The 72,089-nt window shown below is 45.5% G+C and overlaps 1 protein-coding gene across 1 annotated transcript; it reads left to right on the top strand.

The window, feature by feature from the left end:
• Positions 1 to 16,902: 16,902 nt before the first annotated feature.
• LOC126530853 (uncharacterized) lies at positions 16,903 to 62,996 on the top strand. The gene is made up of 6 exons (XM_050178158.2): positions 16,903 to 17,323; positions 45,255 to 45,626; positions 54,492 to 54,842; positions 56,725 to 56,745; positions 59,102 to 59,194; positions 62,067 to 62,996. The coding sequence occupies exons 1-6, from the start codon at positions 17,272 to 17,274 to the stop codon at positions 62,126 to 62,128; spliced, it is 951 nt and encodes a 316-aa protein (XP_050034115.2). The 5' UTR covers positions 16,903 to 17,271; the 3' UTR covers positions 62,129 to 62,996.
• The last annotated feature ends 9,093 nt before the right edge of the window (positions 62,997 to 72,089 follow it).

The following is a 72,089-nucleotide window of genomic DNA, read 5'->3' as shown; positions in this document are numbered from 1 at the left end:
GTCTTCTTAGGTCCCCCTATGAAGCTGCTTCTATTAGCCCTTCGGTTGCCCCCCCTTTTTTTTACCCCAGAAGCTGTTTATAGTTGAGGATCATTTAGAATTCTAATATCAGAATGGGACGGAAACTACGCCATCTTGAACCATGGCAGAGCCCCGCCTGCTCCTTGAAAACCCGCTTGTCCAAGTCACAGGATGTGGATGGACAAGTGGGTTCATCTCATTTTGACAGCAAATTTGCAGTACTACCTCGGTGGTCTTCTTGAGATGGGTTCGCAATATTCGTGAATGCAGGTGTAGCCTATGTTAACTTACAGGCGTCTCGCAAATGTCACTGGCTAGGATTGGCGTGGCTTCAAGTAGCATATACCAGCACAAGCTCTTCTTCGGTCTTAGTGGCCTACGCCTTGAAGCAAAATTAACACGCATGCTCACTTACACAAACGCGCGAACATGATAAAACACTTATCATTCATGCGAAATAAACAAGAGCACATGTCAAACGTTCAACGGGCTTTCTAGAAAATTGTTGGAATACACATCACAAGTACCACATGAAGTTGTGGTACACATTCTATAGTTATTGATGACCATGTTTGTTTGCGCCATTGCATATATGTACTATATATTGTGTACGTACACTAAGTGCGAGTCGCCAGTACTATACAAATAGTCCTGGATGCACGAACCTTGGCTCTCGCTTATGCGTGCTAGCTCGCGTATCGAGCCAATTTAAATGCTTATTGTGGTTCGCAAACGCATGAACGCGTGAGTAAACATGTACAGATCTTTGTCTACTAGTAACGCGCCCTTGCAGATTAACTTGTGCAGCGTGATGAAAAAATGGGTAAGAAATCCTTTGAACTTCCGGTTCAGTTTTTTTTTTTTTTTTTACTTCTAAGCCACAGGGTAGCACGTGGTTTAGCGGTGCTTCATGACAACCAGCCATGAATCTGTCGTGAGAAAACGCTGCGTCAACGCCAAATAGCTCGACTGGCAAAGTTGTGTAGCACCACCAGAGGAAGCGTAAATCGAAAAGCCTTCGAAACGAGCAAAGAATGGTGCGATCGCGATAGTCCTACAGACTCCAATTATCGCCAACGTCGGACTACCTGAAATCCTCTTTGTTACGTTCTTAATCCTATAGCACCTTTCAGTCAGCTTATGACGTCACCTACGCTGGTTGAGAAATCAGGTAACCATGTTTTGTTTTCTTCCCACAAGGACTTGCGAGAACTTGTGAACGTGTTTTCGCTGAGTGTTGTTCTTAGAAACGAGGCGGCCTTCAGATGACGGTACATGCGAAGTGAGGCATGCATGATAAAAAACTGTAAAGAAATATATTTACAAAACAGAATATACCCGACGAGCTACAACAAGGAATGCTAGCAGTACAAGGTGCTCAACACCCTGCTCCCTGTCATATGGGAACCCGACATCACAGACGTACAAGCCAAACAGGAACCGACCGTTGAACAGTGAGGACCGGCTAACCAGCCCCGACCATGAGGGCTAGGCTGCTCTGGTGGATATGGCGCGCCAGACCATCGTGATGCACGTCGTCGTGGACTGAGGACGGCACCCGCCTAGGGCAAGCACTTCGCCTGCCCTTTGGTCGATAAGCTTTCTTACTGCTCCTACTAAAACAAGTTTAATTGGTTATTTATGGAGCCTCTATTGAACAGGGGACCGCTCCAGTAGGGTCTCGCACGCGGCAGTAACCAATCAGTGTGCGCATTCTTGTGGAAGGATATTCAGGAAATGAGCGCTGTCATGGTTTTGCCCGCAGGCTCCGATGGTTGGCTCTCAGGAGTAGGTATAACCTTGCTCTTGTCGCCATGGTCACTGATGCTTCATTCCGTGCAGGACTGATAGATTCACCGAGTGATTGTTTGGTTTATTTATTTATTTAATTATTTATTTATTTATTTATTTATTTACTTATTTATTTATTTATTTATTTATTTATTTATTACAATAAATGCCATCGGAGGCGATGGGAAAAGTAATTCAAGGATGGCTTGAGGGAGTCATTCGCCCCTATACTGGCAAGCACTGCAGCAGAGGCCTAGCCATTTTCTTTACATTGTCACAAACTTTGACAAACCACCAAGTAAACAACATTCTCATAGATTATCAAGAAACGATCAAATTAAGCACATCGCTAGTTACTACTCTACACAGAGCGTCGTGCATTCGAATACTTCCATCAGCATCATGCATCAGCACAATGCTTCGTTACAATGTTTCAAGGTACGCATTCTAAAAGCGGCATTTAGGAATATATATGAATGGAAGTCAAAGAGCGCCCTAGAGGGCAATCTTAGGCTATAAATAACGCGTACAAGTAAAACTATTTTACTTCCAAAATATCGATTTTATTTTATTATAGTCACTTAGTAAACGCCGACGTTGTGCAGCATTTGCTGAGCATAACCACGGCTACAATACGGAACAGTCCATATTTCTGATGTTCTTGTGTTATATGATACTTCTTTCGGATGGAGATTAAATAACCCATGAAGATAGTATTATGACGGCCAATATTTCAGGCGATATTCACTCAGCAGTTTGTACTTATACATGTCTTGTGCTCTAATCATTCTAAATTTTTTTAAAGAACTTGGCCATTGGATGCACAATGGGCACATTCTGAATTAGTTTCAAAAATCTTTTAATTGCTGGGAGAGCTTCGATTCTGTAGTAGTTTAGAAGCCAAATGACCCTAGGATAGATACGAAGCAAATAGGACAACAAAAATCAACAATTTTACTGATTTTGAAATTAAATAGCGGTTTCGATTCAAAATTGCCGTAATGACACCTAACGTTTGTAATGCCTCATTGACATGGTCATTCCACTGCAGTGATGTTGAAAAATGCTAGAACTACCTCAGAGCAGCTAAAAACAATGTTACTTTTTACAGAAACGTGCTTGCCTATAGAATGAACCATCACAGCCCTTCTTTCTTTTAACGCGAGAGCGTTAAGGAGCTCGTGTCGCGGAAAAGCCGGTGTCGGCGTCGGCGGCGTTAACCGTGAGCGAAAAATCCCGGAAGGCAATTCATAAATAAACACAACTTGCAAGATGGGCTGGGTGGGAATCGAACCAGGGTCTCCGGAGTGAGACGGAGACGCTACCACTCAGCCATAAGTTCTATGGTTCAAAGCAGGACAAAAGCGCCTCTAGTGAATGTGGTGTTGCCTTAGAAACGTGCCGTAGAAAGTTATACTGCGTTGTATATCGTTAATTATGAGCATGCAAATTACAGAAGTCTCAAACGAGTAGCAAAGTACGTTTCCGCTACATTTCTTCTGCGCTTGGCGCACACGCAGAGCCATCTTGCTGCAAGCACAGAAGACCCCCTGCTCGCAATGTACGGCGCTGCCCCAACAGGTGACGCGCCACTCGCCTGCTTATCCCGTTCGTCTCGTTTGAGCGCATTGGGGCTGTGCGGGGACCGGTGTGAGGATGCCCCAATACCCTTGCGTTTAATAAGTTTTCTCGCTCTCTCCCCTTCCAACTTCCAGTGTGCGTCACTCGAACCCTCGTGAACCCTCGTGTAGCGTCCGATGCGGGACGCCTCTGACGTCATCGCTGCGTCGTAGCGCGTCTGGTGCGAAAGCGTCACCTGCGATGTGCGCCGTGCTGCTGGCGAGGAGTCATGCGTATGCGTGGCGCTCCTGGAACAAATCTTTAGAAAAAAAGTTGTGCTGCGGACTTAGAAGTGTTGTATATGAAAACTGTCTTTGTGTGACTCAAGAGCATGCCGAGCGAATGAGTGGGTGGTGCGAACGGGGTGCGATAACGCTATCGCGTTCCACTCTTGAAGGCGAAGCTTAAGCGTCCTCCAATTTTTGGGGGGGCTTTATCCTTAATTGGGTGCTAGTTGTTCACGTGCTTGATTCGTCTAAAACGGCATTACCTTTCTTAAAAATATCGGCACCTGATGAAGACGAAACAAATATGCTGGTGACGTCAGCGTAACTTATATATTTACCTATTGAGAAAATATTGCCTCTGTCATTTATGTGTAAACATCGAATGCACAAGAGGAATGGTCAGACGTGCTGCCGACACTGTCGCCGCTGCCAAAATGCGAGCTGCGTGCATGACGCTACGCCCCCGATACGAGGCGCAGAACAGCTGCTATGGCGCTGGTCCTCGTTTACAGCCGCCGCGCCGCGAAACGATTTTCTTCCTGATAACCAGTAAACAAAGCGCGAGAAATTCAATACTCTGGTAGAATACGGCCGGCGCAGTTGTCATTCAAAACTCTACGAAGCTCTCAACAAAGCGACTGTCGCCGCAGCCGAAATGCCACTCATGCGACTCCTGGGAACGGAAGCGATAGTCCCTCTGAAGACCGAGGGTTTTTGTTTTGTACAAAGCGAGTGCGGTACAATTGGGATTTTGCCACTGGTCACGGACTTGCCACAAGCGTTCCTGATATGCCGACTGCCCCTCCTCCTCCCCCCCGGGAACGGAAAAACAGAGGCAGCTGTCTCACGGTCTGCCACAGTTGAAGGCAATTAACGTGGGTGCGCAGCGGAAATTCATCAGCCATACTGGCACCGGGTTCATAAGCGCCATTCTCAGCAAAGCAGCTCTTGCGTTAGAGTTAGTTCGTAAAAGCAAAACCTTCTCCGGTCAAGTCAACGAACCGGCAGGGCCATTAGCGAATGCAAGTCTGGCAGTGTCGCAATCGTAAATGCATCTTCACAGTATATGTGAGACCACAGTGGAAACGTCGAAACTCAAATGTAGCCTCTGATAACTTCCGCGAACGATAAATTCCGTTCCCAGACAATCGCTCTTGTTCTTGTGAGCAACTACAGACCATATGCCCAATATTTCGCAACGTTCCATTTCATTTTCTATTCTTATAAAGTGTGCGTTGAGCCGAGTTGCCGATTGCAGTGATCAAAGCGGCGCGCTGGCGCAATAACGAATCGGGGCTTAGATGTCCATCTGACTAAAGTACGGGTTACGTTACGGTAATGGTGGCTTCCTCTTATCGTACAGAAGTTGTCATTGCAAAAGAGCGTCTGTTGAAATTGAAGAGGACTTCGACCCATTGCGTTCAGCTGCTTGTCAATTAAACGATCAACATAATCCTGAACTTTCCTCATTATAGAGCAAAAAAAATAATGATGTAGTTTTATGTGCCAAAACCATGATGTCATTATGAGGCACGCCGTAGTGGAGGACTCCGGAAATATGGACTACTTGGGGTTCTTTAACGTGCAGCTAAATCTAAGTACACGGGTGTTTTCGCATTTCGCACCCATCGAAATGCTGCCGCCGTGGCCGGGATTCGATCCCGCCACCTCGTGTTTAGCACCCCAACGCCATAGCCACCAAGCAACCATGGTAGCTGACTATAGAATAAGTTCAGAAACATGAACAAAGGGTGCAGTTACTAGACGTGGTATGCAGAGTGATCATCCTTAAATTTTATGGAATTTTCAAAAGTTTGTCTATTGCAGATAACATAATTCTAGTACTTGGGCTGGATTATAAAGAGATGCAGGCATTACTTGCACGACATATCAAAAGACAAACTCAAATAATTGACAAACATTCTCTAATTATGTTCTGCATTGTTTACTTCAGGGCACATATTGCGATTAAGGAAATGTAGCCGGTGGGTTGGCGAGGCGTATCGACTTAGAATGAATTTCCAGAAGGACGCCAGTTTGGAGATAAACGCCATAAAACTTGCCGTTAAAATACTGTTGTTCCACTTACTTTTTTAGCGAAACGGTCTTTTATGCATTCGAGCACAAAAGTAACTGGAACGCCCGCGTATCTCGTCCCACACTTTAGGAAATATCTCGAAACTGGCGTCATCCAAGAAATTTATTTCAAGTGGATGCGTCTTGCAAGGTCACCGGCTACAATTCGGCAATTACTACATGTGTCTAATTATTGAGCAATGAGTTCAAGTTGATTAATTACTTGAATCTGTGTTTTAGTTTTTCATGCTGGCAATGTGTACCTCTTCTAATAATCCAGCTCAAGGAGAAGAATTATGCAATGTGCCACAGGCGACATTGAAAAATTCCCTAAATCTTAAGGATGATCACACCGCCAAGTCATATATAATGCAGAAGCTAGATACGGTTATTTTGATACCAGAGGTCCTAATTTGTATTTTTAACTTACCGATGTAAAATCAATCATTTCGTTATTTCTTGATATTGCAGCAAGATATCTTGAAAATTTCATTGAATTGAATTCAGTTGTTTTAGGAGCCAAAGCCAGGATTTGATTATAAGGCACAACTTTTTTTCGGGAAAGCCTAAATCTCTACAACCGTGCGCAAAAAAAAAAACATGCTCCAGTGGTTCAAAAGTGTAGGCCAGTGTAGGCAGATATTCTACGACCGGCCAGTTCAGTGGTGAATAAGTAAATACTAGAGCAGGCTGAATTCCAGAAATGCATACGCTGCCTTCCAACGACGACTGAACAAGCTCCTCACCCCAGCGTCGGCGCGCGCCGTCCGCGTGGCGGATGGCGGTTACTGTGCCTATCGTCGGCATGTGTACGGCACGTGTCAGCATCGTCGGCCGCCACACTCCTGTCCTCTTCACCGTAATTGCTCATTGCCCCCACGACCTCCTTCTCGGCCTCGATTTTCTCCCCGCACATTCTGCTCTTATTGACTGCTCTTCTAGTACCTCTCGCCTTGAGTTGCGGATGCTCGCAGAACCTTCTGACGCACCCCACTGCCGAATACGTCCCACCGCCTTTCTTTGCCTGCAGCCAAAGTTAATAGCCTACATTGAACATCTCTCGAACGTCTTTCCCACCAGTTCCTGATGGCGAGTACCTCGTCACTCCTCTGCCCGACATTCCAATAAGGTATGACGTTACAGTGCCTCACAGTATACTTATTATTACTGGGAACTGCACTCGCATGCCGGTCTGTAACTTTGGATTGGCAAAGCAAATTCTACCGCAAAGGTATTTGCCTCGTCACCGTTGATTGTCTCGGCGACCAATACGTGGCAGCGTTATCGACCGATGGTTCTCGCGAGCTTAGCATGCCCCTCGCGCCAGCCTCGGGTGCCGATCCCAACATAAAAAAAATGGTTGCGGCGGACCTGTCCTCTGCGAGGCTGAAGAGGTTTGTCAAGTATTATCGTCCTACAGAGATATTTTAGACTTCGACGATCGCCCTTTAGGCGAGACGCTCGCGGTCAAGCATCGGATTCTTACTGACGATGCTACGCCTAATCGCCGACGACCGTATGGAGTTCCTGCGTCGGAACGCCGAGTAATTCAAAACAAAGTCAACAAAATGCTAGATAATAACATCATTGAGCCTTCTTCCAGTCCCTGGGCGTCACCTGTGGTGTTGGTTAAGAAGGACGGCACGTGGCGCTTCTGTGTAGACTATCGTCATCTGAACAACATTACTAAGAAGGAAGTCTACCCGCTCCCACTTATAGGCGATGCCCTTGACTGCCTGCACGGTTCCAGCTATTTCTCGTTTATTGATCTTCGTTCGGGATACTGGCAGATTGTTGTTGGCGATATGGACAGAGAAAAAACCGCACTCATCACACCTGATGGCCTATACCAATTTAAAGTAATGCCGTTTGGGTTATGCAACGCCCCTGCAACCTTCGAGCGTATGATGGACTCCTTGCTCCAAGATTTCAAATGGTCCAAATGCCTCTGCTAGCTCGACGACGTCATCGTCGTCTGGCCAACGTTCGACACTCACCTTCAGCGTCTAACAACTATACTCGATGTATTTCGAAAGGCGAAGCTGCAACTTAACTCGTCCAAATGTTGTTTTCGCCAACAAAAAATTACTCTTCTGGGCCATCTCGTTGACGCTTCCGGAGTACAGCCTGATCCCGACAAAACTCGCGCTGTCAGAGTTTCCGGTTCCGAAGAAAGCCGCAGACGTTCGAAGTGTTGTAGGGCTATGCTCGTACTTTCGTCGATTTATTGAAGATATTGCGGCAGTTGCTAGACCCCTCACTAATTTTTTGAAGAAAGGCGTAGATTTCTCGTGGGGTACTGCAGAAGCCGCCGCCTTCTCTCGTCTCGTTACTCTTCTAACCTCACCACCCGTTCTCGCCCACTTTGACCCTGATGCCCCTACAGAATTGCGTACAGATGCCAGTGGTCATGGCGTAGGTGCCGTCTTAGCCCAGCGTCAGCGTGGCCAGGATCGCGTTATTGCTTATGCGAGCCGCCTCCTAGCACCATCGGAGCGCAACTATTCCATTGCGGAACGAGAATGCCTTGGTGTTGTCTGGGCGGTTGCGAAGTTCCGTCCTTAGCTCTGTCAGGTCGCCCTTTTTCCGTAGTCACTGATCATCATGCTCTCTGCTGGCTTTCACCGCTAAAAGATCCTACAGGCCGGCTTGGTCGATGGGCTTTGAGGCTAGAAGAATTTTCATGTTCCGTGTTGTACAAGTCTGGCCGCCTGCACCTAGACGCTGACAGCTTGTCGCGTTACCCTGTTGACGACTCTGACTCCTCCAATTAGGCCAGTGCTTCTTGCGTATTCTCTGTATCACAGCTGCTTCATTTCGCCGACGAGCAACGTCGTGACGCCAACATCAGAGCACTCATCAACCGTTTTGAGCACTCTCCGGCCGATGCTACTCTACGCCTCTTCGTCCTCCGCGACGCTACTCTGTACCGTCCTAACCTTGATCCGTATGACTCTGAGTTCCTACTTGTAATACCTAAACACCTCCGCTCCACCGTTCTAGAAGAGCTCCACGACACACCAACGGCAGGATATCTCGGCGTATTTCGAACCTATAATCGTGTACGTCGCCGTTTTTTCTGGCAGGGCCTTGCCCGTTCCGTACGACGTTACGTCGCCGCTTGTGAACTTTGCCAACGACGCAAGAAGCCTTCCCAGCTCCACGCTGGTTACCTGCAACTGCTCAACATCCCTGCCGAGCCTTTTCATCGTGTCGGCTTAGACCTTCTCGACCCATTTCCGGTATCTACATCAGGAAACAAGTGGGTTGCAGCCGCGGCGGACTATGCGACCCGCTACGCCGTAACCCGTGCTCTTCCGATCAGTTGCGCAACTGATGTTGCGGACTTCCTCCTACATGATATCATTTTGATGCATGGTGCTCCGCGTAAAGTGATAACAGACTCTGGCCGTACGTTTTCGACCACAGTCATCGACGACATCATGCGTGTCTGCTCAATACGGCATAAATTTACCACCTCCTATCACCCCCAAACAAACGGCCTCACTGAGCGCTTGAACCGCACCCTTACAGACATGCTATCCAAATACGTTTCCGACGACCACCGTGACTGGGACCTGGCTCTACCTTACATCAGCTTTGCATACAACTCTTCCCGTCTCGAAACTGCTGGCTTTTCCCCGTTTTACCTCTTGTATGGCCCCGAACCAACGCTACCACTGGACACCGTGCTTCCGTCCGACACAGCTTCAACTAGCGATTATGCCCGTGATGCAATCGCTCATGCTGACCGTGCTCGCCAACTTGCGCGCGCTCGTCTGCAAGTGTCTCAAGAGAAGCAGAAGCAACGCTACGACCTCCGTCACCATGATGTCCATTTTGTGCCCGGCAGCCTCGTGTTGCTTTGGTCACCTTCGCGTAAAGTTGGCATTTGTGAAAAACTGCTTTCTTGTTACACAGGCCTATATCACGTGCTTCTCAAACTGACCGATGTCACCTATGAAATCGTTCTAGCCACGCCCACTACGTCCTCCGCTGTGACAACCAGTGACACTGTCCACGTCACCCGACTCAAGCCCTACAAGTCTCCATGCGCCTTGGATATTTAATAGCATCGTGACGGTGCTTTTGCCGCCTGGGGGGGGGGGGGGGGAGTATTACGATATGATCAAGCGATGCTCAAGAGACGAGCCGCCGCGAGAACGACGATGAAGTGGGTTGGTGCGCTAGGCGTGAGCGAGTGTCGGCCTGGCTGCCTGGCTCCAGTGTAAATAGCCCTATAGATAGCCTCTTCTGTCCGTGCCTTTCCACACGCAACAATATAAAGGGTAGCAGGAACATTACTACGCGCATATTTAAAGTAGTAATGAAAACTAAAGCAACAGAAGTGCATAAACAGTAATAATGCACTAGAAGCTGTGAGACAGACCGGCTGACAGAAATAGACACAAACATTGAAATAAACATCGACAGTGAAATAGACAGATACTTACTTACACAGACTTACGCAGACAGACTTGCGCAGACAGGCATACGCAGACTGACAGACGCAGACTGACAGACGCAGACAGACATACGCAGACAGCCATACGCTGACAGTCTTATGCAGACTGACATACGCAGTGAGACAGATGCAGACAGACTTATGCAGACATGCAGACAGACTTACGCAGATGGTCATACGCAGACAGACATATGCAGACATACGCAGATGGACTTAAGCAGGCAGACAGACGCAGACGAACTTACGCAGGCAGGCTTACGCAGACAGGCATACGCAGACAGACAGGCGCAGACGAACATACGCAGCCAGATAGACGCAGACAGAATTAGGTAGACAGACATAGGCAGACATACGCGGGTAGACTTACGCTGACAGGCACAGCCAGACGCTGACTGATATACGCAGACACATAGGCGGGCAGACTTATGCAGACAGACTTACGCAGACAGACTTACGCAGACTGACATACGCAGACAGACTTACGTAGATGGTCTTCCGCAGACTGACATATGCCAACTTACGCATACAGAATTATGCAGCAGGCAGGAGGCTTACGCAGACTTACATATGCAGACGGACTTGCGCGGACAGACAGACGCCGAGCTACGCAGGAAGGCTTACGCAGACCGACATACGCACAGACTTAAGCATACAGGCATACGCAGACAGACAGACGCAGACAGACATACACTGACAGACTTATGCAGACCGACATACGCAATGACAAACGCAGACAGACAGACGCGGACAGACAGACGCAGATGAACACACGCAGGCAGACAGACGCAGAATGTCTTACGCAGACAGACATACGCTGACAGATTTACGCAGGCGGTATTAGGGAGACAGACATACGCAGACTGACTTACGCAGGCATACGCAGACAGACGCAGACTGACATATGCAGACTGACATACGCAGATATACGCTTACCGACATGCGCAGAGGGACGGCCGCGGACAGACTTACGCAGATATACGCAGGCAGACATATGCAGACAGACACGTATACAGACTTATACAGACAGACATACACAGACGGAATATTGCAGATAGACAGACGCAGACAGACTTACGCAGGCAGGCTTACGCAGAGAGATGTAGATAGACATACGCAGAGATAGATTGTGACAGATTTATGCAGACAGAATTGCAGAGACAGACATACGCAGACAGACGCAGACTTACGCAGACAAACATACGCAGGCAGACAGACGCAGGCGCACATAAACAGACAGACATATGCAGACAGACTTACGCATACTGACTTACGCAGCCAGACTAACGCAGCCGTACTTACGCGGGCGGATGACGCAGACAGACGTACGCAGGTGGGCTTACGCACATAGACGCAGACAGACTTAAACAGACAGGCATGCACAGACAGACAGATGCAGACAGACATACACTGACAGACTATGCAGACCGACATACGCAGATAGACAGACGTGGACGGACTTACGCAGACTGACATACGCAGGCAGACTTATGTAGATGGTCTTCCACAGACAGACACATGCATACAGACTTACGCAGACAGACATATGCAGACGGACTTTCGCAGACAGACCGACCCAGACTTCCGCAGGCAGGGTTACGCAGACAGACTTAAGCCGGCAGGCATACGCAGACAGACATACACTTACAGACTGATGCAGACCGACATACGCAGTGAGCCAGACACAGACAAACAGACGCAGACGAATATACGCAGGCATACAGACGCAGACTGACCTACGCAGACAGACATGCGCAGACAGACTTACGCAGACAGAATTACGCAGACGGGCATACGCAGACTGACAGCAGAGAGACTTACGCAGACATACGCAGACAAATAGATGGAGACAGACAGATGCAGACTGACATACGGAGACTGACATACAGACATACGCTGACCGACATGCGCAGAGAGACAGATGCAGACAGACTTATGCAGACATACACCGACGGCCATATGCAGGCAGACTTACGTATACAGATTTACGCAGACAGACATACGCAGACGGACTTTCGCAGACAGGCTTAAGTAGACGGATGTAGACAGACATACGCAGACAGACGTAGACAGACTTACGCAGACATACCCAGACAGGCAGACGGAGACAGACAGATGCAGACTGACATACGCAGACAGACGCGTATACGCTAACCGACATACGCGGTGAGATAGACGCAGGCAGAGTTACGCAGATGGTCATACGCTGACGGTCATATGCAGACAGACTTACGCATACGGACTTACGCAGACGGTCTTACGCGGACAGACAGACGCAGACCTATGCAGGCAGGCTTACGCAGACCGATATACGCAGACAGACATACACTAACAGACTTAAGCAGACCGACATACCCAGAGACAGACGCGGACCGACAAACGCTGACGAACATACGCAGGCAGACACACGCAGACTGACTTACGGAGACAGACTTACGCAGACAGACTTACGCAGGCAGACTTACGCAGACAGTATTACGGCGACAGACATGTGCAGACATACGCAGGCAGACAGACGCAAACTGACATATGCGGACTGACATACGCAGACATACGCTTACCGACATGCGCAGAGACAGACGCGGACAGACTTACGCAGATATACGCAGACGGTCATACGCAGGCCGACATATGCAGACAGACTTACGTATACAGACTTACTCAGACAGACATACAGACGGACTTTTGCAGACAGACAGTCGCAGACAGACTTACGCAGGCAGGCTTACGCAGACAGATGTAGACAGACATACGCAGAGAGACATACACTGACAGACCTATGCAGACATAATTACGGGGACAGACATACGCAGACATACGCAGACAGGCAGACGGAGACAGACAGATGCAGACTGATATACGCAGACAGACAGATGCAGACTGATATACGCAGACAGACATACGCTGACCGACGCGGAGAGACAGACGCCGACAGAGTTACGCAGACGGTCATACGTAGGTAGACATATGCAGACAGACTTACGCATACAAACTTACGCAGACAGACATACACAGACGGACATTTGCAGACAGACATATGCAGACAGACTTACGCATACGGACTTACGCAGCCAGACATACGCGGACGTACTGACGCGGACGGATAGACGCAGACAAACTTACGCAGGCGGGCTTACGCACATAGACGCAGACAGACTTAAGCAGACAGGCATGCACAGACAGACAGGTGCAGACAGACATACACTGACAGACTATGCAGACCGACATACGCAGATAGACAGACGTGGACGGACTTACGCAGACGGACATACGCAGACTGACATACGCAGACTGACATACGCAGACTGACATAGGAAAACTGACATACGCTGACCGACATATTTCCGTGTTAAAAGATGCTGGCGCCGCAATATGGCTCCAGCTATTGGTACAGTTACACGCTTAGATTTGTGCACTTACAAATGGATTTGCAGATTGATTTCTACAATAATAGTTAATGCGCATTGAGTGATGTCAACACATAAAAGTCTCATCAGAACACAACCACAAAAAATATTCTTAAAGAGACGATAGTAAAAACAAGAAGGCATAACCTGCATGGTGGCAATAAACAAAGTAAGTCTCTATCCCCTTTTTGGGTATTTATGTGTTACTACTAGAACCAACCTTGGGAGTGTTAGCTAGTGCCACCACTCACAACTCACATTGATGCCTTCAGGTAGCATGTGTGGGTTTATTGACCAGTTAGTTGCCTTCCTCAGAAAGATCACGCACTCGTGACGCCTGCGGCAGAAAGTATGTTCCACATTCGCCACCAAGGTTTGTGAGTGGTGGCGCTGGCTAACACTCCCAGAGTTAGTTCTAGTAGCAAAACATAAATACACCAGAAAGTGGATGGGGAAACGGCGCCGCGGTAGCTCATTTGGTTAGAGCATCGCACGCGTAAGGTCTAGACGTGGGATCGTTCCCCACTTGCGGCAAGTTGTTTTTTCATCCACTTTCATTGCCATTAATTTATCATTTCTTTAATTCAATTACCAAGAACAATTATCTTCCCCTATGTTCTACTTCGTTAACCCCCTTTTTTGGAATTCTTGGAATTATTAAACGAGATGCTACGTTTTTTTTTTTCGCAAGACCACACTCATACTGGGAGAATTTCGGCGAGGCAAGTGCTTCTAATATATTTAGCACAGGTTGTTCCAAGCCACCATCGACAAACAAGGACTTCTGTGTTTCTATTTAAAGGTAATGAAATGCGGAATTCCGCAAAGGTTTGAATATAACGTAGGTCAGAGCGCGAGACGTTTTGGTAAATGCCCTTCATTCTAGATACATTAAAATAAGTCATTCTTATAATAGAGCACAGTTCGTGTCTAATAGCGGGAGAGAAATCACTTGATCTGTTGTGTTGCCGATCGAGGAGCTGTGTTGTCGGTAATATTGCAATTTCCCGATATTCTATAATTGTTGAAAATTGCGCTTGGAAGCATTTTATAAACTATAGTAACGTTAATTGTTTCCGTATATGCCTTGTCACAGTAAACTAAAAAGCAACTCGGCAGTTGCGTTGCCTGCAATCTTCTGTCACGCGAGCTCTTCTGGGGAACAGTATGAAGAAAAAAATTCTCGCAAACATAAAATTTACTGATCAAGGAAACAGGAAAGTCTCTGTAGATGCTTGGCCCATGGAAAACTAAAAAACACATACGTCGCAGAAAGAGTCGGTGGCCACGAAATCATCGGAGAAATCACATCTGGCATCCCAGTTCAGAACGTCTAGATAGATCCCGGTTTTAATGAAACAAATAGCTTCAGAATGTAATAACTAGTTCAGAACAAAATTTCCAAAGGCCTCCTAATAATGTAAGAAAATGGTAGCTTTTATTTGAGACATTCATCTGTCGAACGATAATATGAATACTGCTCTTAATAGGTAAATCGACCACGTCTTGCTTTGGTGTTCCATACTTTTTTTTTCATTGTAAGGTGTTGCCGTTTTTCGTCCTATCGATCCGCGCGGGCATCTACTTAGTCTACGTGCATATATGTGCCTATTTAAATATCCTGTTTCAGTTGCGATTAAGCGCTTGTGATATGCCTCCAGCGCGTCTCATCTTTTTTATTGCACTAGTAACTAGACATCGTGAATCAAACCGAAACTTTGCGTTCTTCTAAGAGTCACTTAAGCTTGACGACATCTATTCTAGGGCCTTCAGGAGGCTTACATTTCTGGTGGGTTAGGAGAGGGATTATAGGGACACTCGTTCGCGCGAGCTTCTGTCTTTCCCTTCGGAGCTATAGGCTACCGCAGCATCGCTTTTAAGACGCTACAGCACCAAAATCCCAGGACAGCCGGCTCGATGTAATCCCTGCCTGTAGGCGGTAGTCATACGTTGTGCCTCGCTAGGAAAAGCTTCCGCTACAGCCTAAGCCAAATACAAGGCCGCGGACTCCCATTGCTTCCTTTCACGAAGCTATTAACGCATCAATGAATGAAGAGAAAAATACCTAGCTAACGTACACGCGATCGCAAAAAGACTATCCCACTCAAAAGACCGTACATGTATTTACAACTAGCCTAATTGTTGGCCTGTTTACGTCGAACCAACGAAGTCCGAAAGCTCACACGTGCATTAGGCGGCATGTCACTTTGTCTGCTGTTTTGAAAATTTGAATGCAAACATGAATACATTGAATAATTGGTTATTAATATGCAGTAAAATCGGCAGATCCTACTGGCTGCATAACTCGCCGGAGCAGCTTCAACATTACCGCACTCATTGGAAATGCTATGACTGGTTCCTTCGCGGCAGATTCTAGAGCAAGTAGCTCCCAATGTTTGATACTTTCTTTTGAAGAACGCATTTACTTTTTCGGGACATGGCTGACACGGCGACACATCGATTGACACAGATACTGCCCATGTATTCGGAACTGTGAGAGGGGAAATAATGCTCATGGGATGCTGACTGCGAGGTCTCACGGAAAACCTCTCATGGAGAAAACCGCTACAGTTCACCATACTTTAAAAATACAGACTGCTTATGCATTGTTCTCCTGGTCAATGAAGATGATGCCAAGATTGAAATTTGCCAAGGAAGTGTACTTTGAAATGCTTTTCACAGATCCTTGAGCCGTGCGCGCTGTTTGACGCCTTAGATCCGCCGAATCCGTCCCACAATAATGATCACGTGTCATTCCTTGCCGTTGCTCTTAGCAATCATAAGATTCCCGTTTTAAGTTAGGAGTCTCACCGCGCTGCGTGGTTATTGTAATCTTTAAATATATTGATCCAGACGAAAAACAAAGTGCTCGCCTCAGCGATATCAGCAATGCACACCTAAGGGAGTCAGTTGCGCACTAGAAAACTGAATCCGACCTTCACACACTGAAAAATGAACGGACATTGTTAACCTAAAATGAGCGTAATCGATAGTCCTTACATTGACAACGGAGAAGTAAAAGCTGAACTGAGTTGTTAGGGGAGCGCAAAGCGCACTTTCGCTGCAATCATCTGGGAACGCTCGCTGACAACGACGTATTGAGCGGCGCTAGTTTGTCCGCCCAACCCGCGAAATCGCTCGACGGGACCCGAGGAACCGCAAGCGTCGGCGGCTTCGCGCTCCGGGGCGGTCCGCGAGGGGGCACCTGGGCCCAGTCGGCGAGGTTGTGACGTCACGCACCGCTTGCGAGACCGCGTGGGCCCTCGCCTGCTCTGAAAAGAAGCTGCGACCGGCTGGTGAACACGAGTGAGCGCCAGACTGCGGTCGAAGATGCGTCGCCCGTTTCCTTCATCTCACTCGGGCGGAGTTCTGTCTCTAGGGCAACTACGCGGCGAGTGGCACCGGCGCCCACTTGGGCTCGTGATGATGGGTTGCTGCTGCGACTACGCTACGCTCCACTGGTTACATCTCTGACTTGCCTCCGACACGAAACAGTTCGATACCTGTGTGATACGGAATACGTCGGGCAGAAGTGTGAAGTCACTTCCAGCTCACCGGATGAGATACAAAGCATGCGCTGTCCCGTTCCGGACACGGAAGTGGCAATGACCCTTCTTCTCGAGTGCTTGGAGGAATAGTCACGCCCCCCTGGAAACATACCCGGGCAATGAAGTGCCAGCTGATTTTGGTGTTCCCGTTCGTCGTGCTCCTCTTGGCAGGTGAGTTGTGCGGGACTAGGTTTTGCTAGCCTGTGCATTGGCCACACATAATAGGCTGCTTACCGAAGAATGTCCAAAGAGAGATCATGGGTTTGGTCAGGTGTTGGACATGTCGTTGTAAAGTACTTATTAAAATAATAAACGCTCTGATCGTCCTGAAGGAGGCTTTATTTAGATACATTATTTAAGTCCCGAAATATATGACCGGCCTTTCAAAGCTGAAATTCTGTAAAATGGGCGGCTTGTAAATTGGGATCAAATTAAATTCATTCGCAGCAAAGCATAACCGAGAAAAAGATACCTGTGAACATATGCCCATCACGTGTTCAGTTCCTTGCATGCTAGGGCAACACCGATAGCCTATGATTCGACTAACATTCGTAGGCTCATGTAACCTGATAAATACTTACTCGCAATGAAACACCTGCAGAATACCTGAAGTGACATAGCCTAAATTAACGTGCATCGAACCAACGACCAATAAGTAATCTTTTGCTGGTGTTCTTGGGAGGTGGTTACTTCTCACAAAAGCGGCACCTCTTGCAGTAAAATTGTGCTCACAAAAAAAAAAAACGCTGCACAGAAGCACACGTATTCACAGTAACGCGACACTCATTTTAATTTGCCTGCACACATATTGCGCTTACCCCCAAAGTGAGTCAGTGGCTATAGCTTTGTGAAGCTATTCAGAAGATTTAGCGAAATTTCAGGACTTCATCAGGTTCCTCAATATATGCGCGCTATATTGAACAACCAGGTGACACCAATGCCAAATGCGTGTAATGAGGTAGACATGAGCAGTAACTTGATTCATTTGTGTGAATGGCTGCTTAAGGGAATGTCCATTGCGTTTTTAATATAGCGCCTCTGCACAGTCCTTGCATGTTGGTGCATAAAAAGTCGGGACCGAATACTAAACAAACCGATCATGTTCACCCCCCCAATAAGCACGTCTTCACCACAACCAATCGTTACTTTTTGATTCGTGAAGAGTGTTATCTAGTTTTTTTCCTGTTTTATATTGATAGCGCCAGGCTGACCGTTTCTAGCGGCAGATTTTTCTGTCCTGAAGTTTCCACTGAACCCCAATTTTAAAATCATTCAGTGACGTAAAGATGCAACAAAAATTAAATGCAAGTAAGATTTAAGCGGTGTCATGTGACAACGACTATTAAAGAGGAATGTCCCTCGCTTTCTCTTTCTGCACACTTGCACACGTAAGGTTCAAGAACAGATTTCTCTCACTGAAATTCTACGACGCAGGAGACCGGTAATGACGCGAATGAGTACATATGTCTCGATCGGGAATTGTGACTGGTTACCATGCCTGAGTAAAACAGCACTGAAGCGACAATCATGCACCTTTGATGATCTGTTTGCTGCCGGAGTTACAACGCAACAGTATAATATGTTTCCATTAAAAACGTCAACAATGAGAGAGCTTTTATTTATATCGTTCTCGGTGAACGCGCTTTAGAGGCATGTTTCAGTTTTGAGCAGTAACCGTAGCAACTGCGCTGCTTCTCATAGCCTGACGGCAGTAGGAAATGCGAGATTCCTTCGGGAATATTAAGGCACGTATTTCTTGCTGTACCACTTGGCATATTCACAGACAGTTGCTCAATACAACGGTTCCTCGCATCATACCGAAGCATAACGTCACTTCTTCGTGCACACAATAAAGGTATCGGAAAGTTTGTCCATCACCACCACGCTTATTCTTCACCCCGCAACCCGAATAAAATAGCCTGTAGACGGTATACGAGACTGCAAAGACCCAAATACATGGTTTCTAAACTGCAGTCTCAACCTACAGATGCAGAGTATATATACACGCTGTATCAACCGAGATGTGCCAAATGTCAAACGGGCTCAAGTCGCTGTCACAGCCCATTACACTTCATTCTACAAGAAATATTACGTATTTCAAACCAGCGTTAAAAAATATTTTTAGCAAGCACTTGTCAATATCTATAACGTAAGAGTAGTTCTACTGGGTGAGGCAAAGTTGGCATTGCCTACAGTCATATCTACAAGTTCAAAGGAAAACACTGAAAGTGACCGGTCATTTATCCTGAAAACAGTACAGACGTCCGCGTCAGATAAACTCCTGCATATTCTGCTACACTGCCGAGTGAAAGGGAAGAGACTCGGGAGAGAAAGATGTTATTGGGTGCGACAATGAGCATACAGGCCAGGTGAATAAATAAACAAAACAAACGATATAAAACGCACGGATGAAAGATGATTAGAAAGAGACTCCATGAAAGCACACTGTCAGATGAAATTATTTCTTCGAGAGAAAAGACAATGCGAACACATTGAGAAACTGGAAGGCATTCTTCAGCGATATACGCCTCCTCAGCATGACCTCTACTAACATATCTACAAAGGAATGCCCACTGACTCGTTGCCCAAGCATCTACGTGAAAATGCAGGGCCGCGACCCTCCCACAAGAAGTAACGTTTCGAGGCGCTCTGGGATGACATTTTCTAGGAGATGTTGAAATTCTACAGCGCAAATGCCACCGGAATGATTGCGCAAAGAGTGGGTTTGAGCAACAAAATGTTCTACCTTTATATATGGAGAAACAGTTCAGCGATTGCGTAAGAAAACGAAAATTTGAGCGCTTCGGTTGCGTTCACCTTTTATCGGTTCAGGTTTTTTTTTATGCGGTCATTACGCGAAGACGAACTGCCTAGATATTTTTCGATTTTCTATTTGTCTAGTCATCCATATGTTTTACTAGAACAAGAGTTAGCTGTGTCGCTTCAAATGATAGTTGCAATCAGCGCGGTGATTTAGATGCTGCAATCTTCCCCGGGAACTTCTTTCAGGAATGTTACTTTCACTATGAAAAAAAAAAATCGGCAATTGAATCAAATATAAAAGCCGAAGCCTGCGCCGCACACGCACCACAGTCAAAGCGTAAGCTGCAAGAACGTCTCCATAAGAGACCGTCGTAAACTGTTTGAACACAGTAACTGCAAGTAGTAAGCATATTGATAGTCGTGTTTTTGTTTGCATACATATATTGAAACACACTCAGATGAGCTTTAAGGTAGGAAAAGTAGGTCGAGAAGGACATGTAGCGGGGAAATAAAGGAACTTTGATATCTGTAAATACAAACTCAAAACCGGAACCGGTGCGCGAACAGCAGCATTGTGTATTTGTCGGAAATTCCATCCCGAGGTCTTCTTACACACAGTGTACGAAACAGGCATTGTGCGGATCATTCGTGTTTACGTTGAAATCGACCGTGAAAATTAGGACCACATCGTGTTGAGGAACGAATGTATGTTGCAAGAAGTCGGCACTCTTCCCATGTTCGGTACCTGGTGACACATACACAGAGGCAACCACAATACCATCTGAGTTAAGCACTGCGCACACGTCTGCAAAGTCTACGTCCGGTACTCCTAACACTTTGAATGGCACACGCTAATTTCCTCGTTCGTCTATTGGCACACCAATAGAACCGGTGCACGGTTCTATTTGCTGACACGACACACCTGTAGCCGGTGATGTCATGTGGACGACCAAGAGAGTGGGAACACTCGCATTAAGATGCAGTCGCGCATGACGTCGATCCCGTGTGCAGCCAAAGAACGCACGTCGACAGAGATGGCAAATCGGCGGGGCTGATTGAGCAGCATAAAGCAACTTTGCATGATTATATCAAGACGATATTATTTGAGTCTATGGAATTTGTCACGCAGAGTTTGATCTGGGCTTTCGACGGCGTGGTAAAACGTGAAGTCGTCTTCAGAGTTTGTGATGCAAAGGCCATCAAGTGAAGTGGCTCGACTCAGTGCCACGTACACAAATTCCTGGGGGGGACGTTTGTTGTATTCGTAAACAACGCGAACACAAGTTGGCACTCTGATATACATGAATCGTTATTGCACTAGCCTCCATTGCGGGAAACAGTGTGCGGCGGCATATGACGTCAACCTCACTGTCCAACGTTGTGGTGACCGGGCGGTATTCAATCGGTACCCACTCGGGGCGGACCGCGCTCCAGAGTACACTGCGCAACGGTGTCGCCTTTAGCCGTGCCAGTCTTCCCGTGGCACCACAGCCGAACCTTAGGCACAGTGTGTTTGCGAGTCTGGATTTGTCTACCTCAGTGTGTGCGAGGTCCCCATCCGCACCTATGATACACGCACCTATGACAGCTATGATATACGACGAAGTTCCCTGGCCTCATTTTCGTCTGCTCGTTCGTGAGGGTCTGCGTGGTAAGGTTCCCGGACCTCATTTTCTGCTGCACGCACACGAAGGTCTCCGTGCCGAAGTTGTTCGGCCGCATCTTCGGCTGAGTGCACGTGAGGTTGCTCGTGTAGAAGCTGTCGTGCCCGATTTTCGGCAGAACGCACTTCAGGGTCTTCGCGGTGAAGCGGCCGAGCCGCATTTTCGGCAGCACGTACTCGAGAGTCTTGGCGGCGAGGCTGCGGTGTCACATTTTCTGCAGTACGCACTTGAATGTCTCGCGACGAACCTGTCGGGACGCATTCTCGGCAGCGCGCACTATAAGGTCTTCGCGGCGAAGTCTTTTTTGCGTCGTTTTTCGAGAACGAACAAAACTGCCTGCCCGGCGTCGGCGGTGACCTATGGTTGACCTGAACTAGAGGGCCCAAAGCACTCAGTCCGTAGGAATAGTAACAAGAACGGACTGCTTAATAACGCGTTCTAGTCACTTTGTGTTCGCTATGTTTCTTCTAAATGGCGATATGTCTTCTTGTCGTCTTTGTCTTTGCCGCACTACAGACGCGGCATTTTTCTTCATGGTGTTTCCAGGTGTAACTGACGAGTACTACTTGTATTTAGTGCATATCAAACTGCGCAATTATTTGCATTTTAATATAAATTTTATATGGACCATAAATCATAAATTTTTGGCTACAATCTGGCTACAAGTACGGAGCCTAAAGGGCTTATGGAAGACGTTTTGGAAACCGCCCCAGGTGATCTGCACGACCGTTTAAGTCTTCAGGCCACTCTGGTAGTTATGCGAACGCAGGGCCATGTGATATTTACTACGAGGGTTAGTGCGTGTTTATTCAAGCGCGGATGACAATTGAGCCACTTGGTACGGATCCTTGCTAAGGTGACGATAACGCGAAAAAAAGAAACGATGAAGAAGAATAGGCAACACAAGAGCTTGTGGTGTCTATTATTTTTCTTGGAGCTCTTTGGCCCTCCATACTTCTTGCCCCTCCCTACTTCTTGCCCCGGCAAAATGCTCCTGCTTTGATAGTCTCACCCACGCACTCCCCGTGTCTCCGTAGCAGCGTGAATACTTCCACCACAATCTCCAAGCCACATTTGTTCACTACTTGTTCCTTAATACTCATTATGTATATACTGCAATTTATTCGTGAGGCATCCAAGATTCCCGATTCTTTTTCCTGTAAATGTCTTTTGCGCACTTCTGTAACGCGAGATCCGATTGTTTTTCTAGTCTAACCAGAGCTAGAAGTGGAAGGAGAGGAAGAAAAAAGGAAATAACGGGGCGAGACAAGGAATGGCCGACACTTCAATAAACCTTTCTTCAAATAAACTTACCTTCTCATTGCTTTTAGCAAAGAGAAAACTACGAGCTCAGTCAATGCCCGTTGGCTATATGCAAATCGCGCACTCGCTCTCGCGTTTCTTTCTCGTCTGATCCTCTAGGCCGGGATATAGTGCACGTGCCACGTTATCAAACTTTTAAACGTAGACAGGGCAAATATTTCCCTCGCATAACGATGTATGCCCGGTCCTTTGCTGGCTATGCGTTCACTATAAGTGAACAGGGAAATCATGTGCTTTTTATTTGCCAACTCCTGTGTAAAGCGCGAGAAAATAGTATTCAAAAGCACAAAATGTACTTCCCGCGTCGTTTACTTTTCTCCTTTTTCAATCACTTTTTTCTTTCCCAAATCCATAAGCGGGAACAAAAGCCGAAATTTAGCTTGTTGAATCGTTAAATGTTCTCCTATTCGCCAACGTTAGTGTTGTAGTAGGCAAAGACAGACTTGCAGCTCCAACGGTTGACGCTGGCTCACGAATTTGCCTAACGGACTTAGCTTGTCTATCTGTTGTTCGAATACACGGTACTGATTATTAATTGAAACGGTGCGGTAACAGTCTGACAACTTATAATGCCAAATAAGCGAAGAACAAAGTTTGTGGCACAAAGGGGTGAAATTTTTTTATTTGTGCCATCGACTTCACAGATGGGCGTCTGCTCTTACTGTAGATAGATAGGGATGTCTGGAGAAAGTGAAATTCCGAAGATGCGAGGCCAATCATTCAGTAGCGTTGTCTTGGTTGAAGGAACGTTATTAGGGTACTCGCATTGCCTCTAGGGATTTGTCCTAACTTCATATTGAGCAACTCATAGCGCTCTTAATTATTCCGAAAGGAGCAATTAAGTTAAAGCCTTTCTAGTGCCTAGTTAAAGGAACGTGTAGCTTTCCTTAGCTAAGTGAAATGCAGCCGCGGCCACCATTACTCATTGACAAAACCTTAATTTTTTTCAAACACTTGAATCGAATAAAGATGAGGTTGTTACAAGATTTCCGGCAACGAAAACTTATGTAAACAGCGAATATCATGCGTAGACGAGGTTACGTTGGATGCTTTCGGTGAAAAATAGCATTCATATTTGACACTTCCAAGCAGATGATACTTTTTTTTATTTGATAAATCTCTTGCTCGCGCGGCAACTTCAATGTCATGTTCGGTTGCTCGTTTAGCTTTCCTTGCGCAAGTTCGAGCTTTGATATCTTAAAGTCTGTTACGCTAAGGAAAGAGCAAAAGTAGAATCCTAAATCACATCCAGTAGGTGACCAGTCATTTTATCCCAAGTTAAAGGAAAAAAGAGGTAATTACCATGCATTATCGCATTGCTGATGCTATTTACCATATTTTTGCAGTGATCCTGTTAGCCTCTGGGTGGACGACATTTTTCGTGTCCCTCCGGGAACCAAGCTCAAAACAAGCGTATGAACCATCAATAAAGTATTGCACACCTCTCTCAGCCACTGTAGTGAGGGTTTTGCAACAGCTTCGCTGGGCCTCCACTTTCGCAGGGCAGGGTTGGCGAGTCACTTTTTTATTTTATTTTTGTATTGCTAACCAAACAACTTTCGCACAAATTCATGAGCTCTAATGCACTTGTTAATTCCAATAGCGCAAAGTTTGCATCTCATAGCAGTTTCCTTTTTACCTTTGCACCACAATAAGTAAGGAAACATAGGATGTTATTTTTTTAAACTTTGCTACATTCTTCTATATGCGCTTAAGTCATCTTCATTCCTTTATTCATTTAGGTATAAAGTCGAAAGTTATTTGCTACGAAATAAGTTCGCAAATTTTGATATAGTGTGTTCGAGTACTTCTTTGTCTCAAATCTTGATCATGCTGAAATATTTGCAGTGCTTTATTTAATTTGTATATTTCGTGTACTTAAGTTGCCACACAAAATTTTAGTGTATGCTAGCTGCTTTAGCATCTTAGAAAGTTTTTCTTTGTGGTAACCAAGTTTTCCAATGCAGGTACTTGACTTTGAACCCTTGAATGCGTATTGGTTTTCTTTAACAAATTGTGGATTATATGGCGTTTTTAGTGGCGCCTATTTGTTTTTAAATTTTCTATGACAGAAATCACAATTGTAACCCTTGATATAAGTTGCTTAACTCAACTCTACGAGAAATAAAAATGCCTAATTTAATTACGTAATTCACGGCACATACTTACACCTAAGAATTAACTCTGGTGAATTCGCAAGCCATATTTGTTGGTAACGAACTCTTAGGACCGCACCACTTTAGAAATATTCATATTTAGAGTGTTTAACAAGATGCACTGGTGATTCAGTTACTTTCCTTACGAAACTTGCGCTTTATGCATTGAGGAACGAATCGGGCTATAATTTGTTTGTCTAAATACATCCCGTATAACAATTACGTGAAAAGCAAATTAGACTAATTTTGTCAATTTTTAAGTTGAGTAATTTCATTTCTCGAACAAGTAATGGCCGCCTCGTTGAGTAATTTAGATCAAGTGTTAGAACTTCGCGATATACCACATACCACAGGCGAATTTTCAAAATTTTGGTGCAGCCAAAAGAAGGCGCCCTGCTTATTTTGGATGTGAAGTCCATCGACACCTTTTCACTACCTGACGTCTGTCATACCGCAGAAGTTGCATGTATACTTAAGGAAGGTTCACCAAGACTGCATTACCGAAATAATTATCCTCGTAAATTTCTTACCTTTGGTACCCGTAAAATTCTCGAGAATATAATAGCCAGGTATGTCAATGAATTCTTAGCGAACGAAAATATATTTTCTAAACACAATGTCATTTATGGCGAAGTTGCGCGCCTGTAACTCTGTTAATAACTACCGCTATTGATTTCACTAAAGTGTTTGATAAAGGCAGCCAGATTTATGCTATCATGCTAGATTTCTCTAAAGTATTTGACATGGTAGTGCACTCAAAGTTAGCATTCAAAGTTAAGGCAATAAGTTTACCATCTCAAATTATAAAACAGGTTACCCATCTGTCTACCCGCGAGGAGTAGTACGTCGACGTCAGTTAATCGTATTCCTGTTTTCAAGATTTATGCTATGATGTTCCTCAGGAGCCTGTTCAGGAACTAATGACGAATGATATGCTCGTACGCAGGGCGTCCCAGCGAACTTTAGCCACAGTTTAAAAATATGCAAATGCCACGTAGCTGGACTGAACACAGGTAACGTTTGCCGTCTCTTAGAGATACTCAGACTGTTTTCAATCCGCCTGATTAGATAATTTGTATAAGTAATTAATGAACTTCTCATATATTATGGTTAGACGAAAAGTGACAACGAGAAAACAGTAGTGCCATATCGAAAATTCCCTATACACCTTTTTCTTCCTCAGTTTTTTAGAGCGTGAAAGAAGCCCGCGAATTCCCGCAATACTGCCGCGCGAATTTCTGTTTACTAGGATCACACAATTTTGGACCCCTTTATTACGGCAAACGTAGAGAAACTAAGAAAGAAAGAAAGAGAGAGAGAGAGAGAAAGGCAAAGCAAATGCAGGGAGGTTAACCAGAGATTATCTCCGGTTGGCTACCCTGTACCGTTGGAGGGGCAAAGGGGTGCGATAGGTGAGAGAGAGAAATATAATCGAAAAAGAAAAAGGTAATGGTTAGTGGCGCACTATGCATTTTCTGACGGTTGAAACAATAGTATTCATGAGTGATCATGTTGCAGATGACCGAACTGTTGAAAGTCAACTTGTGACCTGCGTGGTGCATAAGCGTAAATATTGTATGATATTACAAGCTTCAAAGGACGACAGTAAAGCCACTTGTGCGCACTGAATTTAATTGTATAGAATCTAATTAACCACTTCACAAATGTGCAAACATGTGGGTTGGATAGTTATTCCCCTCATAATGATGACTACTCTCTCCACATAGCAGTAACTGAATGTAATAATAAAATAGAAGAGAAGTAAACATTATGAGCTTGAAAAATAAGGCGCAAGGAAAGCCTAACAGTGAAAACAAAGTTCTGTTATGATTAGTGGAACTGAAGCATACAGCTGTAAAAGGCCACAATAAGCTCCCCACGAGACTACGATGAGTACATAAGGGCTCGACAGGAAAACGGTGCCGCAGTGTCATGCGTGATCTTGAGGCGCACATATGAGAAAGTGCAGATATGTGCCAACTACCCCTCCCCTCCTCCCCACGCATAGATCACAAACGAAAAAGGTCTGTGGCATAAAAGACGCACACAGATGACCGTGACTTACATATGAAAGTCAGTGGGTGCAGGAAAACGGTCTCTGAATTACGTGAGGTTTTCACAAACAGTTACGCAATTGTCAGTCATAGCCTTTCTTCGGGCTGTGCTTTTGAGCGCTATAGACACTTTGGCACTGCACAGGCATCTTTTACAGGGCTCGCTGGATGAGCTTTACACAAAAATAACTATTTCTTTGTTTCGTAATTAGACGTAATTATATCGATATACAATACGTCGGCAATTATTTAATGATGCCAAAATTTTATTTTCCGCTCTTCAGCTGTCACATAGATTGGGCCAACTGGACTTATTTAACTTCTCGTTTTGATGTTCCACCTCAGAAACGGTGAAAAAAAATTACATAAAAAAATGTTCCTATTACTATACGTTCATAAAATTGAGACGAGAAAGCATATGGGGCGACGTCTGGGTGTACAGGCAAGTCTCTTTGCAATAAACTTCACTGTGTAAACGTTCCTCTGTTCCTGTTACTTTGTTACTTTTATCATTCATTGAAGCACAACGCGACAAAAGCGCGGGTCAGCGTTGCTCTAGAACTCGTGTAGTGTCCTCCGAACTACCACAGTGCCTTTTTTTTCGCTTGCGTGGTGAACATGAGAATAAAGGTGCATAAATATTTTTAGGACCCATCGAGCGGCGACCCGTCTCTTTGAAATAAGCAAAGGCGTAATCAGACGTCTCAGACGGTTGACAAAGGGACGTAAGAACGCCTGAATTTATTCCGACCTACGACAGACGTCACCGCGATTTCACATGGCCACGCGGTAAGGAAGGGTGCGCGATGAAAACGACTAGTAGGAGAACATATTTCCAGGCGATTCCAAAAAGCGAAAAGTCTAGCGGGTTTCAAACATCCGAGGACACGCATGCACTTATGAGTTGTGAATGCGGATGCGTGAATGTCCTATTGAATAACGCTCACCGGTCTTTCGAATTTTGCACTGCGAGTAATATACCATAGCGGTACGAGCTACCCAAGGCAGCAAGCAGCAGCAGCAGGCTGCGGTGTGAACACCGCGTGCCGCCGACGCGGCGATACTTTGCTCCGTCACGCAGCACCTGGCGAGCTGGCGCCTCAGAAGGTGTTGCTTTTTGCCCGCTCGGCCATGCTCTGCAACGTCGAGAAGCGCTCGTGCAGAGAGCGAGGGTGACGTGACGCTGTGGCGATGCCCTCTCCGTTTATCGAACAGCAGGCGCGTTATCGCGACAGCAGGCGTTCTCTTTCACCCAGTCTGTTTGTGACGTAGGAAATCCGTCGAGGCGCGCTCGTAACGCGCCGTCGCAGCCAATGGCAATGCGAATTTAAGTGCTGTTTCGCCAATACAGACGACAGACAATGTTTCTTTTCTGCTCAATTGGCCAGTTGACGCTTTCACATCAATAATTTGCACGTGTATGGCTTCGTTCTCTTTTCTTTTTCTTTCCTTCTTGTGACAATTCACGTAATGAACAATGGTATTGTCTGAAGAGAGATGCTTAAACAATCAGAACTTCACAGGAAGGTGGAAGGTGGAATTTAGTTTGACGACAAGTGGCCTATTCGAAGCGCTGACTTGAGCCTGAGGCATTCCGTGCTCTCTTTGAATACAAGCGTAGTGCATACAAGGCGAGGATGCAAGAAGGTCGCATGAACAACAAAGGCGGCGCACACTTGGAACTGCAATTATGCCCAGATAGCGCGAAGTATTTGGTGGCGTTTGGTATGCACCCCGTCGTTTTTGTACAGGTGTTCGATTATTCTGCCGTCCATGCACCTCTCTCTTTTAACACGATAGCGTAAGGGTCTCATATCGCAGAATATGCGGATTCGCTGTCGGTGTCCGCCACCGGCGGCGTTGTCCATCAGAAGAAATCATCCCGAACCACAACGACGCAGGCCCTGCGCGTGGCATCGAGACATTACTGAACTGAATTTCTCAAAGTGAAATGCGTCAGAAAATTCATAAAGTCTGACTTGCACACGACCTACAGACATGGCATCATCGGACAGTAATTTTAATATACGAAAAACCAATTTGAATCTACGATGAAATATTCTGTTACGCGGAAACACAAACGTAAACTCCTTTTTCCTTGCTTATGGTGGCACGAGCCATTGATTAGTCACTGCTTTTAGCCTTTGCCTGAATGGGGAATGGCGAATGAGCCATTACTCTTCCCTGCACTGCCACCGGGATCGGCCCACTATTGTTTTCTATCGGGCCCCGTGCCGTAGAATATCGGGTGTCGGTGTCGGCGTCAACGAGACCCGACAACGCTATCACGTTCTACCCTTAAAGGCAAAGCACAAGCGTCCTCCAAGGTTTTTCACTCGCGCTTAGACGAAGCGGCAGCCGGGCTGTCACTCACCTTTCACCCCGCCCTGGAAAACCCAGTGGGCCGTTTCGACTGGCCTTTCGTTATCGGGAATCGCGCCATTGACTTCAGGACACGACGGCGCATCGGCATGACCGATAGGGTGAGCACCCTAAGGGGCAACTATGGGACAGCATCAGGCGCGTAGACGTTTTTCCTACCGTACGCGGAGCCCTTTGGGTAGCCCTGTGACTTGATTTCGTTCACGGTTCCTTGCACCTACGACGAGCGCCCACCTGGTGTCTATACTACAGTGCCAGTGAGTGGTTGTACTACGCCGAGCCGCACTCATCAGGGCCCCAAGCTGACGAAGACTGCCTTACGCTCCCATGAGCAGGCCCATTGGTCAACGCGAGAGTACGCAGCGCAGACGCGGCGGACACTTTTAGAGGCTCGTCGTGGGAAACCATCTTCCTGTAGCAAGGTGCCAGCGACACCTTTTTATTGCTTTTGCCTTTTGGGGAGCAACCCCTTTGTTGTCCGCGAAGCTCCTGTCCCGGGTGTTCGTGCAGAGGTGGGTGCCGCCAGAGGCAAATAAAGCTGTCTTCGTTAACTCCGGGCCTCAATGTGTCTTTTTGCGGCGAAACGCTCGGCGTCCTTTGCAGGCTGAGCGCGCGCGCACAGTGGCACTATAGATTGCGCGAGGCGACAACTGGCGAGGCCCTGCGGCTCAACAAGCCTGAAATGGCGGTGGTCGCTACTCCCGTGAGTACACCGGTCACCGCAACTTATATCTTTGGCTTCATGCCAGACACAAAACGTGTAGTGTATGCTTAAACACTTGTCAAAAACACGAACATGTAAATAAAGATTGGTGCTGTAAGTTAATGCCGGATCTGCGCGCTCAGTCGCTCTTTTCGTGTCCTCATCCTGTTAGCGCTACACGAGTATTCCAACAGAGAAAACCAACGAGCGAGCACTGCAACGCCAGATATCGAACTGATTAATCGGTTGATTAATGCGAATGATTTCATTGGCACAAGGAACAAATATGGCCCAAGAGCACCAGGGTCAAACCCTAGGTGCAGCCTTGCTCGATTGCCGATCACTTAACGGTATCTCCCCAAACTAGATCGATATGCAGAGCACGTGATTTTAAGTGAAATAGCCTGATATGCGCGTTACGCGTGGGGCATTGGGAACTACGTCAATCATGCGTGTATACAGACTACCCAATAACAGCAGCAAAGTCTACAAAGTTCTAACAATGCGTACTGTAGAACTTAACATTCATTGTTTGTGTACCAGAGGCCGGCACTATACTGCGTGTCCCAGCCAACGTTAGCTAAGCTGTTCAAGAACAAAAGAATATTTAAAGAAGACGATGCAAGATACAATAGTAAAACCTACCTGAAGACCAAACACCATAGGTCTTAAGATAGTGCCTCGCGCCGTGCATTTTTAACCTAATTCTTTCCATAAACAGCTAAGCTAACGTTAGCTGAGTCACCCTATATAATGGCAGCCACTGGCCCCGTTTCTCGAGCATACCAAGATCGATTTGTTGGAGTTCACAACGTCTTTGACTCTCCGTATAACAGACCAACACACAGAGCATGTACGAACGTAGGAGCCGCGCGGTGTCGCTACGCAGGAGTAAACAAAAGAAAGTGGTGGCAAATTGCAGTCTCTGTACCAAGACTTTGTCGGTTCGTCCGGACTGCGTGGGTTTCGTTTGTTTATTGCCACGGTGCCATTTCCGAGGAGAAGCGCGAGCTCCGCAAATAGTCGGCAGAGCCTTTGTTTTCCCGCACAAAGGGTGTCTCATTCGTGAACTTAATGGCGCCCGCGTGGGATGCAAAGGTATAAGAAAACATGAATCGTTTCTTTGTGTGCGTGTGTTATCTGGGCACAGAGCCAACTGTAGCTAAGAGAAAAGAAGCAAAGAGGAACATAAAACGCAGCAAGTGGCGCCCCTTTCGCTAGCTCCCTCTTTGTTTTGCCGCAGGCGATTGTAGCTCTCGCAGTAGAAGCCGGAGTTCGGAAAAGGATTGTCCAATAATAGGGCGATGTCACCATGGAAAGACGAGCTCGTTTTTCCGGGTGGGTAGACATAAATAATTGGCTTGCACAAACTGGAATCGACAACAGGTGAGATACTGCTTATATGGAATTTGATGAAATATGATATAAATGTACTTTTCGAAACAGTGTAAACGCGATACCACTATATCATGATCATTATCTTTTATGCCCACTGCAGGAGAAAGACTTCTTCTGTCCTGCTTGCAAGCTCACGCTTACAAATGCACGGCGGAAAATAGAAAATTTGATTCACGTCCAGCAAAAAAACGGGAAAACAATTATTCGTCGGCTAGCAAACCTCGCTAAATTAGCGCACGATGTAACGGCATTATGCGTTTCCCTGCAAGCCGTAATTCCGCGAGGATAAATGTAGTCAAACTTCAGACATTCGATTGTTTTTGTCTGTGGTGCTAAATTAAGACGACGAACAAAACTAAAGCGGCAGCCTTAATAAAATTACGTTTGTGTCATAATGAATACAGGCCCGAAATACTGTGGTCACTCTGCGTATATTTTGCATCACTTGTCCAATGCACCGAAAGCAGAAAATCGAGTTGATTCGCTCTCCCTTTGAGAGGGTATCTTGCCAGTCAGTTACCGAATGCTCATTTCTTCCCGGTTTTGTTCTTCGAATTTGAGACCTCATTTCATTGTCTACGGTGACAGCGCATTCAAGCTTCAATAGACAACCATGAAAACCTTCCGATGCATATTTTCTTTCTGGGTGTTGTCTTCCACCTAACCGCATAACATGGGAATGTGCTGACGTTCTACTATATTCTGGGAGTTGGCGTATTATTGCTGAAGAATGTGTGACGTGTAACTGATTCACTACGCTTCGGGTTCTTTTATTCGTTTGCTTAAATATCCTACAGCTCTGTGTGCACTGTACGATATTTTTTTTTATTTGCGATAAAACTTGCACTGTTTCTAAGCAACATAAACTAAATTTCTTGCTATTGGGTAGGCAATTGATCAGATATCCTCTTTTTTCTAAATTTCATGCTACTGTTTTGTGACGGCTGATGTCAGAAGGATAGTTAGATCATCGCAGAGATTACGACATTTGTAAAACACTCCGATCAGCGAGTACTTCCGGCCTTTTACAATGCTGTGATTTTAGGCGTACTTGCTTTCTTGTTAATCTATATAGAACTTGTCGCCACACCTGGTGTGTACCTGCTGGACGAGTGATGTTTATTTTATATGTATCAGTGATTCCCTAAACCGGTCGGTATTGAGCGTACTACAGTAACCCATTTTACAGCAGCTCGCAATAAAAAAAAAAGAATTGCATTCACCTCATGCATGCAATGTTATGCGAAGCATAATGCAGGTATCATTGCTTTGGATTTCCGAAAGCATTGCCAAATGCACTAGCGTGTTTGTGTAAATGGAGCAGTGCGTGTTACGTGACCGTGCTTGTGTGTAACAACAGCAGCTAGGGGACGACAACGGTGACGAGTGTATGGCGGGAACGGCATGATTCCTATTTCACCTGGTTCGACGCGAAATTTTACAACGCTGTCGGGGTCTACATACGTATTGATGGCCGTAAGCAAGAGATGCACGGATTGTGACGTGATATGCAACTAAGTGTTACACATCATGTTACACATAGACCACATGTCTACGTCATGTGGTCTATGTTAAAACGAAGATGGCATTTGTACTCCAGCGAAGAAACGTTAAATCGTGATCAACCTAAGGCCGATAATGAAGGTGGTACAACGTCGCACAATTTCTAAGTAGGGTCAGCTTCTGGGTTTCTGTTTCGAGGCGCACACAGCCTAGCATGCAAAGGTTAGACAAACAATTATGCTTCCTTACGTGCATTGAGTGAACGCAGTACGACTCTTCCGGCGCGATGATTTTCACTTGGTCATGTGCTCAAATTGGGCAAAGTTAATTTCGAGGGCGAGCCACTCAAATTTGTGGGTGAGTCAAGTCAATTTTGGGACTACGCCAGGTCGGTGTTGAACGTGGGTCAACTCTATTTCGGAATTGGACAAAGTCAATTTTGGGTGCTGGCCAAGTCAATTTTGGGAGTGGGTCAAGTGAATTTTGAGAGTCGGCCTAGTAAATTTTGGGAGTGGGCCAACTAAATTTTGGCAGTGGGCGAGGTCATTTTGAACGTGGGTTAACTTAATTCTTGAAGTTGAAAAAGTCAACTTTGAAGGTGGGTCACCGAAATCTTAGGGCTGGGCAAAGTCCAATATGTGACGGGACCAGGTCAGTTTTGAACGTGAGTCAACTCAATTTTTGTATTAGGCGAAGTGACTCTTGGGATTGGGCCAAGTCAATTTTGTGAGTGGGTCAAGTAAAGTTTGAAAGTTGGCCAAGTCAATTTTAGGAGTGGGACTGGTCAGTTTTGAACGTCATTTAACTAAGTTTTCGAATTTCGCTAAGTAAAATTTTTTTGGTGCCCATGACATACGAACAAAGCCGTGGCTCATCACCATGGGATTTCACTACGCGAGCCGCAGCAGGTACAGCCAACACACGCTATCTAGGTGCTGTTGGTCCAGCGCTTGGATCGTGACGTCATCACTTAGCCGCGTGGGTTTTGGTACCATCGGTTGCTAACACCAGACGCTCGACGGATTTCCCACTTCATGGAGCATATAATGCTTCCTCATTAATAAGCGTATTTTTAAATGGTCTCTGCTGCTTCACGTACTACCTCATTTGCTCATAGCAGTTGTGATGGATGCGTCATTATTGTGGGCATAACCGTGTGGTCGAACATTGAATAAGCCCTTCAAACGGAATTGCTTCACAACTCACAGCCTGTTACATTGAAAAACGTTTCTGAGTATGCTTCTTACAGTCGAGGAATAAATATTAAAAGACTGAGAGGTTGGCACTTATCTACGGCTCAGAGAAAATGGTTGTGAGATAGAGAAAGACGATGATTATTGATTAATCTTGCGGTTTCCTACCCTGCACTGGGGTGAGGAAGTAAGCATTGAAAATGAGGGCAGTAAAGGACAGATGAAAGAAAAAATCTGCGCCCATACATTCGGTATAGATGGCAAATCAGCGAAGCTGAAACGCGCGGCCCCAGTGTTTACTACTGGGTTAATCCCGACGATTTGTTAAAGGACGGCTTGGTAGGCTGCCGGATCCTGAGTACACAGTTGCTGCTTGCTGCTGCGGCACGAGGCCGTTCTTGTGCCCGGGCGGCAGCATCGACACGGTGTAGACGAGCTTGTTCCCTGTTCTGATAGCGGCGTTGCTGATCGAAAGCTGCCGGCTTCTAAGGAGTACGTATGACACGTGGCCTACCCATTTGGTGGCCGGAGAGAAACTGCTGCGCGCGCGCTCGGTTGCGACGGAGAGCGACGACGTCACAACTGGTGCAGCTAATCCAAAACAACCTAGATAAAACAAGGTCTTTTCACTCCGATCCATGACGTCATGTTAGCCGACCCGACTGCTATAGAATAGGCAAGAGGGATTTTCACTTCACCACTTTGCTCACGCCAGCCTTGTCAATGGAAATTTCGGGCCAGGTAGCATTTGTAATCTCATGGGGAGTAGTAAACAAGCCTTGTGCTATCTAGGTGGAGTTGGCTAATCGCGCGCCTTCTTTTTTTTCGCGCATGCGCATGGAGTGGCGCCGGAGGAGTTTTCTGTGTACAGGCGACCGACAGACAGATGGACGGACGGAAGCACGGATGAATCGGCTAGCCATAGAGAGCTTCGCTGAAATATAGAAAGGGCGCTCCAGTTGGAGCTGCTCTCACAGCACGACCTCAAGAAGCGCAGTATAGAGTTTGCCGACTTTCTTGTGTGATGATAAATTCCCTCGATGGTGTAGACATTTCTTTTGAAAGAGACCAATCGTCCAACTGACTGAGCAGGACGGAGAGCACACCGTACTTCAGATACCAGCAGAACATATGGGCTTTTGTTTTCAAGTCACCGCAGTGGCTACAAGCTGCTGCGTGAGCCATATTTATGCGGAGAGCGTAGGCACCGGTAAACGCCATGCACGCTCACCCATAGCGTAAACAAAGCACTATCATGCCTTAGGGGAAGTCCGGATGGAAACCGAAAGCATTAGTTAAGATCTAGGGAATACACTCGGTCGCGCCAAATATGCGGTCCACCACGTCACATATAAGGCATTGGTGCGCAAATACAGCTTCATTGCAACGTCTGTCCTAGAAGGCGATATTGATTGTGGTGGTCTATTTCATTGGCTTAACGAGCAACTTCATCTTCTTGTTAGTAGCCGATAATACCACAGTGACATGGTATGGCATATAATAAATTTGCATGGTGCACTTTCTCAGCAGCTGGCGTATGGTCTGTAATTTCAGACACGGGCCGCTTAATGTGTATCGCGCCGCAAGCCTAACGGTGAACACTGTAGTGCGTCTTTCGAGTCGCAGAAAATTGAAAATTTGTGTCAGTTCATCAGCAATACAGTGCAGTGCGACACCAAGCGCTGCATGTTGGGCTGGCATAGATGTTATCGCGTCAAAACTTTTCTTCTACGTTAGTGGTTTTTGCGAGGATAAGACAGCAGCCTACAAACTGTTTACTAAAGTAATCGCAAATAGAATCAGGAACACCTTAGACTTCTGTCAAGCAAAGGGCCAGGCAGGATTCCGCAAAGGCTACTCAACAATAGACCATATTCACACTATCAATCAGGTGATAGAGAAATGTGTGGAATATAACCAACCCTTATATATAGCTTTCATTGATTACGAGAAAGCTTTTGATTCTGTCGAAACCTCAGCAGTCATGGAGGCATTACGGAATCAGGGTGTAGACGAGCCGTATGTAAAAATACTGAAAGATATCTATAGCGGCTCCACAGCCACCGTAGTCCTCCATAAAGAAAGCAACAAAATCCCAATAAAGAAAGGCGTCAGGCAGGGCGGTACGATCTCTCCCATGCTATTCACAGCGTGTTTACAGGAGGTATTCAGAGACCTGGATTGGGAAGAATTGGGGATAAAAGTTAATGGAGAACACCTTAGTAACTTGCGATTCGCTGACGATATTGCCTTGCTTAGTAACTCAGGGGACCAATTGCAATGCATGCTCACTGACCTGGAGAGGCAAAGCAGAAGAGTGGGTGTAAAAATTAATCTGCAGAAAACTAAAGTAATGTTGAACAGTCTCGGAAGAGAACAGTAATTTACAATAGGTAGCGAGGCACTGGAAGCGGTAAGGGAATACATCTACTTAGGGCAGGTAGCGACGGCGGATCCGGATCATGAGCCGGAAATAATCAGAAGAATAATAATAGGCTGGGGTGCGTTTGGCAGGCATTCTCAGATCATGAACAGCAGGTTGCCATTATCCCTCAAGAGAAAAGTGTATAATAGCTGTGTCTTACAAGTACTCCCCTACGGGGCAGAAACGGAGGCTTACGAAAAGGGTTCTACTTAAAATGAGGACAACGCAACGAGCTATGGAAAGAAGAATGATGGGTGTAACGTTAAGGGATAAGAAAAGAGCAGATTGGGTGAGCGTACAAACGCGAGTTAATGACATCTTAGTTGAAATCAAGAAAAAGAAATGGGCATGGGCAGGACATGTAATGAGGAGGGAAGATAACCGATGGTCACTAAGGGTTACGGACTGGATTCCAAGGGAAGGGAAGCGTAGCAGGGATCGGCAGAAAGTTAGGTGGGCGGATAAGATTAAGAAGTTTGCGGGGACAACATGGCCACAATTAGTACATGACCGAAGTTGTTGGATAAGTATGGGAGAGGCCTTTGCCCTGCAGTGGGCGTAACCATGCTGATGATGATGACGAAGAAGACAGCTGCGTTATAAAGCGTTCAGGCAGAACGAAGATTCGGTACATATACGGGAGTAAGTATTGTCTTGGTACTTCTCACGTAAGGTTCTCTCTCTCTCTCTCTCTCTCTCTCTCTCACACGTAAGGTGACAAATATATTCTGTTTAAGAGCCAGCGACAATACATATGCATATCTTCGGACAAAGACATTGTGAAGTTTATCTGGGGTTGACTGGAGATGTCTAAAGTTCTCGAGGGAGGCGTAAAGCCTGATGTCAATACCTCACGGTGCGCCGTTGCCCTTCGGTACAATGGGCTACGTGGCCTGTACGTATGTAGAGAGGTGAGACGGTGGCGAGGCGTGCGGTCAAGTTAAAGTACCGTTACCATTAAGGCTTCAACTTGGATATGGGTCTTGGGAAGGTGGTCTGTAGGAATTCCGATAGCTGCCACCGTTATTGACGCACTTCAAAGAAGAGACAGAGAAATGTGGATAATCAGGGTATTTGCCTGTTTTGATTACGTTTGTTAGCGCTGGCAAGCTGTACCACACAAAACCAAGAAAAAGAACACCTTACTTATAGCAGCGCTCGCGGATGTTTCTCAGTTCACTCAGGCACGAGCGTGAAAACGCGACAGATACCTGTCAACCATTTTATTTTTTCACTGAGGTCTCACGGGGACTCCATGAAGGATGTCTATCAATTCATCATCCCGGCTATTATCACATGCAACTTTTTCAACCCCATCACCATCTTCTTCGTCATCATCATCAGCAGCAGCAGCAGCCACCGTGGCCGCCTATGTCCACAGCAGTACAAAGGCCTTCTCGTGGTGATGTCCAATTATCCACGTTTTGCGCCAGCTGGCTTTATCCTATACGTACCAGTTCTCTAATTTATTCACATCACGTAATCCACCAAAAATGTTTATCTATCGCTCTCTAATAATTAAATGCGTTAGTTAATATTAGTTTGACCTTACACACATCAACATTTGCGCATTGATTAATATATTGTACTACGTCATAGGCTCACGTGGAGAAGCAGCAAGGGCATATTCCTTGGATCAAATTCGAACCGTTAGGACATCCAGGGTAACATGCCCGCAGATGGCGCGCGGGGCCAAACAAAGCTACAGCTCTGACGAGACTTTACCGCCGAAATCAAGAGTCGAGAAATGAAGTGCTAAAGCACGATAGCTATGCCTGCAGCCTTCGATAGTGTCGACTTGAAGTTTTGCGAATTCTGTAAAGTGAAATCTGTAAACTGTCGCCAAGTACTGGCTGCATATACATGACATAGATGAGCAGCAGAAACCTTGCATGTCTTGCAGAGCGCTTTGCAGAGCGCTCGCTATAAATTTGGTGCACAGAATTTCACCACCGGCGGTCTACGTATACATACCTGTATATGAGAAAAAAAGGAACAGTACCTTTAGGTAGCTTTCGTCCAATCTAAAACACGGCACGCCTGTCCATCTGAAAACCTTTGGCATGCTTCTTTATATTTTGGCAGTTTTTTTTTTTACATAACGCTCAATCAAAGTAAACGTTTGAATAAAGCGCAGGTACCTGTTTCGTTTCAGGTCTAACAGCTTCACTCGCCTCTTGCTTGCTTTATCTAAAGGAAGTGCTTTTGAATAATGAGATGTAAATGAACTGGCGGTAACTTCGGGTTTCGAAAGTGAAAGCCATCGTTTTCCCTAATGATTCTTGGGAAACCTGTGTCTAGCTTTGTTTTTCTTATAATTTTCTTTTAAATATTGTAATAACTACTGTTATCGCAAGCCTTGTGAAGATTGGTAATAAAGCACAAGTATGTTTGCTTTTCCAGGAATGAACGTCAACTTTTCGACATTAATCAATACTGTCAAAACATTGGTCAGTTAGATGAAAAGCTTTCAAACCTTGAATCTATACTGATTAACGGTAGAGGTACAGCCTGTCACAAAAAAGTTAAGGCTATAATGTGCCGTTGGTAGCCTTTATGTTTGATTTTTTTTCGCGATAGGATGTACGTAATTTGGTAACTGAAAAAAAAAATGTTTGCTACCCTAAGCTGTTTTTCTTTCTTAGCGAATAAGTATGTCTGATATATATTCCATGCATAACGTATTGGCAAGGTGGAGCGCTTCTAGTCATTTATAATCAAACGGGTGAAACAAGGTGGTAGTCATTTTCGTATTCTTTGCATTGGTGGAATGTACTTCGGACATTTCTATCACTGGCGATATCCCTCTCATGATAATTTATTCTGGGGTTTTACTCGCCATAACCGCAATCTTATTAGGAGACATCCGCCACTCGAAAAAGACAACAGAAATTTCTGTCGCAACCACAGAAACGTCGGCCGCGACTGCAGTCGACTGCGACTCCTGAGGTTTCTGTTGCTGCGACAGGCATTTGTGAAGTTAGGACAGAAATCCTTAAGTCGCAGCAGAAACCTTCTGTCGCGACGACCAAGAGTTCCGAAGTCGCAACAGAAACGTTCTGTCGCGACAACAAGACTTTTGAAGTCACGACAACATCTTTGTATCGCGACAGCGATTCTGACGTCGGAACAGGAATTCCCTGTCGCGACAACAGACACTTTCTGTCGTGGCGTTAGAAATCTGCCACTGTCTATCGCAACGGCATAAGTTCTGACGCCGCGATGGAAGCGGTTTCCGTCACGACGCTTTAAATTTGAATGTTAGTTTCACATCAGTGGTGCACGCAGCACTTTTCTCTTGCGCAGTATTCAATGGCGAGTTCTCTGAATACGGCAATGCTGATAGCCCCAACACCAATATTAATGTCGACGTGGCCAATTGTCGTAATTTGCCGCCCCGACAAGGCACCAGCAATCGCCCTACCGGCCTCTCAAAATGGACCGGTGATCGAAATCATAGCATCTGCGGGAACGGCTCCGCATCCATTACGTTTTATTTTGTTAGATGTGCCACACAGGCCTGACGGCTTGCACACGCTGACACATCAGTTCATTTCGCAGAAATGTGACACAAGGTTTTGGGAAGTGGAAAAGAAGGTTTGGGCAGTTCGGCATAGTTGTGTGAATATCTGTCTCGCTCGGGTGGCGGCATTCTGGCACAAGCGCTTCCGTGAGAATCGGGTACGCTGTCTCTAAATGATAACTTACCGGCGAATGTTTGTTTAGCTATTTCGCAATTATTACACGAATTATCTGCACGCTCAAAAAATGTATGGAGCAAGAGACAGCTGTCGAAATTAGCAGTAGCAACCCTAACAGTTCCCCCGGTCACTGTTTTCTATTTCTGAATTTCTTAACTGATACATATATCCTAATGCAAAGTCGATATACTATAGCATTTCACGGAGTGCTTCGCAATAGTAAGAATACTTTTACACTTCTGAAGATGGGCCACTTGACGTGGCGGAGTCAAAGCGCACCTTGGTTCTCAACATATGAATCTAAACATCAGCGCAGAAAGAGATTCTTACTGTTGACATGGTCAAAACGTAGAAGTACAGCCACGTTCGGCGTGGTGCAGTGGTAAATTACTTGGTTCAGAAGCGTGAATCGCAAGTTCGAATTCCAGGCTGAGAACTTCTTTATATTTCCTTCTTTTTTACTTATTTTACTTTCTTGCACTAACAAATTTACATAGCCTTAAAGAGCTCTCCGTCAATGTTTATTTTAATATAGATCAAAGCTTCAGTACTTCGGACAACAGAATGTCAAACAGAGCGTCCCAAAATCTGACAGACTAAAATTTCCTGTTGTGTTATGCAACTTGAATATGCCGTAGGAAGGTGTTGGGAGGGGGAGGGGAGGGGAAGGTGCAGACGTCGAATTAATTTGGGCTAACCGGGGTTGTTTGACGTGCACCTAAATATAAGTACACGGGGATCTTTTGTATTTCCTCTTCATTGCAATGAAACCGCTACGGCCGGAACTGAACCCACTGTCTCAGGCTCAAAAGCTCAAGGCTATAGAGGGACTAAGAAAGAACGTATGTTTGGGCATGCTACGATTTCATTTTAGCGGTTAAGCGCACAGAAAATACAGAGACACTAAGATACCGCGCTTCATATCGCTCCGACTGGAGGGCGCCGGAAAATTAATTTGTCACTGAAGGAAATGCAAGCATTTCACCTTCAAAGAGAAATGCTGCAGCAATTTGTATGGTTATGCTGGACCTATATTCAATGGGTTGGGTAATACTAAACATTTCATGCATCCATGCCAGCGCTATACTGCGAAGTGACATCTTGTAGAGAAGACGATTTTCACATGATTGTGGCAAATATTTTGTGTTCCCGTAAGGCTACCAGATTGTCTCAAATATAATGCAGTTACTATAAGACCACACGCGTCAGCGAACTCACCGCTAATTTTCTTCTACCCACCGTGGTTGCTCAGTGGCTATGGTGTTGGGCTGCTGAGCACGAGGCGGCGGGATCGAATCCCGGCCACGGCGGCCGCATTCCGATGGAGGCGAAATGCGAAAACACCCGTGTGCTTAGGTTTAGGTGCACGTTAAAGAACCCCAGGTGGTCAAAATTTCCGGAGTCCTCCACTACGGCGTGCCTCATAATCAGAAAGTGGTTTTGGCACGTAAAACCCCATAATTAAATTTTTTTTATTTTCTTCTTTTCTTCCCTTCTCTGTCTCCATTTCACCTTTGTTTTCCCCTTTCCCAGTCCGCCTGTGTAAGGTAGCCAACCGGATGTTATTTTGGTTAACCTCCATGTCTTCTGCATTTCTCTTCCTCCTCCTGCTGAAAAACATTGCGCCTTCCACTCGTATGAAAAAGGTGCTGCAGGTATTACACGAGGAGCAATTACCGGCCTCAAGCGTCAGGCATACCCGCCTGTTCCCAAACCCCCACAACCGCCACTTCTATCTTTGATCTACGATACGTTGTTCAGCATATCGAACTGCTGCTTTAGCTTTCAAGGAGTAAAAGGGAGCCCTTGAATTATTGCCTTCAAAGACTGATTAATTCCGTCCAGCGAACATTTGCTTTCATCACATTTCTCACTTAATCATAATTGTGAAAAACGTACAGCTGCAGGAAGAAGCAAGAATTGTGTTCTTTAGTGAGTTTTGTCATGTGTACATAATGTGGGCTTCATGGAATAACTCTACATTTCATATGGGAGTACAGGATCTATTTGCTGTCTACACCATAAATAAAAAGCGCCTATCCAGTCACTTGAAAAATATGCCTGATGTAAAGTAAACATTATGAGAAATAACGGGAGAGTTGAACCAGTTACAACACGAAGTACTGACATAGAGAGAAAATACATAGCCATCCACCTTCATATACATTTTCAAAAACAGGAAAAGCATGCACAAAATTTTCAAGTTTGCTGCACAGGTCCAGCCAGAAGTTCAAGATGTACGCTAGACATTTATACATTCTCACCAATGTTTTTGCTTTCAACGCACTAGTTTGGTGCGCACGATTGCGCATGCAGTGCCTGAAGCGGATTACGGCTGTTTTTCACGACTCCCGAATCTTCCACTCGTGCGGTGAGGCCTCGAGACTGCTCCGCCGTCTTTCTTTCGTGGCGTCGCCCAAATAGACTCCTCGTGACGGGCAAGCTTACGGGAGCGCCAGCGTAGAGGCCCGAAGCTGTAATATGGGCGTTGCTAAGATCGACGTGATTGATATGGCTCGTGGGAAGGCTTGGAACACTTCATTCAATATTCTGCCGGCCCCCTACCGGAGCTTTTATCTCCACCTCCTCTGTCGCCTTTGTTATCGCCGACATGCCAGAAAAATGAGAAATGCCTGGCGCGACATTACATCATTTGCGGGGCCCATTCTTTTCTTTCTTGTTTCTTTTCTTTGCGCAGAAAAAAAGGGTTAGAAAGAAGCAAAGCGGCTGGACGGGATGCGGTTGCGTGCAGCCGCCGGTGTACGAGTTATACGTGCCCGCCATCAGAGTGCAGCCAGACGTGAAGCTGTGTGTCTTCTAGTTGTTTATTATTCTCTTTTTTTTTGTCGTTGCGTCTTTTTGGACCTGCGTTTGCATCATCCCTTGCCTCTTCGCGTGACCGGGGCGTCCCATATAAAGGATTAATTTCGCGCTGCGTCACGTCTGTTCGAGGATTGCATGTCTTGTTTGCGCTTCGTGCCAGCCGCTTCTGCCCTTAGCGCTGCTTGTCACGCGAAGCAGTCAACAGGGTTTCGGGTCGATGATGAAGTTCGCCAGCGTCACAGATGGGAAAGAAGCGCACCTGGGCGAGCTGACGATTGCAGGTTGGTGAAGCACGCGCTTTCTAGTCACAAAGCAACTCAGACGATAACGCTGCTCTCAAGAACGAATGGCGGCCAATTGTCGCAACGAACAATAGCAACCGATGAGATATGAGCAGGATGACATGACTGAAATTTACGCAAATAATACGTTCGTGGTGGTAAAAGTCCCCTATTTACAGAGAATAGGTTCGATAAGTCATAATAACATATTATATATATATATATATATATAAACATAATGCGGCGTCAGAAAAGCCTCAAGCCAACCCAAACACCTCATGAACAGATGTCTGAAAAGAGCCTGCTTTTATAATACGTACCCTTGTCTCCTCTTTTCAGTCCATTCTGGCAATTTATCACTTTACTGAAGTTTACTTTGCCGTTTTAGTTGACGACTACATGAAGTCCCCTAGTCGCATCTCAGATTTCAATGTTCAGCGGGGATGTGCAGTCGATGTCACCGGCTTGATGGTTGCCCAGAGTCCCACTACGGCTAGAAACACAACGAGGAATAATTTTAGGTAACTTTAAGGTTTACACAGCGTTTTCGCCATGACTCATGACGCGTTCGCCTTATGAAGTTCTACAAATGGTCACAAAACCATTTGAGGAAACGAAGGCGCCATGAATGATGACACCTCGAAGAGGCTGTACAGTGACAGACAAAGAAATAACCTAAGATCTTAGGAATGGGTGGATCCTAAAATGGCCGAACTAAGGCCCAAAGTTTATTGGGCACCGCAATCTTTGTGCCTTTCATTATCTCTTCTTTTTCGCTGGCATTTGCTCCCTTAGGTGCTTAGGAGGGGAAGCGAGAATTGTTATATCTTTCTCACCAATATTATTCGCCCTCAACACAAGCTTTCGATCTCAGCTATATTGCCAATTAAATTGAATACGAAGAACGGGCACGAAAACTTACAATTTGCACGCGAGCCGACAGTAAAAATACAGAAGAACAACTTTCTCATGCTTGCGTTGCTTGCCTACAGTCATGGCGCCAATTCTTTGTGGTATCAAAGCACGAACTCGTCAAAGAACACGTTGTCCGCTGTTTAAGTACGCGATGACAAAACGTCCAATTATGATTGTTACATTTGCAATAAAGTCAAAAATAATTAGCTGTAGCAATAAATGATTATTCTATGTCATCAAAAATTCCAGTCACACCAAACAAATTTGCTCAGTAAGCTAGAAAACAGGAAGAAATATATTACAGTTGATGACACCGTCTTGAAGTTTGCGCATCAGCTAGCCATGACGTCAATACTTGAGACGGCATCCGCTTGAGCCTAGTGAAGTTTGTATCATTAAGTAGCTACGTTATATTCCAACAGAGCAGTACAATTAACGAGCTTCAATAACTTTCAGTAAGCCACAATGATCCAAATACGAAAAAAGTACTTTAAAATTCGTGACCTCACACGTGATCGGCAAAAATTATAAGTTAACCTTCACTTCCGCTAACAGTATTAAGCCTGCTACCACAAATAAACAAAAACGGAGCTTGAAAACATACTTTAGTAGCATAAGCTGGCTTACAGTTTCTCATCAGTGTCATTTTAAGGTTTCGGCGAATTGCTGTTGTGTTACACGCGAGTACACGTCTCATTTATTCATATCGTTTACGGTCGTTTCGCGCTTGACCAGTGGACCTTCCTTACAACACGAAATACCTCGCCTCCCCCCCCCCCCCCCCCCGCCGAAAAAAAAAATGTCTGTTCGTTGCACAGGCTTTTGCCGAGCGGTGACCATCCGACGCCTAATCGTGCCACGCTGGGTGCGCAATGGGTCCGAGACGCCCGCTGTTCTCGACTGCGAGTACGTGTACAACGAGAACGACCTCAAGCTGGTGGTCAAGTGGTTCTTCAACGACGGCGCGGAGCCCGTGTACCAGTGGATACCAGAGATGGGGGTTCGCGAGGCGTTCGGAGTGCTACGACAACGCCTGGACGACACGTTCTCCGTAAACTCTCGCGACGCGTATTCGCAGTACCGAGCCATCCGCATTCTGAGGCCTACCTGGGAGCTCAGCGGCAAATACACCTGCGTTGTGACCTCGCTCGCTGGCCAGGACGCAAGGCACCAGCACATGACCATATTCGGTAAATGCCCTCCCCTTGCACCTCTTCCTTCCCGTGTTTCCTTTTCTGTGTGTGTATGTGTGGATATGATTGTACAAGCAGATTCAGTCGCCAAACAGCGGTGAATGCTAGTATTCTACGTAACAAGAATAAAAATAAATAAGGTTCTTAGAACAAGCGAAGGTGAGATAATCACGCAAGAAGAAATCTAAGAACATAACGCCAGTGCGATGTATGCTGGGTCATATATATTGCCATGTCAGATGTCGCCGTGAAGGCCGGCAATAAGAGGTTTCTAGTGGCCGGCAAACATCTCGAACGACTATCTAGCGAGGCATATAGATAATTGAGTGAAAACGTTTTCTTTTTAAGAACGACGCCTATTCGATGGGTATATCATATCGATGAACTCTGCAACGTTGTCACTCCAATAGACGAGCCAAAACTTACGATAGGAAAAGCACCATAGGAAAAGCGCCGATAGCTATACATGGCCATAGGGTATATGTAAAATTCTGTAATTACGGTTTCCCACACTTGTGTAGCACTGCACAAGGTGGCCCCACCGAACCCCCACGATGCTTTAGAGCCGAGGACAGGCTTGGAAACTAAGTTTGTACAGTTCGGAAGAGAAGCGGCCAAGATAGTCGCGCCAACTCTCGCGATCCTAAATAATCCTCTCTTTTAGGGCGACATCTGAAATAACGTGGAGTTCACGTGAAATGATCACGACGCTTTTCGCAGAAGGAAGCGACCGTTGCAGTTTAAAATGCCTTATACTGAGCCCTCCGAAAAGCAATCCAACGACAGTTTTCGTAACTGAATCGATAGTTCTCTGAGGTATATTTCGTTGAACAAGATTCGCACGTCGATAAATTATTGTCTCCGAAGAGAGTATTTTGCGAACTTCGTTGGAACGTCTGAGGTGAGGAAAGAAAGCCGGATAAGCTGTTTCCCCGGAAAGCCAGCGGGCTTATTGACAAATGCAGGGCACGTCGTCACAGCAGGGCACAGTGTCACGTTATTGATTAGCTGTCCGCGAGGCTCATCGGAAAAGCAATGTGCTGCCGGAACAGAGGCGTCCGTAGAGTGCACGCCTTGCAGCAACCTTTTCGGCCCCATATATCCATTGTTTTGAGACTCAGAATCGATCAATGTTGTCAGTTGATTGAACACGAGAAACGGGACCAGGCAGGTCCCATTTCTTTGCGTTTTACTGCTGTTGGGCGTTAAGCGTGTTGGGATGTCTTTTTTGCACGTACACGATTACGTATGCGTTATGTGTTGCTTTCTTCCATGAAAGAACAAATTACTGCATTTCACTGCGTACACGTACGTCGTTACTTTTCTGCACGAGCGAACAAATACGCACATGCAATGCACACATTGGAATCTACGTAATGCGAAGCTTCAATGAAGTGGGAAATGAAATGCTATACAAGCAACGATAATACGTAGAATAGTGCTTGCTTTCATCCTATGGAACGTGTAATGTCATGAAATGTATATTTTTATGCACCCGAAGGTTGCTAACATGAATATTAAGCAATATGTTGTGTTTGTGACATAGCGTTCTCAAGATCTACGTAAATGCAACCACTAGATCAGACGGATGCACAGCGTGACACGTGGTCACACCGACGTCATCAGGACGAAGGCAATGTATGACGGTATAGGAATGAAGACGTGTGATGAGAAGTGTATGTCACTGCAAAGAGAATAATTTGGTCACGTGGAGTTTTTTATGGAACAGGAAACACCTCGTAAGACGAGGACAAAGAAAGATTGACTACACATGAGCTGTCCTGTTTTTTTCATCCTCGTCATACGCGCTGTTTCCCATCCCAAATGGAACACCAGCTGGACCTAGGTCGATACCTTATGGGCTGAATTTGCAGCAAGGCACACAAGCGCTATTGCATTCTTTTCTCATAGCAGCGGCCTCTGCAGACAGGAAAAAAAGCGGATACATCCTGCTTAACCGTATACCGCCATATATTTGCTGACCAACGGTTAGAGAGAGAGCAAGAGGGACCAAGAACGGTGACCTGAAAAGAAAGCAAAAGGAAAAAAAAATCCCAAAGGAAGAAGAAAGGATGGGGGTCGTTTAATCAACTCAGTGGCTTCCTTTGAATGATCCTTCTTTCACCATCAGAAAAGGAACGCAAGTGCGATGAGTTGGGGGAAGACCCTCCGGACAAACTGGTTCTGGCCACTTGTCACTACTACAAAAGGATGTGTTGTCTTCAGATGTAAACTGCTCCAAGCTAATATTGCAAAGCAATGACTCTAAAATTACCCTGTGAGTAGGAAAACATTAGGGCACCCAGACAGAGCGTGCAAAAAAATTGAATAAAGTCAGCGAGCCAGTGTAGGCAAGTAAAAGAAAAGGACGTTAGGAATAAGTAAGTGCTGCGCAACTACCTCCCTCTGTGTCCCAATGCTGCGTCTAAGCATATATATATATATATATATATATATATATATATATATATTTATTTATTTATATGGTGCTGCAACGCGGAAACGAACCAGAAAATAAAGATTTCAGTACTGAACCGGTGAGCAGCCAACGAGGTTTACTGGGCTTGGCAGGTTGACCAAGTTCCGAGGGTAACGCTGTTAACTGGCTGTAAGCAGCAGAGCCAATTAATTCTGAGTGTAGGCGTTTTGTTGGACCTTGGTTCTCAGGTATAAGATCATGGTTGGCACGATCAAATAAAACAAAAAAAACAAAGATAGTAATGGAAGAGGAGACGTAACACCAATTAGTCTTCAGTACTGACGCAATACCCTAGATGTTGATGAGGAGGGATGGAACAGGGTAAGGTGTGAGCTTCACTTGCAAATATTTCTGCGTGCACTAACAACATGGATGCAACTTGATTTGAAATCACAAACAATATGTGCCTTCCTCTGCAACTGAGGTCCTTTTGTTTTTTTTTCAATAATAACACAAATAGGGTTACTTTCCTATTTTATTAGCTCATAGCTCGGTGATAAATCAGTTGCTTCTCGTGATGCTACTACGAATCTTACCATTCTCGGACGTATTCTTTCCGGCTATCTACTATGCTACTATACTATGCTAGGCTATGAAACTGTAGGGCCATCCCGAAGATAGGTCCATCCAAGAAATTGCGATTGTTCCGGAAGGTAATACAGCCTAAGTGACTTTATAGAGGGTGTTTTTCTTTTTTTTTTCAGCGCTAAATGCTTTAAAAATTGCCTATGGCAGCTAGCATAATTCTAAGCCTTGATAATATTACTCTATCAGGCGCCATTTACTACTACGAAAAATCCAAATAGTCAATTGTCAAATTAACGTAATTACACTAAATACATTTTAATTAATTTACGCCACATATTTCAAGCCAGTAACAGTAGCCGCTGAGTTCACACGGCATGTCCACTTTGAACGAATGCTCTGTACAGCACCAGTTCCGAGACTATAATTTTCGAAATACATTCCTTATTACATACATGCATACTTCTTTAAGACACCGCTGTTTTATGCTTTGAAGCACAATAGTAACTCAAGCACCAATGCATTTCGATGGACACATTGAAAATGAATATCTCGGAACTGGTGCGGTCCAGATACTTCGTTCCAAGGGTGCATGCCGTGCGAACTCAGCGGCGATAATTCGTAGATTAACATATGCTAAGTAATTATTTAAAAAGGTAATTAGCGTAACTACCTTAATTACTCAAGTGGACATTCTCATTTCTCGTAAGCGTTCTGGCCCCCTCATCGAGTAATTTAGATCAAGGGCTAGAATTGTGATATCTGCCATAGGCAATCTAAAAAATGTGGTGCAGCTGAAAAAAAAGAAAACACCCTGTATGTGCCACTGGGCATGTATCCACTGGGAGCTCGGTTTAGCGGCGGCAAGTGGTAGACGTTTTGACAGGTTGAGAACGAAGAGTAGACTGGCTTTATTCCACAGTAAAACAGGTTTGCATTGTTCCAGTGGTGGCGTCCCTGTCGGGCAGCCACCTTACATCCCAACAAAGAGCAGGGGGCAATGACCTCTGCGTGGAGGCCAGGCAAGGTAACTGAATTACACTGGTTAGCTTATTTTTATGTGAAGAGAAAAACGGAGATGTTTTGCCCTAGCGCGGCTTTGTTGAAGTCATGTCGCGACATTATGGACGAACGCTTTTCAAATCCAAAAACTTGACTGAAGTCAGTGGCATTCTCGGACCACATTATTTGCATTGTAGAGCATCTGGCAAAGTAACCAAGGTAGTTAATTAAGAGCCTGCAACAATGAGGGCCACGAAGGAGCAGTGAAGGTAAGGAGGGACCCCATGTCATGCCATACGTCCGCTGCTTTTCGTTTCGACCAAAGAACGTTGCCAGCTGATTCGGTGTTGATGTTGGTGCCAGCGTTCCTTACAAACTGCAACGACTCTGCCCAGCTGAGTCAAATACGAATGACAAGACAGAAAATAATTTAATGCATGTTCCCGCTTTGAAAGAAAATGCAAAGTTAGCTAGATGCAAAACAGGCCCGGTGCATACGTTGCCACTAACTTGCGGCAGTGTTCGCGTATGCCAGACTGGTCGGTGTGTTAACTCTGTAAAGATAATTATTCACAGTTAGCGCAACAACTGTAAACCCTGTCATTGTGAACTTATTCCGTGGGACCCTTCAGTTACATTTGCGCCGTAGAAATGAACTGACAAGCGAAACTACCGTATCACAAGCGAAACCGTATCAGAAAATGCGCCGACAGGTGCGTTAGTGAGCCGTCTGTCACATTCACTGACAACAAATATAGTTTCTGTTTTTTTTAAAAGAAAACGTCACGTGACATTCTCCTATTTGTTATTATTTTAAGCTTTTCTTGAGTTATTCTGTACACACACATGTTTGTTAGCTGGGGTACATATGCTCCGTCATTTCTGAGTTGCGAGTCAGCGCTTGCTTGAAACTCTACATGTCTCTCTAGCCTTTTGTGCGCTCTGCAGTTTAACAATGAAGGATAACCATGACGGAATATGGCCGCGGACATCGAAACAACAACGTATTGCAGAATGAACGAACACGAGCGCTCGTATTTGTTTATTCTGCGTTACGTCGTCGTTTCGAAGTGCGCTGCTATATTCTATTATGACTGAGCAACTACAGCCCACCAGTGCGTCTTAAGCACTGATTACCAACTCGCCCAACTTTCATGTATATTGCGATTCAAGTTCGAAGAAATGCTTCTTTCTCATTTTCTTTCTTTTTCGCTTCTACTTGTTGATCTTTCCGCACAAAGACATTTTCTTTCGTGTACGAGAAGGAAGTGTGCTCTAGGGACGTAATAAGTTGCTGTACGGAATGAGCTACTTAGCTATGCTTCAGACTTCTGAAAATTCAGCAGAGATACAAAATATCTGAGATACTGTAGAATATGCGATACCATATTGACAGCAGACACTCTCGTTCAGGAACAAGGATATAAAAGTAGGTGAAATTATGAACGAACTACTCAATTTGCACCTAAGAAAGTGGCTTGTGGATTTTCAACCTGTTGTGTAATCGGAGATTGAGAAGAATATTTGCTCTGTTATCACTTGGCTATTGCTCATTGCTTTGCTGCCACCGAAAGTGATACCACGATCTGCGGTTTCCCGGCGCCCCATATGATAAAAGCAGTGACGTCGACAGAAGTATCAGAGAAGAAGAAAATAATTTTCTACACCTTTTTTTTTTCAGAAAACGGAATTTAAAAAAAATTTTAGTTTTTGGTTTGTGAGTGGTGGCGCTGGCTAACACTCCCAGGGTTAGTTCTAGTTGTAACACATAAATACTCCAGAAAGTCGATGCGAGAACCGCGCCGTGATTGGTACAGCATCGCACGCGTAATGCGAAGACGTGGGATCGTTGCCTCACCTGCAGCAAGTGGTTTTTTCATCCACTTTCCTCTTCATTAGTTTTCATTTCTTTAATTCAATTCGTAAGTAGAAGTAATTTACCCTTTGTTGTCTTTTGTGCATTTGTTCGTTGGCTTCTTCTGCTATAATACACACACACGCATATATATATATATATATATATATATATATATATATATATATATATATATATATATATATATATATATATATATATATATATATATATATATATATATATATATATATATATATATATATATATGCAGTACAGGCAACGAAATTTTTGAAAGAAAGACACGTCTTACTTCCAAAAAGTTCGTCGTCATTTTCCTTCATAGGTTACGTCGGTTCCTGCGTGCTCAATTTTGATTAAAAAAACTCTGTATATATTTATATATAAATAGGTACAGACAGAGAGAGAGAGAGATCTTGGTTGGTACGTCACTGTGCCTGAGCAAGTGAAGCCGAGCTCTTTGAACAGACGCGATAGTCATGTGGAGGCATACAACCAAGACACACTCGTCACAGCCTTTGACGCTACCCTGTTGCTTTAAATACGTGAAGACATAAGCGATAAAATTGTATTCTGAAGTGTTATGAAGCAAAATGCCTTACAGGCATTAGCTAAGCAGATTTGGTGACTCGTTAGTAGAGAAAGAGAGAGTAATATAGGAAGGCAGGGATGTTAACTAGTCAATAGTCTGGTTGGCTACCCTACGCTGGAGTAAGGGAGAAGGGGAAGCGAGAGAAGGAAAAGATAAGGTGTAGATACCTGTACGGACAGCACTTGTGTTAGAGACGCTCGCGCAAACCAGAAGTTCTGAGAAGGCATAAAAGTGCCTTCACTGCCTTCTGAGCCAATGACCGGTCGGGACGATGCTCTAGTAACGTCTGTTCACTCAGTGGACGATCATCTAATTTCCTCAACGATCTCCTTAGTAGAGTGGAACACCGCACATACAAGGCGCACAAGTCTGCACAGACTAAACCCGTCACTTCAACTCAGACCCCCAGCCGGTCTACAGCGACGTGAAGCGTCTCTTCTGTGCCGGTTATGGCTTGGAGTTGCCTTCACGAATGCCTACTCAGCAATAATTGGAATGGCTGATAGTCCTGCATGTGATGTTTGCGGATGCGAGGAGAACATTGCACACTTATTGTGCCATTGTCCTCAATTTCAAGCACAAAGACAATATTTGTCCGACTCGTTAGTAGGATCTATAAAGTACCATGCAGCATCCCAGACAGCAAACTTTTGGTGCCTTATACCTAGGGCAGGAGACGTTGCGCAGGAGAACTTTTGATATATTCTGAGAGCTTCTTGAGGCGTAGAAAGTAATATAATGAAAAACGAATTCATTAAAGCTACGCTAGAAGGAGAGCAACGCCTCACCTTTGATTCCCAGCAACGGTGACAAATATAAAGGAGGATTTCGTTTTCACGTGAGGTCCAGATTACGTCGAGTATTCACTGCCACTAACAACCAGGTGTAGGCGACTGCCATGTCGTGACCCATCATAAATGGGTACGAGATCTGCTGAATTCCTCGCAGGTCACGGCAGGAGCCACATGCCAGGAACCGAAAGCTTTTTAGCCACTTTTTGTAAACCTAAGCGCATGGTCGATTATAGAAGTGGATACAACTTCTGAGTAAAGTTGTAGCTTGAGCCGGTTAGGCTAGATAGTTTGCGTGTCACTAGTAGTTTTGCATAACTGCTACTTATTGCACTGCAGGCTTAAGAACAGCGTGGTAACGCAGGCTACAAGGGAGGTTGGTTTAGTATCACGGAGGCGCCAAGCGGACCAAATGTTTTCACGAGGATGCCAAACACATAGTCTTCGCGTATGACGTTTTAAGAGCATTTTAAGAAGAGCTTCGAGGATCAAAAGTCTCACTGATCTCTTAAGTAATGTTCTAGATCCACTATAATAGGTAAGTGCTAAAAAAAAAATGGGGGGAGGGGGGGGTGGCATATTATTGAAATGAAGAGGGCTAGTGTTGTCTGTGCCTTGAATGAAAAAAAAATTCCGGCTAATTGCTTGAATTAACCCTAGCTGAATGTTCTTGAAAAAAAAAGCGATGACCCACATCTAGTTCCACCTGGTTACACCACCGCGTTTGCCGAAGCCGGAGCAGCTTTAAATGCGGTGTTTTCAAATGCGCGTATGCGCTTAAACGCACAACAGTATGTGGCACATGCCCTTTCGCCAAGGCGGCAACGCGTCTTTTAACCGCGGAGCAATGTCCACATGAATGTTTCACTGCCATCGTATAGATGTAGCATCGGGCAGAGTGCAGCGATACGAAGTGACGTTGCGAAACAGGCATTATATATATATATATATATATATATATATATATATATATATATATATATATAAAGACAGGTTATATATTCCCTGATCTGTCTTAAATTCACATCGTGGCGGCTTTCGAGTTATTCTACTGCATCAGCAGCATAGCAGCACGATTCCAGCATCGTATTGTGCAAGCCTTGACGTAAATGGCATCTACGGCTTCAATTCCAACAGTTTTTTTTTTCCAGAAGAGCGAGCTATACCCGTCCTTCGCCCAACTGCTGTGCCGGCAGCAAATAATTTTAAGTTATAACCTTCTAGCAGCAGTCCACTATAAATTAGCCCTTCAGATATTCAGCTGAGTGGAATCCCTGTACCATTCACAGGTGTAAATATGTTTAAATAAGCGGTAATTAACTTCTTCCTATTGTATCAGTCAACTGCCTTCAGAGTGTCTATTGTTTTCAGTCTGTTACTGAGATTTTTATGTTCACTTAACGGTGCATTCCCATTTGCTTGCTTAACACTCGGCGAATATTTCTACCAGGCAGTGCCATCCTAGAATATTCCCTTACTCACTGACGGCACGCGACACTCTCTAAGGTGCACATATCGAGGGCTAAATGGATAAAGAGCATATAAATCGTATTTGTTGCTTGCCATTCCACCTCTCCACTTGTTCCCTTTCCTGCAGTGCCGGCGAAGTCATTCTCGTTCAACTACAGTGACTCACGGCCGCCGCTAGAGCGACTGCCCCGACCCCAATCTCCGGAGCTCCCCTTGAGCCTCCTGTGCGTGGCACGGGGCACGTTCCCAAAGCCGGTGCTGACGCTGTTCCTACTCAAGGGAGGCAGGAGGAGACCCGCGACCGAGGCCGGCCTTCGAACATTCACAACGGCGACCGTCGAAGACGGGCTCTTCGACGTCGCACTGCACGCCGACGCATTCGAGAATCATCTGTCCTCGCTGGCCGATCTCTTCGAGTGCGTGCTGGAGATCCCGTACAGCAACTACGTGCTGACGCGAAGGATGAGCCTCGCTCACGGTGAGAGAATGCGAATTCGCATCAGTTTGCTTCTTCTACGATTTTCAACTAAGCCGCTGTTACGTGCTCACACTCCACTTATAGTCTGTTGAAACTGCGCGCCTTTGACTCCGCGAGCTCCTTTCCGCTTTCTTAGTTTTTCGTGCAGTGTGTAAGCAGGAACGAAGAAAATGCCTAGGTGAGGTTAAAGCAGTCGAGGACGGCAGAGAAGTAGGCGCCGCGATGGAATTAGGAAATTCACAAGCATAAGGCGGCGTCGAGTGGCACTGGAAAGAGATAACTCGGAGGTCGCTGAGGAAAGCCTACGTCCTGCAGTAGCATAAAGAGGTCGAAGATGATCACACGCCAAAACTTCACAATGGTCGAGAAGTCTAGTAATTTCAAAATTCCTTTAAGGTCTACTAGGGGTGGTGACTCGCTTCCTTTACTCTGTTTTATCGTTTTGTTCAAAGGTAACACGTGTCTGTCACTGAATTCTTGAGCATATTAAAGAAACAATAATAAAGACAAAGGGAAAGCTGACTGGCTGTGAGCTAGAATCCCGGATTCCCGCTCTTTCAGTTGTAAGTCCAAATCCTGGCTGCTCAATTAGAATTTTTTGTCTTTCTTTCTGATTTGCTTGCAAACAATTTCGGGCTTTCAGTGACGGCACCGGCGGACTTCAAACTAGGGGAGTTAGACCATAACAGATTTCGCTCTAAGAAAATGTAATATGTCGTCGTCTCAAGCACCCCGGTGTTACAATATCTGTAAAATTAAAAAATATTAACCACACCAGGTGTTTGAGTAACCCAGCAAACAAACTGAATTCGAAAGTCGGAGAGGCCAGCACTGTGACTTTTTTTATCGCTGTGAACAAACGTTTCGCTAAAGTATACCTGATATACATAACCATACGTAACCTAACTGCAAACGGTACGAAAGCACAGGGGCTAGACGAGGGACTAGCGCGCTCAGTGTATTTTCTGTCCGGATCATCTGCATGTTTGCACAGCGGCAACGGCTGCAGAGCAGTAACGTATGCAGAGCAAATAACTGCATGGTGCACGCCGTACTTCGCAAACGAAGCCATCTGCTTTTCTAGACACTGCAGGGTCGGGTTTGCGGCCCACGCTTGCTGCGGAAGCTGAACGACAAAGCAAACCATCAGCTATTCTGAACGTTACGAACTCGCTATACCCTACAAAACTGTGTTGACTCACAATACAATAAGCGCTTTCCGAGCGATCTTTGCAACAGAAAATAGAAAGATGGCACAAAAAAAAAGACAGAAAAGATGTCCCATTCGGACTATATAAATATTCCACCTTGAATCATACAGGTTAAGCAGGGTTGCATGCTTCTATATTTTACCGGTAAGAGATGTCGCATTCGCGAGAAGCGCGGTACAGTACTTGACATATTTGCGCACCACAAATAATGGCGCCGATACGACAAAATAAACAATAGGCTGCTCGGCTCGTGGAACTGAGTCGTGGAACCGAGCACAAAATAAAGTGACAACGCGGTAGCTTTTCATGTGCCGTATAGTTTCTTGTAAGAAGCTACAAACAATTCAGTCACGATTACGACCAACAACTCCCAACCCGGAATTGATTGAGTAAAATAAATACTAGGATTTATCGGTTTGCTACCGGCTACCGACTGTACTAGGTAATCATGTCAGCATAAGTTGAGGCTAACATGCGGATATTTTACCGGCCTTGACGCGAGGAAAAAAGGCTTTGTCGTTACAATTCTAATTCCACATTCTCTCCCCATGCTCTCCCTTGTGAGAACAAGCGATACGTGATGCATTCAGACCAGTACGTCGCAATGCTTTACACTCATATGTCTTGACGTTTAGAAACTGATTTCTTGTCCTTTCTCTTTCTCTTCACAGAGCTTACCTGGGGAGCTTACGGTAAGCAGCACTTACTTACCACCGGTGCTTTATCAATGGCTACCTATAACCGTTCCTGCAGCAATGCAGATATTGAAATTGCTGACGACAAATGTGTACGAATTTTGAGATTTCATCCTACCAGCGCTTATGTGTAGAATTGAATGCCACTGCCGTTCGGGCTTTTCCTTATTATTATTTTGGTTCAATTCAATTATGGGGTTTTTACGTGCCCAAGCCATGATCTGAGCATGCCGTAGGGAGGGACTCCGGAATAACTTGGACCACCTGGGTTTCTTTAACGTGCACCTAATTATAAGTACACGGGTGTTTTTGCCATTTCGCGATGCTTAGGTCCCTCATAAATGCCCTTCGTGTACTTTTCAGCAAGTTGCATACTCCGTCCGCGCGATGTGCAGTGCAAGTGCTGGATGCTCTTAACCCAGTGCTTGCAAGTCTCGAGCAAACACCACGACTCACCCGCAGCCACCTACCTATTTGCGCAACGAACACTGGCTCTTTGGTCATCGCAGATGTTCTCAATGCAGATCACCAGCTATGGAACTCCATTTGGGTGTCATGGCGCTTCACTGCAATCACAGCCATCACTTCCCTCTTTTCTTCTTTCTACTCCTCCTTTCCCTCACCGACAGTGTAGGGTAGCAAACCGGACGCTCGCCTTGTTCACCTCCCTGCCTTTCCTCTCTTTGTTATCTCTCTCTCTCTCTCTCTCGCCACCACCGAAATGCGGCCGCCGTGGCCGGGCTGTGACGGCGCGGACCTCCTGCTTAGCAGCCGAACACCGTAGCCACTAGGCAACCATGGCAGGCATAAACATTTCGATATGAGCCGCCTCGAGATTAGATAGCTAGCTAGCTAGCTATGTAATAATAATAATAATAATAATAATAATAATAATGTTTATACACCATCAAGAAAGGTGGAGGAGGCTGCAGGTAAAAGCGGCACGAACAAACGACAGCTGGACAGGGGCCCGCAGCCCCCTTTACAAGGCGGCAGTAAAAAGGTTACAGGAAAGAACATCGAAAACATACATAGGCACTGAAATGGACACTAGGAATGAACACAAAGTGATGTGGTCGACTTATCAAGATAGATAGATAATCAGATATTCGACCGACCGACCGACCGACCGATTGATAGATTGACAAGGGAACTGGATAGAAACGTAGGACGCATGTGCTTCCCGCTACCCCCAATTTCACCGTCGCGGTCGTTAAGAGGCTAGGGTGTTGCGCTTCTAAGCACGAGGTCGTGGAATAAAATGCCAGCCGATGGGGGCAAAAATGCAAAAACGCCCGTGCGTCGTGCATTGAGGGAACTTTAATGATCAAATTCCAGAATTCAATTCAAAACTTTTATGTGGACGTAAGGGCTATAACTGATCGGAATTATTGCATAAAAATGCTGAATGACGTGAGCCAATTGGTATCTGTCGAGCTTTTCTTTCGTGAAGTCGTACTGGAAGGCTTCGCCCGACATAGTGAAAACAAAAAGTTCTGAATGTTCAAAACGCTCACCAACCTTTCGTAAGCTCGTTTACTTTTACGTAAATTGTTGTCGCTCTCATAGCTTGCGTGCCAGAAATTTAGTGAAATGTGCCCAAACAAAAGCCACGGCTCAGTCATTCTATAATTTTTGATATGGTTTGGGAAGCGAAATATATTAATTGCTATTAGAACTTATTTAACTGCGCACGTTTCTAAATAACGTAATGATGATACCATATATTGTTACTCTGATAAAATGAAACCAGGATAAACTCTAAGCGGCCAGCAAGCAGCCGAACCTTTAAAAAGCCCTTGCGTGTAAAATTGTAAAAGGCAAATACCAAGCAAGCTACTAAAAAGTCTACAATTCGGGAAACCCTGTGTTATTACGTGCACATGGTTCCTGAACAGCAATAAACTACAAAGCAAACTTAAGTTCTAGCAGAGCCGCCGTCAGACTGTTCGAACAATGGATAAGTATCGCCAGCGGCTTAATTTTCAAACACGCAAGCTGTAAGAAATAAGCACCCAATGCTTTGGAAGGAAGCCGAATTATGCTAACACCATTTAAGCCACCCTGGCCAGCAATCACCGAACGCAAGCGCAGGAGAAGCAAAAGGCGCTTAAGGCTTGTTCGCGTTAAGAATGGCGGTGGCCGCACATTTACCCTGCGAAATCTTGGTCATCATGGGAATATCGCTGCGTCACACAGTAAGAGTGTTGTTTCTTAACCCTTCTTACAGCAACAGCAGCGAATCAGTTGTTAATGCTTGAATAGTACGGGGCTTATAAGAAGCTAACTTATAAGAAAACCTGATTTGTTTTAATGGAAAATAAAATTTGATAACCCATCATATTCCCTACAGGTGCATCTAAAGCATCACGCCTGCCCATCCTGTCACTTTTTTACATCGCCTTGAGCATAAGCATCTATATCGCTTCTGGGCCGCATAAAAGAGGTGAGTCATCAAGCCTTTGCGACTCCTTATTTGGAGCAGCTGTGACGTTTCGGACAAGAAAAAAAATGAAATTTACTTAATTATCCCAATGCTCACTGTGTTTAAAGAACTCGCCCTTACATCCTTGTTGATTTCCATGTATCACAGAGACTCGGGTTCTCCTCATGTGACAAACGACCCTTTTCTATAAAGGCTGCCTTCACCCTCGAGATGAAAATAAATTTGAATTTGAACAATGTACACTTAGTTATCTTCGCGTAGAATAGCGCGTTTTTTTAAAATATATGCTGCATGATATATGGGACACCCTTTGTAAGCTCTGCGAAGGCTCTATAATTACACACTGGCGTAGCTTCTTTACTGCTTATTGATACTTTTGCCAGTACTGCTATAATTTTTGTTCAGAACAAATCCCCATTGAGACGTGCCCAGAATCCATAAAACTTGCAACAGATTCGAGCATGAATCAAACTTTCGCATACACAAATAAACGCGACCGCAACAGTACACGCCTGTAAAGATAGACGCAGCTTCTGGGACCAAATTCACAAAACTCTTCGTTCGTAAATGTTATTTTCTTTGCGATTGGTTAGCAGCCTTCACTAATCATATACCCAGCATCGAGATTGGCAGGAATTCATCCTTGGGAAATTCTACAGTAGGAGCTTTTTGGGAATATGGGCCGAGCACTTTTAGGTACCATGAATTTAGACCTCGTATGGAAGAGGGCCTATGAAAGCAATTTAGGCCATTCAATCGCACGTACTTGTTGAGATGTGGTCTGCTGTTTTGGGCTTTCATAAGGGCTGCTATAAAAATTAAGCGCTACTGATTTCGCATACTAAAGTAGGAATTTCAGAATGCGAATCCATTCTGAAGGAATGAAGCTTAAGACTCAGTCGAACGTTTTTTCACCAGGCGAGAGCTACCATATAGCTTTTTTGGGTTCTAGAAAATATACGGCACAGAAAATATGTTGATTCGCGCCCTGCTGTCTGTTCGTTCTTTGCCTTGAAGCGCCGTCACACAGGCTCGACACGACAGCGATGCTGAAAGGCACTGACGCCGACCATCGATCGCCTCGCTCGCAGAACATATCACTGAAAGACCGTGCTGTCCTACTAAGCCGACAACAATAACGAGGCGACCGATGACCCCAATTCGTCGTAGTGCGGAGAGCTGTCGTGCCAATGAAGCCGGCCAAAAACTAGCCTGCTGGGCCGGTATTTTGTAGCGATGCCTTTTCCGATTCTATGCTTTTTCAGGCTTTTCGCGCTTGGCCAGTGGTCAGAGTGACGGTCTGCCCACGTTATCAACGGGATCTGGCGGCCGTGTGTGGTGGATTATAAGAATAGCTTAGAATAAGGCATAAGGCACCGCTACAAAATAGCGGCCCTGAGCGTCGGCCTACCAGTCTCCGTGCGAGTGGCTGCCGGGCGAAATCACTGCCCCATTTACATGGTTGCCACAACAACGCCACTTGTATTTAGTCGCGCTCAAGATGAAACAACACAGGCTTCGCGAGTTGAAATGTATGAACCTACATAAATTTGCAAAAAAAAAATGAATAAAGTTTGAATAAATGAAATGTAGCGACCTACATAAATTTTAGCTAATATCGGTTGCGTGCAACGTAACCTAAAATACAGTGGAGCCGACGACTTGGGCACCCTGTACTGGTGGACCGCGATGAAATGTAAGCAACTAGAAGGAAGGAAACTGTTTTTACATTTCAGCTTTGGCGATAGCGATTTGTAATGCATAACCCTTTATTTGTACGGTGCGCACGAGAAACAGGAAGTAGCGACATGGTGCGCTGCCAATATTAGAATAAGTCCCAGCTCTTCAAGACGGCCAGTCGCACTTGCCGGCCCTTCTCCGCACGAAATGATAATAGTGAGATTGCTGGATATGTACGCGTTATGCGAACACATTATTTCGCGACATTGTACTGTTTGCCTGACATTTTAAATGACCAACCAGTGACCATAGATTAAGCAATGTAAACAGTCGCCTCAGTCTGGTGCATTGTCCCACAAGGCACTGCATAACCCAGCCGTGGACCTCTCTGCTGTTTACTACAGCTTTTGAAATAAATGTTTTCTCGCGCTTCTCACAACAGCGAGGTGAACTGTTTCTTAGGTTGAATAATGAAATAGATAGGTAGTAGACGGCAGAAACTATGAATGGAAAGAAATGACTATGTTGCTTGTGTTCTTGCGCATCAGCACACAAAATAGATAAGTATAGCACCAATAGCACGAAACGCAGTCTCTGTGGTTCTTCATGGTTCACTCGGGTATACTATGTCAATTCGCGTGTTCTTCCCGGCGATATCAACAATAAGTGTTTGTTGCGAGCTTTACATGCAGCACCCCAAGACAATGCCTCAAAACACCCCGTAGTTCCCATATGGTGCAGCGCGCAACTGCTGAGACAGAATAAATAACTGGGCTAGTTGGTTTACTTTCATCTTTAAACTGTCTTGTCCACTCTCTTCGTTCTCGCCTTTGTGCGCTTTCACCGTTTCAAGATACTGAGACAGAGTTACTGAGCCTAGACGGAAAAATTAAACAACGTGAAGATGCCATGTTATGGTAATATTTTCAAGGGTATGATACAAATGTATACTGTAAAAGCAGCAGACGAGATTATTATTTTAGTTTTAACGTGTTTACACTTTTTGACTGGAGACCATGGGAAGCTAGGTCGCCGAAGGGCTGGTTATCCGAATCACTGAAATTAACCTCGGTCGACTAAATGTAAACAAAACAGAAAGGGGACAACTAAAGCCGAACGCAGTACGTGTCGATAGCATAAATTATGAGATCGGTGAGCTGCATTTTTTTAACATTTTCTTGGGTATTTACAGGTGGAGAAGAAAGGGTGCACCAGAACACACGGGACTTTGGCGAGGACCAGGGTGACACGTAGCGAAAGCTTGGACTGTTGACGGTGATTGTTACGTTGACTGTTGCCATTTAATGTTGTTTAGCGGCCTTCGTAAATGATGGGCCTTCTGCCGAGGGACTCCATCGTCACTCCGATGGTGCCGAAAGTGGACGGGTCGGAAGGAACATCATAAACAGAATGACTGCAACCACAAGGACTCCATTCAGGCAAACTTTGCGTTCACAAAGTGTCACCGCAGGAAGTGGCTTGTCACTGAGGCGCTCATCAATCTTCGTCGTTCTGGAAGCGACGCTGTCGAGGTGTGTTTCGGACTCGCCCCAAACTGATGGGTGCAAGTGTTACGACATGCGTTATCGTGTTGAGACTCGCAGACTAAGTCCCATACCGAGCACTCTACGTGCGTGTAAACTGTAGTTTGTTTACTTGGAACGTGGTTTTGTAAAAAGCGTCAGAGCAAGACGATATGAAAGCAAGCAAGCGTATTATGTAAATTGTTGAAGTACCATATTACTTTTTTCCTGCAAAAGAAATTAAAAAGAACTAATTCATTTACGAAATGGGTGAAAGCGCAAAAGTTCAGGGATTACCATCCCATTTCAGATTCCCCCCCCCACCCCTCCCCCCCCAAAAAAAATAGAAAGTCTCACGAAGAACAAGACTCGCCATTGGCGGCAGTCGATGATCAGACAATACTATTTGTGTTACAGCAAATGCTAGGGTATGGCGTAACTCAAGGACATTGCCGTGATGTGGGTCTGTAAAGATTTAAACTGTTGTCATTACATTCGCTTCCCACTTGGCCAGTTCTATGTTGAGACTTGTACAGAATGCATATTTTCGCGCTATGGTTACAAAATAAAGAACAAGAATAAACATTACGTCTACAAAAGTGTTGCTCTAGTTATTGCCTGCTGTTGAACAAGCAAATTTAATTTAGTATTGTTGTTTTTCTAGAACAGCACTAGCGGGAACACTTTGCTACACAGAAGTAAGAAACATATTTTTAACGAATTAGATTTTGAAACCAAGGTTATTTGAAGCCACGTATGGTGTAGTATGCAATTATTCTAGATGGAGCAGTGTGCATATTTGGGTAAGGCAAGCAAACTATTCTCTGTTCGCTCTGCTCAAAGGAGCGGTATTTTTTCAGCAATGGAGGGGGTTAATGACATAGTAAACGGCTTGTAATATGAATGCAAGTTTTTAACTGGGAATAAAATAATAGCATATGTAGAAGAGCACATAGCTGGCCTCGATAGCGAAAAATTACGGGATTCTTTAACCACAATTTTTACAGTCGTCTATGCAAAATTACTCGGAGAATTCTATGCTAGATTGTGCAGACAATTACTCATTTGCGCTAGCCTAATTTCCGGCCCCAACGAAGCGCTTACTCTTGATGTTTCGTAAACGCACAAAGCTAAAACAAGCTGCATAGGCAACGCTCCCTGGAACATCCCATAATTTTATTCAGCAATAGCACTTCAGACAACACATTCAGGCATACAGAAGAAGTCAGATGAATCCAGCCACATATGCACAACCGCTCACGTGGCTGCCATGAAATTCTTCGACGCTCTATACGTGATAGAACAACTCGGTGTGAATGAAAACCTGCCACACGGTTATCTTTTGCAGCCAGGTGATGGCGCTAACAGGGACTCACGTGAGGGCAGCATTGACCTCAAGTGAACGGCCCTAAATATTTATGCCTGTGGGCTGTCCCCTAGAATTACGCCTGGTTCTGCCCTCTCCGCATTTTTCTTTCCCGACCTATGGACTAAAGCTCTTGTGTTGCCTTAACGGCCCTTATCAAGACGCGACTGCATTTCACAGTTGTGTGGCAAGTTTTGGCAACACACTAATCATCCTTCGCATGATGCCACTGTTGCTATGCCACTGAAAAAAAAAACATTAATAAAAAAAACGCTGTAATGTGCTGTCTATTGTCTAATGTAATTGTTAACTAAGGAGGCGAAGGACCCCTCAAGAAATCATTTGAACGGCTTTGCCTCCGCCTGCTGTTACACTGTACTGGGACGAAGCAAATAAATGAATGAATGAATGATCGACAGGACTACAAGCAATGGCTTTGTTCATCCAGCTAATGTGATAAGCGAATGATCAGAAGCAGCCTTATGAATAAAACATGCAGTACCCTTCTTATGTCATATGGCAAGCTATTCCAGTGGGAAATGCAAAGAGAACACTGCGTTAATCGCACACCTACTCTTCGGCAAATGAGATAAAACACACCAATGTTACTGTTACGCTTTATTGTGAATAGTCCCCTTTCTACCTTCTGACCTACGATTTTGTTCTAGGAAAAATGCTTGCACGGCTGTTGAGAAAAGAAAAGTAATTTCGCTAGACCCCTCGCGTCAAGAGAAATTCACGCTAGAAGTACTGTCGATAGGTGCCGCTTGAGCGCAACTTAAAGTGCAGCCCGAAAAGGAGATTGACAGGTGCCGTGCTTGGTCTTACAGTTTATGGTGACAACAAAACATATGCGCCGCATAACCATACTCTAAATCAAGCGTTCCTGGCTACTCAACTCCACAACTGATGTCCCGAAGCAGGAAACAGTTTGGTGACGCGACAATGACATTGCAAGCGCTGAACGGGGTTTGCAAGCCCAGTGACACGGCGGGAAATTTGGGGGTAGAGATCAGTTTTCACGGTTATATGAGCTTACTCATTAAAATTTACAAAGCTCCGGTAAGAAGTATGCTGTAATGCTTTTGACTAGAGAGATAGGAATTATTCCTGTAGACTTTGTGTAAGCTTGTTGCGCCTCATTAGTGTTTCTTCCATTAGTCAAGCCACTTACACGTGTGCACTTTCAAGAAACATGGAAAAAAAAACGTTCTTCTGCACCACGTGACACCCGTTATGCTGATTTAAAGTAGCAGTGAAATGCTCCTGAGCAGATCTGTTAAAAGGTGCCCATCTTAGCGAAGCGAGACATTAGATTGTTGTCCTTCGACACCACCTAGAGTAGGAGCACCTGTATTCACTTAAATATTGCAAAACGCGCCGCAAAATAAGGATAGGCATCTAAGCGTTTCGTGCGCCCCAAAAACTAAATCTAGAAGTTTTGGCATATTGGTTGTCTTCGTTAGCAATAAAAGAGAAAAAAATCGAGGAGATTGCCACGTGCCGTATTTAATCAAGCCGGCGATACTAAGTATACCGCTTCGCAGCACATCAAAGAAGTGTTCGCCTACGTCGTAATGACCGTTCGTTCTAGATTTTTACTCACATTTGCGAAACTCTCCCGCGGGAAATGATTACATCTCGTCCACGAAAGCAGGGCCTCAGAACTGTGATTAAGAGTTCATCTTTTTTTTTTCCTTGGTGGATTCTAAGGACGCCGATGCAGTCAACACGCTTATGAGTCTTCCCCGGCTACGGTCGATACGCAGTAAAAACATGCGGTGAGAGCGAGTACATTTTTCATTTCTTTTTTCTTTTACGCGCTAGGGCGGAAGTGGAGCTAGTATGCAGTACGCATAAAGTTTCTCTCGGATGTCTTTAAAGAACAAACGTGGCCCTAGCCACCCGAAGCACGTAGTGTACATGCACCACTATATCAGAGCGTGGGTGCGAGGCTGAATGAGGAACGTGGGTGGGTCGAGGTTGATGAATTTGATTTTGCCCCTTTAAGTGGATTATAACGCCTTGCTGAATCAGCACTACCTGAAAAATGCAGATGTATGGTTTGAACAAAAGAGCGTCTGGTGAGCAAGTAGTGAGGTCCACTGCAGACTAAGTTTAGCCGTGTATCAACTTGGACTGTTGAGTTGTGGATGTTAACTATGTGGACGTGCTATAAAACGTACATGACAGAACATGACAGTACATGGGCATACTGTTACTACGGCAGATGGCTGTTGCTGCAGATGTCACCACGTTAAATAAGCATTCCAGTACATGACCATGGCCGACAAGTCTATCAAGCGATGTCCTTGGTTGGTTGCCAATGTGGCATCGCTGTGCAAGGTTATCACAGATACACGGCCCGAGGCTCACTGTTACCATTCAATTGACTGCCGAGCACTTACTTCATTAGACGCCCTCGCGATTGAAATTGATATGAGCTCTACACGATTTCTCTTTGTGTTTGATTTACTTCTTATATATCGGGGTCCTTCTGCTACTTTCCACAGCGCAAACACAAATCAAGTCCTTGCGTCCTTCCTCCGAAAAATAAATTATGGTGTAAGGCAAAAAAAGCAGAAATGCGCGAGAAACAACTATTCTTTTGGCAACAGGATTGAAAGCAAAAATAAACATTTTAGTGCAGGTTCTTACGTTTAATGTATGTAGTCTGACGGCGTGCGATTGTATAGGGAAAATCTTATTGGCTCCTCATTTCTGAGGACCTTCCTTACGACTGCCATTTTGGGCATACTGGACTCCTCTTGAGGACATTTGACCTTATAAACAATTTCTAACTAATATGTTCTAACCGCGCCAGTCTCGCTTTACATATCTCACAAATTGGTACCAAAACACAGACACAAAGGAGCGTATGACGTATTTGATGCAACATAATAACCAGAAAAAGTGGCCATACTTGAACAACATTATGCGGAAGTGTGAGACATCAATGAAAATTTTGCCCAACACCTGTGCGAGTTTGCCCACAGGAACATAGGCAGCGTCGGCACCCCGCAAGGCTCGGTCATCTCGCCGATGCTCTTTAATCTCATTATGATCGGCCTCCCCGAGCGCCTCAACGGCATCGAGGGAGTGCATCACACAATATACGCGGACGACGTTACGATCTGGGTGTTCGAGGGAAGCGACGGAGAAATCGAACAGCGATTACAGACCGCGGTCGAGGTGGTGGAGGAGTACCTCGTCGGAACCGGTCTCGTCTGCTCGCCAGAAAAATCGGAACTCCTCCTCTACCGCCCGACGCTTAGGGGAAGACCCCCCAAGGCTTACATCCAGCATGCTGCATACGAAGAAATTTGCATACGCACCAAAGACGAACAAGAAATACCCAGGGTGAAGCAGATTAAGGTGCTCGGATTCATCATAGAATCGAACGGCAACAACGGAGAAACGGTCAGGCATTTGGAGACTAAGATCACGAACACGATGAGGCTCATCAGAAGAATCACCAACAGACATCAGGGTATGAGGGAGGCCAACGTCGTCAAACTCATTCACTCCTTCGTTATTAGCCACATTACCTATGTGGCCGCCTACCACAACTGGTACGCGGCCGAATATGCCAAACTGAACACCCTCATTAGAAGAGCACACAAGATGGCACTGGGCCTTCCAGACAGCACCAGCACGGAACTGCTGCTACAGCTGGGCGTCCACAACACGCTTGAAGAGTTAATTGAAGCACACCAAATCTCGCAACTCGAAAGACTAGCGAAGACACCAACGGGCAGGAGTATCCTGGACAAACTCGGGATAAGTTATCACAAGCAGCACGGCGACAAGACATCCCTTCCAAGCACGATCAGGGGAAAGCTGCAGGTGGCTAATATACCCAAGAACATGAGCCCCGAATTCAATCAGGGTCGAAGAGAGAGTAGAGCCAAGGCTTTACTCAAAGCCTTCGGTAGCGACAAGGAAGCGCTGTTCGTAGACGCGGCAGAATACGAGGATCGACGTGCTTTTTCAGTGGCCGTCCTTAATACCGAGAAACAATTGGTCAGTTGTTGTAGCATACGTGTAAAAAACCCCCGAGGTAGCGGAAGAGGTGGCGATAGCCCTAGCCATCGTTAACCCCAGTTGTAGATACGTAATCAGTGACTCGCAGACGGCGGTCAGAAACTATGCACAAGGCAGAATTTCGCCGAAGGCTGAGGCTATACTCAAAGCCAACGCGAACTATGTCACCTCCGAGGAGACGGAGGAACGACACATTATATGGTTCCCGGCTCACACGTCCCCCGACACCCCCGTACCCAACCTCAACGAGGAGGTCCACCGCGTAGCGCGAGGTCTCACGTTCCGCGCCCGCGGAGAAGGAACCTCTCTTGGGGTTGGAAATCCAACGGAGGCATGGACAGAGAGGGACAGAATGACCAGATACTGTGATACTACAAAATTTTATCACAACTCGAGGCGGGTTTATCCGCCCCCTAACCCCAAACTCGACAGGGCCCAAGCGGTAGACTGGCGGCAGCTACAAACAAAGACCTTCCCCAACCCCGTCCATCTCAGGAGGATATATCCGGACGTCTACTCAGATGATAACTGCAAGCTATGCAGCAGGGCTCACTCAACTCTTAGACACATTCTCTGGGAATGTGACGTTATATGCGAAGAAAATGCAGTTTCCCCAGATGAAGCTGCGGCGCGATGGACGGCCGCGTTGCGCAGCGCAAACCTCTAAAATCAATTATGGGCCATCCAGGAAGCCCGTGAGGTGGCGAGGAGACAGGATCTCCGGACCTCCTCGGGGGCGGCCTAGGCCCAGGCCACGAATTTGCCGGATTGTTAATAAAGTTGTCACCACCACCACCACCACCTGTGCGAGAAGATTGTGTGCACTCAATGACACTCAACAAGGAAGTGAAGCGCAACTCTCAAGGCCCCGAAGTAAGGGAACTAGATGGTCTAAACGATCAGAGCAAGTTTCGCGAGGCGAAGGCTACATTTGTGCTGCGTTAGAATGCACGGCATGCAGATAAACGAGCCAGCGCTAGAGGGAAGGCAGCTGCCTTTCCTTGAGCGGATGAACATTTCTTGCCCGCTGCGACGCGTCGCATCCTACCAGAGCGCCAGCAAGATGGAAAACCTTCGTGTGCAAGAACGCGCTGCCACGTGAGCAGGATGCTCAGGGCAACCGAGAAACTGCCTCCCTCGTTGCTGGGTAGGAGGATACTCGCTAATGCGAGAACTTTTTTTTTAGCTAAGGAGTATGTGCCACGCTGTCTTTATCGGTTCGTTGCTGGGTCGAAAGCACGCGTATTATTTTTTCCTTAGACGGCCAGTATTCGTGGTTGATGCCAGAGAGAGTTTCCTTCACACGTCATGTTTGTTGTGACCGAAACGACCTCATTAGTAAAGTAACAATACCTTGGCTTAGATTCAGGTGGCGTGTTTGGTGGGCTGTTGGTAGACCGAAATGAGGCACGAGGGATACGTGCCCAACAAAATGACACGTATGGGCCAGATGCAGTCTGTCATTCTGGGACCTTATTTCGTGGGCCCTGGCTTTCGTTTTAACGGCAGAACGGTGAACTTCAAGCAAAGTATAGCTCTAAAATAAATTTCTGGAAAAGAAGAACCTACGGCAAAGACACTTGGTGCGATCCGAGAATGACGCTTAATGTGCAAACAATGCACACTGGAACAACAAAAACACGGAAACAGACAATGGAAAGCATGGTTCTATGTGTTCCGAGACACAATCGTTAGAACGACTGGGAACAGTGTAATAAAGAAAGTACTTCGTGTTTATGAAATGGGTTGTAGACAGCAAGGAATAAACCTGAATAAATAAACACCTAACAAATTTGCCTATAGATGAGGCCGGCCATGATTTTCGATTGTAAGTTGAAGGCGAAGCGGGCCGGCGGGAAAACGACGACGGAAGTCCAGATTGGAGTAGAATAAAATGATGGATGACATCCAACTTACTTTTCAAGGCACAAATGCTATATATTGGTGCAGCCGACAGGATAAACAAGATGTCGGTGACACTTTTCATGACAGTACTTCATCGAGTCACCTTATTTAGAACAGCCATGAAATGCAAGATAAACCAGTGATCGACCTTTGCTATGACGTAACATCTGTGACTCTCGTTGACACATGTATCGAGAAACGATACGCTATGGACAGCTTCAGTCAAGAAAAATTTGCGGCTGCGGACATTTGAGAAGCTTCTTCGGGAGCCTATACGGTACTTATTTAACGAACCTCAAGCATCAGTAGAAAAGGTAAGTCTCATCTCGAGAATTCTCCAAGAACCGCAACGTCAAATCAAGCAATACGAAGTGATCACTGCCCTGGTTAAGTGCTCTAGTCAAGATAAGGAATCAAAAAGCGTCATAAAAAAGATAATTGTCAAGGAGACTAACAATTTCCACAACCGTGGCTATTCTTTCACGAATATATTGCTGAATAGAATGAGTGGTCGTCTGATAATTTTGAAATATTGAACATGCACCGTTATCTAGTGAAATTGCCAGTAAAGGGCATGAACTGCAGTTCTTGCAGTAAATGCGAGACTATTACTGTGGGAAGACTTGAAATAAAGATCTTAGACCATGGTGCCTCAGACAGTATTCCAGATAAAAGTAGTAGAATCGAGGGTTGTAGTGTTACGCTCGAAATACATATGTGGCTTTGTGCTGGAGTATTTTTTTGAGAAACATCCCTTACATGTGACCTTACCGAATATATTTCCTTGTCAGCAGTGCTTGCTTTGATTACCCATAGGCTGCCTGTAGACATTCAAAGACCGGGGCAACTTAGAGCCCTAATGACATCAGAGGAAATGCTACACGCACTGCGCTATGAGTAGTTCGTATCACATGGGGAACACGCACGATCTGAATGCAGAGTTACATGGTATAGCAGAGGCTTAGAAAAGGCAAGCGAATGTTGGCGTAAATAAGGCATCTTGAACTAGTGTAATATGAAGAAACTGTGCACGTTGTTCACATTTTAGTTTTATTGAAGCACACCTACGATGCGGACACAGGAAGGTAGTACACGAGGCAGCGATTTACTCTCAATTTATTTATTGTTTGACAAAAGAACATTTATGAAAATGTCACACTATTTTCGCACATGCGCAGCAAATCAAGGCAAGATATTCATGATAGAAGCGCCAAAACACTGAACTCCTCTAAAATTCTATCCCAATTGTTGCCTATCTAGATACGCCTACTCTCTATCATGCAGCGTAATGGTTGTCTGACTCTGTCGCTACGTGCTTTTCTAATATGGTATGCTTCGACTATTCCGCGAGTTACTTGATCTTTGTGTCGAAAAATAATCTTCTTGCCGTAAGTTTCACGTCAACGTTGTCGCCCACACCGCCGCTCGAGGACTCGCCAACCGAGCACCCGGACGGCTCACGCTAGGATCAGAGAGGGATCGCATGGTCAGTTACCAGGAAATAACTCAGCACTAAAGGTTAGCCAGGGCAGTGTACCCGCCAGCACACAAATCGCTTAACAAGCGACAAGAAGTAGCTTGGAGACGACTTCAGATGAACACCTACCCCAACCCCGTAGCCTATCACCACTACTACCCTGTCCAACACCCAAATACATGCAACCATTGTAAGAAAAAAGCGGATCTGTTCCATATTATGTGGTTGTGCCGAGCAGAAAATCACACAAATCACGAAATATGTAATAATTAGCAGTGGGAGGCCGTGTTGCTCAGCTCCGACCCTGATCTGCAGGCCAAGGTCATGAAGACAGCCGACGAAGCCGTCCGGGCCCACGGGGTCGTGGCTGCCTAACGACAAGGTCATCCCTCAATACCTTGTTTTCAAATAAAGTCTTTACTCACTCACTCTCTCTCAAATTATGCGCGAACATGGAAACATAATGGATGAATGTCACTTCCCCCTCCTCCCTCGGTAAAGTGTATGTGGGGCACTCAGGCAGATGCGTAAACGATCGACTTAGGGAACTGTACAGGCTATACTCATCTAGCCATGCACTGCACAAACTGCAGAAACGGTGGGTGTAAGCCACAGTTTAGTGACATACAGGTTATTTTTCAAGACAAGGATCAAGTAACTCGCGGAATAGTCGAGACATACCACATTAGAAAAAGGGGTAGTGATTGCTTCAGTGAGACAACCATTACACTGCATGATAGAGAGCATACGTATCTAGATAAGTTACAATTGCGGCAGAATTTTTGAGGGGTCTGATGCCTGTTCGCTCCTACCACGAATGTATCATCTTGCTTTGCTGCGCATGCGCGAAAATACTGGAACATCTCTATAAATGTTCTTCTGTCAAACAATAAATCAATT

Source organism: Dermacentor andersoni, chromosome 5 (genome assembly GCF_023375885.2).
Source record: "Dermacentor andersoni chromosome 5, qqDerAnde1_hic_scaffold, whole genome shotgun sequence".
Lineage (NCBI taxonomy): Eukaryota > Metazoa > Arthropoda > Arachnida > Ixodida > Ixodidae > Dermacentor > Dermacentor andersoni.
Note: the sequence above shows the minus strand (reverse complement) of the source record. Positions and strands in the feature narration are given on the sequence as shown.

Bases quoted from the DNA above. Each gene is read 5' to 3' on its own strand.
- LOC126530853 (XM_050178158.2), top strand. From the start codon at position 17,272: ATGAAGTGCCAGCTGATTTTGGTGTTCCCGTTCGTCGTGCTCCTCTTG. The intron at 45,627-54,491 runs GTAAATGCCCTC...CCTTTCCTGCAG, and splicing joins CCAGCACATGACCATATTCG to TGCCGGCGAAGTCATTCTCG. The intron at 59,195-62,066 runs GTGAGTCATCAA...GGGTATTTACAG, and splicing joins TTCTGGGCCGCATAAAAGAG to GTGGAGAAGAAAGGGTGCAC.